The sequence below is a fragment of the Setaria italica genome, chromosome VIII (assembly GCF_000263155.2).
Source record: "Setaria italica strain Yugu1 chromosome VIII, Setaria_italica_v2.0, whole genome shotgun sequence".
In the NCBI taxonomy this organism is placed as follows: Eukaryota; Viridiplantae; Streptophyta; class Magnoliopsida; order Poales; family Poaceae; genus Setaria; species Setaria italica.
Window position 1 is genome coordinate 2,727,139 of NC_028457.1, and position 72,089 is coordinate 2,799,227.

A 72,089-nucleotide genomic window follows, 5' to 3' on the forward strand; every position below is an offset into this window, starting at 1 on the left:
GAGTTTTCATTCTGGTGAATAGCTTCCCAAACTTGACATGATGACTTCCATGGTGCCCTCTTTCTCGTAGATGGGTGATAGAGGAGATCCCTCTGTCGAGGATACATCCCCAATACCCGCAAGGAAGGAAGAAGTCGGACTCCTACTAGGATTCCCTTGTAATTCTACTAGGACTCATCCCATGTAATCCTACTAGGACTCCTCCTTGTAATCCGACTAGTACTCTGCCCCCTGGAGTATATAAAGGAGGGCAGGGGTACCTAGCTCGGTAGGTCACACCTCAACACCCAAGCGCAGGGCACAATATACAAACACCCCTAAATAGGATGTAGGGTATTACGCTACTCCGGCGGCCCAAACATGTCTAAATCTGTGTCTCGTGTCTTCGCTTTTACCTTCAAGTTCCAGGTCCGGTGATCCCCCGCTAAACATTCTGCTACCTCGGGTACCCCTTGGTAGTACGGGAGGGTGTCTAGGTAGGTGATGAGGCGTGAATCATCATTCTTGGCAAGAGCGGGTGGCTTCAAGCAGGGCCAGTAGATGAATCTGCCTTGTGGAGTCAACGTGATTACCAGGCCTTGTTGTGGACCAGATAAAGTGGTCTCCTCATCCGGGTCTGAATAGTAGTTAGGGTCCTCGATTGTGTCCGTGTTGGATTGCGATCTGGACAGGGTAGCTTGGTAATTAGCAAACATGTTTCAAAGTCTGAATGGGAATCGACTTGGGTTGTAGTCCGATTCGCTTAATGGCTTAAGCGTCAGCTTGTGAAAATTAGTTTGACTAGTGGGAGAAGTCAAGTTGTACTTGAATTTGTCCCTCCAGCCTCTAACTAAGTTAGAAATTGAAAATTCACCAAAAATCTCAATGAGATCCTCTAGAGCTTGATGATGGAGCTTCATGGCTTGCTGATTCTTCTCCGGGGCCAGTGCAATGTGGCGGTGGAAGTTTCCAGCACCGTTTGCAATGCAAACCCTAGAGCTGAAGATGAACGTCACGCCAGCTTCAAACGTCACAATTGGGTTCATGATGATTTGAACCATCGAGTTCGCCAGTGGATTCTCAACAAGAACCCTTACCTAGCAAGTCAGCTGTCGGTGTTTAGACCCGGCAACCTACCGAGGGGGTTGCTCGAGGTAGTGTCTGGTTAGTCGGGCTTGCCGAGATCAGGAACTCCAAGGTGAACATGGACACACGATTTAGATAGGTTCGGGCCACTAGATTGCATAATACCCTATGTCCTGTGTGTTGGTTGGATTGAATTGCTTTGGAGGGGGTCCCTGCCTCACCTTATATTGCCGGGGTAGAGTTATAGGTCGGTTGTTTACAAGAATACTAGTAATATTCAACTAGACAAGTCCTACTCTAATTGCTACGAGTAGTTTTCCTAATCCTCGATTAGTTCCTGTCCTGCCACATAGACTATGCTGTCTTGCACCATATCCTCCATGTCAGACACGTCTCATTATCCAGCCATGTATCTAGGACTGTCCAAACCTTCTGGTGGTCTCATAGATGTATGTACGACAACTAGGTCATATCATGATACACAAATTCTAAGGAACAATGAGAGTACTTTTAAAAATGGCATAAAAATAACTAAAGTGAGTCTAGCAACAAATTAAGGTTGGACCCGCGAGTAAGAGGGTAACCTTGATAGAGGATCCTATCATAAAATGCTTACTCTGGTCGTATGATGACAGGCTAATGGGAAAGTCTTTCTAGTGGACAGTACAGCCGCACGTGCTAAAAAGGTACAACCTTCGGGAGTACCTAAACATGTGAGACCTTAATTCACACCCCACCAACTGAACCTAATAAACCATCCTAGGGGCCACGATGAGCAATAGATAGACTGGAGCAGCACCTTCGCAATGTCCTAGGTCTAGTCGACACGGGTCATGAGTTGAGGTCCGTAGGATATGTTGACATTGTATGTCAAATTATGATGCATCTTTTCCTGGGATAGAGTCCACGAGTGAACATAGTGTGACCCCTGTTTAGACCCCAGCCGTATTTATGGACGGAGTTAGGGAATGTTGTCTAGGAATAGACACTGGTGGGTACAGGTCTCGTAGGTCAGTACCACCTCCGTACAAGGTATGGGCTGATCGAACGTGCGGGTAAAGTGTACACCTCTGCGTAGAGTTATAAAACTATTCGAATAGCCGAGGCTCTTGGTCAAGAGCTCACATAGTTAAATCTCCCATTGATTAGTCATAATCAATTTCATAAAGGAAAGAGAGACTCAGGCTTGTCGTGGGATGTGTCAAGGAATAGGGCAAAGGCCGGCTCAGGTAATGCCTGGCAGATCCTGATACTCTTGAAACATGAGAACTAGTAGAGAGGTAGATTCTCCTTGAGGACCAACAACTTACAAGTACTTGCATTACATCCCTTTTAAATGCGGCAACCACATAGACTGTGCATAAAACTAGCTTTTAGGTAACACTAGCAGCTATTCCTTGAAATTAAAAAAAAAGAGTACCGAAGTAGTTCTCAAACATATTGGCCATCATCGGCCGCTACCACCCTCTTCTTATGCAGGGGTGCTCGTTGATTAGAAGTTCAGTAATAATATTTTTTGTTTGTGTTGATGCCTTTTTCGGTCAACACATGAATGCGCTAGCTCGCACGTGCACCAAGCAATCACCTCGTCGGAGCCTCCGCTCTTGGCCGGTCAGACCTGTCACAAGGACGCTGTGAAAGCCTAGAAACACCATCTCAGGAGGGACCCCGTCGGAGATAGAGCACCTAGGGTTGCTCTGAGATTGGTCAGGCCACGCAGTTTGTCCTCAAACGCTGTCGAGATGAAGGAGGAAAGCAAGGGGGTTGGAAAAGTTAGGGTTTGGAGATAAAAGGTAAATAATTGTGTTTCACGATTTGGTGATAGCCCTCAATCGGCCAGAGCCCTTTATATTTATAGGGTGGGAGGCCTTTTCCCGCAAGGAAATCCCGCTTTATCTCCAATTCAACCAGGACTCTAAATTCCATATCAGACTCAGGGTGACCAGTCTAACCGGCCAAGGCCACCGGTCAGACCGGTGGGCGTATGCCAGACCAGCTTTGAGCCTGATTGGCGCCGCTGCCACTTTTGGGCGTCTACATATGCCCTCTGTTTCTTGGTAAAGCTTGTGTGCCAAGAAATAAATTAGACCTAAGGACGATGAATTCCACTGGCCATTTGTCCTAAGGGTGATATTTCAAAAATATCAGCCATATTGCTTTAAATGTCCTGCCAAACACTCGGATGATACCTTTTCAAGTACTTCCCGTTCAGAGCTATAGGTAACTGAAATCCATTTAAAGTTTCCACCATATAAGAATTTCCACGGAGCACACTGGTAATCTTGTATGGCCCTTCCCAGCTTGGGGACCACTTTCCAAATTCGTTGCTTTTGGCTCCTATAGGTAGAATTGTCTTCCAAATTAGATTTCTACCTAAAATGTCTTGGTCTTGACCTTCTTGTTGTATGCTTTAGCCACTCGAATTTTATCCCTTTTAATCCTAACCAAAGCCTCCATTTGCTTGTCAATCACTTCACCAATATTGTCCATCATTAAAGCATAATAGGTATCAAAATCAAGATCATTCTGCTTAGCCAATATATGCATCCAGATTTACCTCAACAGGTAAAATAGCTTCTTGACCATAGACAAGCTCATAAGGAGTAACTTTAGTTGCGTCGTGCCTAGAAATACGATGAGCCCATAAAGCTTCTGATAATACCTCATGCCATCTTTTAGGATTGTCTTCTATCTTCTTCTTGATAAGCTTTATCAAGACCTTGTTGCTAGACTCGGCTTGACCATTAGCTTGAGCATAATAAGAAGATGAATTGAGCAATTTGATGCCATAAGATACCACAAACTCATGCACCTCTTCAGATATGAATGAAGTTCCCTGGTCTGTAGCCAAAGTCTGCGGAATACCAAATCGGTGTATAATATGCTCCTTAATAAACCCAATCACCTCTCGATGTATCATATTCTTAAGGGGAATCACTTCTGTCCACTTGGTGAAATAATCAGTAGCCATAATCACAAAACAATGCCCCTTTGATGAAGAAGGATGAATCTTGCCAACAAAATCCAATCAAAATCCTCTAAATAGCCATGGTTTAACAATTGAGTGCATCGATGAAGCACGCACCAACTACACATCCCTAAACTTCTGACACTCTTCACAACCTTTGTAGTAACGAAAGCAATTGGCTATCATATTAGGCCAATAAAAACAAGCCCGCTTAAGGAGCCACTTCATCACACGAGTCGATTGATGTGTACCACAAACTCCTTCATGCACCTCTGCCATGGCCACTTTGTCCTGATCAAAACCCAAGCATTTTAAAAGTAAACCATCAATTGTTCGACGATACATCCCGCCATCAACCAAAGTGAACTTGAGTGCCCATCGTCGGACTTTTCTATCAACTGAACACTTAGAATCTTGTAAATAATCAATTAGAGGTTTTCTCCAATCATCCACTTCATCCTTAGCAAGCTTAGAACACTCCATGGCTGAAGTGGGAACATCATCACACAGACCGGTCAGACCAGCCATCTGGGCGGTCAGACTGGCTAGATCGGTCAGACCGGTTTTGGAGGTCGATTGGACCGGTTCCTCCAAGACATAACCCTCGGCCTCGTAAAGCGTCGATTTTCTTTCATGAAAATTTCTTTTCTGAAAACTATAACCAAATGCTTGTTATGCCATAGCATTAGCCCTTGGATTCTCTTCCCTTGGTACATGGTAAATAGCAAACTCATCCATGCAAGATATAATGTCTAGACATTTATCAAGATGGGCATTTAAAAACCTGTCAAAACATTGGCACACCTTGGATACCTGATGTACCACCAGTAAAGAATCTCCATATGCTTCAACATGTTTCACCCCCATCTCTTGTAAAATTTTCAAACCGAACAACAAAGTCTCATAATCGGTTTGATTATTAGTACACTTGTGATCCAATCGGTTAAGAGCTTCAAAAACAACCCCGTTTAGTGAGATAAGGATCACACCAATACCGCAACCGCTCTTACAAACCGATCCATCAAAGTGCAATTTTCAAGGGGTAATAGTGATATAACCGACATTTAAATCAAGTTGCTTATCAATTCTATGCTCAACAATAAAATCAGCTACAATTTGACCTTTCATTGATTTCAATGGTTCAAAAACCAGATCATACTCAATGAGAGCATAAGCCCATTTGCCGATTCTACTACTCAAAATAGGTTTTTGCAACATGTATTTGATAAAAAATAGTGCCTCAACTTGGTGCAAGCATGATATAATGATAAGCACAACTTCTCAATAAAAGTGTACCTTGTTTCGGCATCCAATAATATTCTACTCACATAAGTAACAATATTCTCCTTCCCTTCAGTTTCTTGAGTCCAAACAGCCCCAATGACACCTTCTTCGGCCACCACATATAATTTAAAAGGAATACAATGTTTTGACGCCTGGAGCACGGGCGGTGAAGACAAATAATTTTTGATTTCCTCAAATGCTTCTTGCCGTTTTGCCCCCAAACAAAATCAGCTTTGTTCTTTTAAAAGGAGTAAAAGCATTCACCTTCCTGGACAAGTTGCAAATAAATCTTCTCAAATAATTCACATTGCCCAAGAACATATGCAACTCTCTTTTGCAAGTAGGAGCTTGTAGTTTTCTAATAGATTTAGTCTTTATAGAATCAATCTCAACACCTTTCTCATGCACTACAAAGCCTAAGAATTTCCCAACCGATACACCAAAAGCACATTTAAGTAGATTCATCTTTAAGCCATATTGATGCATTTTCTCAAATGCAAGCCTTAAATCAACCAAATGGAATTCTGGCCCAGCTGATTTAACCATAATATCATCGATATAGATTTCCAGCACTACTCCAAGTAAATCATGAAAAATCAAATTCATAGCCCTTTGATAAGTAGCACCAGCATTCTTCAAATAAAAAGTCATAACGACGCACTCAAATAAACCAACAAATCCTGGAGACAAAAAGGCCATTTTGGATATATCCTCTTCGGCCATAAATATTTGATTGTATCCAGCATTGCCATCAAGAAAACTAATCATTCTATGTCCAGATGCAGCATTAATAAGCACATTGGCTATAGGCATAGGATACTCATATTTTGGAGAAGCTCTATTAAAATCTCTAAAATCAATGCATACTTGGAGCTTACCCATGCCTTTCTTCTCAATAGGCACAATATTTGAAACCCAACCAGCATATCGACAAGGTCTAATAAACTTAGCATCAAGCAACCGATTGATCTCTTCTTTCACTCGGTCATATATGATAGGATTAAAGCGCCTAGCAGGTTGTTTATGAGGTCTAAAACTAGGTTTAATGGGCAGCCGATGCTCAACTAACTCATGGCTTAAACCAGGCATTTCAGTATAATTCCATGCAAAACAATCGACATACTCTTTCAATAATTATAGTAAATTGACCTTAAAAGCAGGCTCAAGATTTTTGTTTACAAACATTAGCCTTGGTACAGTACCATCACCAATATCTACCTCCTCTAAAGGATCAGCCGATGTAAATCCTTATCCTAATTTACTCATATCATCAAGGTCTTCAATGGCCTCACACATATCGTTCTTATGTGCTCGATAGTGTTCTAGCCTCTACTGCAACCACTCTAGATTTACATACATTAAATCATATGGGATGAGTTAGCCGATCCTCAACCGGCTTTATTATAGTGGCGACAAAGCCATCCTTTGTGCAACTAATGAACTCATAATCAGAAAGGTCTAAACCAGATAAGCACTTGACATTATCATGCACACTTAGGGTCTACAAAAACACAAGACGATGTATCACCATGCACAACCTCTACTTCATCACCGACCCATTGGATTAAGAATTGATGCAAAGTAGAAGGGACACATTGATTCACATGTATCCAATCATGACCCAAAATTAAACTGAAGTTACCCTGGGTCTCAGCGACGAAGAAAGCGGTGGCCAACGTCTTGCTCCCAATGGTGAGCTCCATAGAGACAACACCTTTAGCTCCCATAGGCTTGCCTCCTCCCACACTGCTGACAATCATGTTAGTCTTGATCAGCTCCTCATCTGGACCAACCAATTTCTTGAAAACAAAGAATAGGGCATTAAATTGACAGTCGCTCCTCCGTCAACTAGCATTCGAGAAATTGGTCTCCCGTTGATATGACCCTTCATGTATAGCACCTTCAGATGACTTTCAGTAGCTTTAGGCTTCTGGAATATAGCTTCCTTAGGCCCAAAGTCCAGGTGAGTCAATTCTTCCTCCGACATGACATATCCATCCATTGACATGTGTATCACATTAATGTCTAGGTTCATGCACTCAGGCGAAGAACTGTAATCAACAAGCTTCTCATCATCCTCTACTTCAGGGACTGACGCCAACTCATTGCCACAAGCCATAGGGATAGAAGAAGTAAAATCGGGCAGCGACTCTAGCTTGGCTGGTCTAACCACCTGTTCAACCGGTTTGACCGATTCAGGCGCTGGCGCCTCAATCGGTTTGACTGGTTCCTCAGCCGGTCGGACCAGTGGAGCTGGGGCGTCAGCCTTGACACACCCCTTCGTCTGAGGGACCATGGGTCTATAATTTCTGAATGCCTCGTCCCTATGCTTCTCTAGCTCCTATTCCCTCTTTTCTTGTAGCCTTAACCTCTGCAACTTCCTCCTTTGGGTGCAAGTCAACTCAAAAGGACACCACCTTGGCAAGAAGTACTTGGATCTTGAGCCACTGCTACTAGCTTCATGATCATTAGCAGCAGGAGCTCTCTGAACAGCCGTCACAACCAGATTGCCTACGTCAACCAGTCCTTTAGCATTACTCTCAATGGGGACATCCATAGACCCAATCTAGATAATAGATTTCTCTGTACCTTTCCATGAGTCTATTTTCATCTTCTGAACTTCCGCCTCCTTCTTAGGAGGATACACTTGCTTTGGAGGAAGAGCTCTAGGTTCCTAGACAGGCTGGTCAGACTAGTTGGGGTAGACCGGTCTAACCGGTCGGGTCTGTGTACCCTGACCAGATGAGCGGGGTGTCCAACGGCCTTGCACGGGTCATGAAATTCTATCCAAAGCCGAATTTCTTGATTCTCCCCATCCAGGATGGAAAGATGGCTACTGCACGAATTGGTAAGGTACCCACATTACCCCATTATCATCCCACACTGGACATGGAGGATTTGATGACGGAGAAGACCAAGATGTGGAGGGGCATTGTTTTGATTGACCTTGGTCACCTTTCTGTCTTGCAACCGCTCTTGGCGGTGAATCTTGCCTCCCTTGATGAGCAAGTGACCTCGTTCTCTTTTTTAATGGCCGATCACTTGTAATGGCCTTTTGCTTGAAATACTTATCCAGAAGCATATCAAAGGTAACTTTTTCCCTAGGGCTACTCCCATAATCTTTTGCCACATTAAGCTTCCAAGTCCCAATGACTCGAACGGCTTTTGACGAGATGCCGCGGACATTGCTTACCCCCCCCCCCCGTGTCCAGAAGCTTTTTTTACAGCAATTTTAAATGACTCTCTGCCATCCGGAGTGTTTTAATACACCACTTCCCTTGTCAACTCTTTTTCCCTCAAATCAGACTTCTCTTTCCCGATCACAATATTCTTGCCTTTAGTAGCTTTAGCTTGGTGTGGTCAAACCAGTACCTTAGGCTGTTGTATGTCCATGGTATTGACAGGAAATGGTGTCTTGTCCACTTGCAGCTCATGAAATGTCAAATGGCCTTCATTTATATCCGATTGAACCTATCAACGAAACACATTGCAATCATTAGTAGCATGAGAAAAAGTATTATGGAACTTGCAATATGCTTTTGTCTTCAGCTCTTCAAGTGGAGGAATAGTATGAGATATTTTCAAATGTCCAAGTTTAAGAAACTCATCAAAAATATGATCACACTTGGAAACATCAAAAGTAAATTTCACTTCTTGTCGACTTCTATAAGCCAGCTTAAGGGACGCACAAGAATATGATTTAGCTTTAGAGGGCCAAACAAATTCAGTAACATAAACTTCATTGTCATCGTCATTCAAACAATCGGAATCATACTCAATAGCATGCATGTTAGACCGATGAGACTTGAAGCTATCTTTTTCCTTAGCAATCCTAATTTCCATTGTTGATGCTCTCATAAGTACTTGTGCAATGGTATGAAGCTCGAAACCTTCTAGCCGATCCCTAATAGTTGATTTCAAACCCTTAAGAGCTAGATCGGCCAAATCATTATCAGAAAGTGACAATTTAAAGCATTGGTTTTTAGTTTCTTTGAACCATTTTATGTAATAAAAAACGGATTCCTCTTTGCCTTGCCTAACCGATGTTAAATCCGTCAACTTCAATTGAAAACTCCTGGTGTAAAAGTGATCATGAAATTTCTGCTCTAATTGATCCCATGAATCAATAGAGCCGAGAGCCAAAGAAGAATACCAAGCGAAAGCAGTTCTAGTTAATGATAAGGAAAACAAACTGACCCTTAAAGCATTATAATAACCAGTTTCACCTAGTTGAGCCATATATTGACTAATGTGCTCCCAAGTAGTTCGGTTATCTTCGCCACTGAATTTAATAAAATTAGGCATGCGCCAACTAACAGGATAGGGGACATAGTCAAAATCAGCATGATATGGTTTTTGATATAACTTTGAATTGCCCACGTCTATGCCAAATTTACTTTGTATCATAGCCAACATTTCCTCCTTAAATTTTCTAATCTCGCTATAAGGATTTGGCTCTTGTAGCGCTAGGGCTGATGTTTTTGCAACATTCACGTGGGGTGGATTGCTATTCTGAATGCAATGTAAATCAGATAGTACGTCGTTTGAAATACCCCTAGAAACAATAGTGGTATTAGGGATCAGGGGTGACGTGTCTTCTATTGTGCTAATTGAGGATGTAGTCACTCCAAGCTCACCAGTATGGTTAGGAACGACCGAACCAGGCACAACAGCAAGCGGCACAGGCGATTCAGGGACAATTGCCAACTGGCCGGCCTGAGAGGCCAGACCGGTCAGACCGCCTACCTGGACTAGTGTGACCACTTCAGCCATGTTTGGCTTTGGTGGTTGGACCCGGGGAGGAGTCTATCCTTCATAAAAGTTCAATGGCATGCAATATTTAGGGTTTTCAGGAGTAGCCCTTAGATCTGCCGATGGACTTATATGCACAACCCCACACAAATCAACTTGAGAAGAATTATTTTTATTAGATTCAACAGATCTACCTTCTACAAGTTGGTTTAAGCAATCTACCAAAGAAGTAGCAATCTAATTTTGAACTTTAAAAGCCCTTTTGAACTCTTCGTTGATAGCAGATTGATCGATGGGGAAGTCACTTACATTGGATACTTCCTCGATCATGTTGTTCTTCATCTTAATCGCGGATATCTCGAAGTCTTGTGCTCTTGTCACTTTGCCCTTGCGATCTTTCTTGAAGCCCACTAGATATTGCATCTTTACGTACTCTTGGAGCACCGCGATGTTACGCTACTCCTGCTCGCTGAGATCCTCCACGGAAGCCTCAATGATATTGTTCTTGTCAATCTCCGTAGTAGATCCCATCTAGCTAGGGTTTTTCGGAACGGTCGTAAAAATCAGATCTTTCTTCCTTAGTGGAGTCACAAAATATGTTGGGGCCTTTTCTGGGCAACACACGAGTGCGCTAGCTCGCGCGTTGATCAGAATTCTCCTCATCAAAGCTCCTGCTCCTGGCTGGTCAGACCGGTCAAGTAGGCCAGTCAGACCGGTCTGCACAGGGGCACTGCGAAAACCTACGAACACCACCCCGGGAGGGACTCCGTTAGGGATGGTGCACCTAGGGTTGCTCTAAGATCGGCATGCCACTCAGAACGTCCTCAACCACCGTCAAGATGAAGGAGGAAAGCAAGGGGTTGGAAAAGCTAGGGTTTGGAGATAAAAAAGATAGATAAAAGTGTTTGTCGATTAAGTGATAGCCCTCAATCGGCCGGGGGCCTCTATATTTGTAGGGTGGGAGGTCTTTTCCCACAAGAAAGTCCCGTTTCAACTTCAATCCGACCAGGACTCCAAGATTCGTCTCGGACTCGAGGTAACCGGTCTGACCGTTGAGACCACTGGTTAGACCGCCCATAGAGACCGGTCTTGGTCTGACTAGCTGGTTTAGCCTGATGGGCATCGCTGCTACTTTTGAGCTCCAACAGCTACAGTGCTGAGTTTACTGGGCTCACCGATAGGGAAAAATAAAAGTTTACTGGGTGAAATTGTGATCTTCTTCTCTCGGGATCATATAATTCAAAGAGTTCTACACACCAAGTACTGTATAAGAAGCACAGCTAACTGGAAACAGTGAAAATAAGGCCGCCTGACATTTTGTCCATCTAATCTTGCTGCTAATTATTAACTGCCCGATCTATTCTCAAAAACTAGCTAAAAGCTAATATATGTGAAAGTTTTAGCATTTATTACACGAAAAATAGTATTATCCAACTCGTCATACATGGAAAATACTTCGAATGACTCTTTTTTACCACTAATAATGCTTAGAAAAAGCAACAATCAAAGGTTTGCATTGGAGACCAATTTAAGGTATCAAAAGACATGTAAAAAAGCACGAATACGGTCGTTCTCTTCCATATTTTCTACTGCATCTTCTTCTTACTGCCTCTTGCCACCAGCAGTGGCTGCTGCTGCATCCGGTCCATGAACTGCTGCAGTGCTGCTGAACCATCGGGTTGCCGGCCGGCCGCTGCAGCATCCTGCAGCACCTCCATCCCCGACGGGATGCCCCGCTGCTGCTGAGGCGCCATGCTCATGAGCTGCTGCTGCGCCATCGGGTTCCAGCCCGGATGGTGTGTTCCTGCCACCGGCCAGCATGCCTTGAGTGGCGCCGCCGCTGCCACCACCCTGCTGCATGCTGCCGATGTGAAGGTGGTCCATGGGCATGCTCGTGGGCCCGTCAGGCCGTCACCCGTTCTGCCTGTGTACCGACCGGCGAACCGGCCGAATTTGGGCCGTACCAAGAAAAAGGATGTGGGCTTTTTTGGTCAAGGCTGGTGGGGTAGCCGGAAAGTGGGTCGGGAAGAAGAGCTGTGGACCGGGCCAGAAAGATGGTGCGGGTTTGAAAGGAAGCATGCGGAGTGAGGAGAGTGTTTGAGATTCGTGCAGCGCGTGTGTGCCGTACGATCTCCGCACGCCGTCTCCGCGTGCTCCATCGCTGTGGACGCGCGCCTCCACCCCGCGCCCACTCCACCATGGCTGCTGCCCCTCCCGCGGGGCCGGCCGTCCCGCGCGTGCCCCGCCGTTGCCGCACGCCCACCGTGGCTGCTACGTCGAACTTCAAACCGGCATGACTTGCGCGCGGCGGCCGCGTTACCTCGACGCCTCAACCGTGTCTGTAGGACCAGTGGCGGATCCAGAAACGGGCTCCGCCCCGGGCTAACTAATATAAGGTTTAAAATCTTACTAGCCATACACTATTAGATATAATATATTTTTCAAAGAGCACAATTGCAAAGTAAGACTCAAATACCAGTCCTGCTCAATCAGTCAATGAAATGAAATATTCATGATTTTGCTAGTAGGTAGTAGCAATCATAGATTGATAGAGCAATTTTCAAAAAAAAAAAGAAACCTCAACAGTTGGGCAGCCGGGCAGGTCAGGCAACATCTGCAGCCTAGGATTGATTTAAAAAAAATTGAAGGGAAGGAGTGTGTGTAGTTCATTCCAGTTCATGAATTGCGTGATCAGTGTGTACGAAACTTTATACTAGTATAATTGGATAATATCAGATTAAAGAATTACATCTAAGTATCTAACATCTGTGTCGCTTTGTAGTGATGAATAGAATATCTATTATAGGAATCACCGAATCAGGGAGAGAGCGATTGAATTGAAGCATGTAACAGCTGTAAAGTACTAGGTCAAACTCATAAGCAAGCAGTCATGGCAATAAACATCGGATTACCTCTGCGGCTCCGTCAGGGGGCGGATTTGGCCGCAAGCAGGGGCCAGGCGCCAGGCCGCCGCCCACCAGGCAGGTGGCTGGGCTGCTGAGGCCGGGTGGCCGCCGGCCGGCGGGGGCGCGGCCGCACGGGGCCGGCGCCGCGTGACCCGGCGGAGGACCGAAGGAGCACCGCCGCGGCGGGGCCGGGCCACTGCTCGCCGCCTTGCCCTAGCGCGCGGCCGTGCGGGGAGCCGGGGAGGCGGGGACAGCAGCCGGCGGGGCGCCGGGGCCGCCAGCCGCAGGTGGCGGCGCGCGCGGCCGGCGGAGGCGCGGCGCGGCCGGAGTAGGGGCGGCGCGGCCGGAGTAGGGGCGGATTTGGGCCCCGGGTGGAGGCGCGCCGCGCGCAGGACTGGCGGCGCGGCCGTGCGGGTGGCGGCAAAGCGCAGCCGGCCGGCACAGGTGGCGACGCGGCCGCGCGGGTGGCGGCGCAGGCAGTTGGCGGCGCGGCGCAGCCGGCCGGCGTGGCGGGCGGATCTGCGGTGCCGGTGCGGTCAGGCGGAGTGAGTCGGGAGGGTCGGAGGGAGGCGGTCAGCAGTCCTGGCGGTCAGGCGGACGGGAGTCAGGGAGGCAGGGCGACGGGCCGGCCGGCCGGGTGAGTCCGCGAACCGCGAGGGACCGAGGCCCAAAGGTGAATGCGGTGCGGCGCAACGAGTAGAGCGAGGCCCACGACGGGCGACGGCTTGCTGGCCAGCCTACTGGGCTTTCTCCTTCTCGGGGTGGGTTAATAGGCTGATAGGCCTTTTTATGCCATTTTTATGAAGCAATGTTTCACTGTTCATGGGCCTCGTCCTGGGCTGCAGCCCGGGCAGCCCGGGGCCCAAATCCGCCCCTGTGTAGGACTCGTCGAGGCATTCGGACGAGAGCTCGATCGAGACCTTTGCCGACGCGGTACTGCAAGAATCACGTAGTGCGGTGATCGGTGAGCTGGACCGGCGCAGGATGGAGAGCCTGATGGTCCCTCTGCCAGCGCGGCGTCGGGGTCATGGGCTCATTGCCGCCGCGTCGACCCGCAACAGACCGAGGTGGAAGGAAGGAAACGAGGTATGGCACTGTAGTGGGCGCAGTGAGGAGATTGAGCCCGGTCCGAGAAACAGGTAAGTACGGGCGGGCTTTGTTGGGCAGCAAACGACCTGGGCCAAAATGATCAAAACACATTTATTTGTTGCTATCTGAGCTTTGCACCAGGCCCAAATTCAAAGGAACTTGATCTCTGCTCTTCCTCATAAATGACCATGCAGTAGTGTTCCTGCAAACTTAAACTTTTCAGAATTTTTTTTTAAAGGATCACATGATCGAAACACACGCTGGCAAGTTTCTTGACAAACACACAGGCGTCATTCCAATTGAAGTTATATTGAATGGTCTAAATTTTGTTTTTTTGGTTATTGAACGAGTGAAAGGTCTTGTGGTGGCTGATCCGCTTGTGGACGCACATAACGCTCAGGTGCCCCTAACCCCACCCCGATCCCCGAATTACAATCCTCGCCCCGGCTCCGAACGGAGAATCGGGGAAAATATTAGCCCAGTCCCCGACCCCGTCGTATCCCCGAATCTAGCGGCCCCCGTGGGGAATTCATGCGACAGCAAAAAAAAAACACTCGTTCGCATCATCTCAAAGCACGTTTCTAATTCATGTCATTACATTTTTTTACAACAGTGCGTGGGACATTTGCACGTAAGACATCACAGTTTGTACAAGAGCATTCTAAACTGGAACTCGGTTGCTTCAGGATCTTGGCTAGTGCGTTGATGCACCTTGTGCCGATGTGCAAGAATCAAAGAATAAAAAAAAACAAGAATCAGATAATCCTGTGCCGGCTGTTCACGTGGTGCCCTGCGGGGAAAAATTCGTTCCCGCCCCCCGCCCCGCTAGGATTCCGGGGGCCGTCCCGGCAAGTACATTGCTATACGTCAGCAGTCTCATAGGTCGTCTCATGTAGTACCACGTAAGATTTTTGATGATGTGGAGGAGAGAGAGCGAGGAGAGAAAGAGGTGGTTGCTTCGCGAAACAACCACCTCATGAGCTAAATTGTAGGACTACGAAACAACTTAACAACCATTGTACGAGTTATTATTGCCATACAACTCATAATATTTTATTTTTCTTATGCACAAATTAAGAAATTATATACCATTACCAGACAACTTATAGGACAACCCATTGTATATGTTACCTATTGAATCGTCTCAAGATTACGTGTCAATGCATGAGACTGCCTATTAGACGATACCAATGTACTTGCCTTAGCCGGGGGGCAAAAACAGCCACGTCCCCGTTAATTTCGGAGCGGATCCTCGCCCCCACGGGGGATATAATTGCCATCCTGACATAACTCCCGTGTATAGTAGCGTGACAATGAGAACGTCTTATTACTGCCCGGACTGAACGGTAGCTGATGGTAACATGTAATAAGATAACTGAAACAAAGAGAAACTAAACGGAGCTAGAAACACAAATATGCGCAACCACCCAGGGGTGGAGCTAGGGAAGAATAAAGAGGGTGCAGTACCTTCGTAGTATGCATAGTTATTGAAATAAACATGGTGAAAAATTAGAAGTGAAAGCGATTATAATTTTTTTTTCTGGGTACGGTTGCACGCGGATGGTGATGATGCGATTTATAGGGACCAAATGCAGCAATATTCGAATTCACAATTATGCAAGTCGCAGGCAGCCAGGTCGATCGGCCTCACGCAATACCTAGTTGACTTGAGAACATGAATGGATATACAATTTGGCATGTGCTCGCGTTATTCCTGGATCTTGATAAGGACGGCGAAAGAACAGAAACTATACTTATTTTTATATCATCAACCGGTCAATGGGGGCAAAGGGGATATGAAATCAGGTAAACACTCAGCATGTCATCACCGATCAAATGCTTAAACAGTGCAGTTAATGTGCACTAAATTACAGACAATCTTGTGTGTTTGGAGCATGTGAGATCATGATAAAGTACACCGAGAACTGTTTTTGAAACCACACTATGGTATCATGCCACTCAAATCCTTGCTACGAAAAATAAAGATCCACCATTATCTAATCGTTATTGTAAGGACGGATGTGACTAATTATTGTTGTTAACCTTGTAAAACTCTAATTAAAGTCCACTGCACCCTTGCGCTTTTAATATGTGCTGCCAGCACAGATTCACCCAATCTATGCTAGCGGTTGGCTTATGTCGCCTGCCAGCATAGAGCTCGCATATTTATGGTCCTGTGCATCTCCTTTCCCAGGCGATCTTCCATTTGGAGTTTGCCCCAGAGGAGCTCGGGAAAAGCTTAAAAAATATCAAATCTAAGGGGGAAGGTTTTGCTCTTGATTTCTTTGAAGGAGGTGGCTATATAAGGTGAGTTTGTGCCATTCCAACCTTCTTTTTCAACTTCTATTCATCATTTCTAGCTTCATTAGCTTGTCATATAGATCTAGATCTAGAACTAGGAGATAGAAGGGAAGAGAGAGAAAATAACTAGAACTGGATTATTTTTTTAAATAAAATTCTATGGTCATATTATAACCATTACAATGCTATGTTTATCATTTTAATGTAATATAGAATTGATTTTGATTATATTTTTCCTACTTATTAATTATTACATCCATAGTTTTAATTAATGAAGTTGATTATCTTAATATATAATTGAGTTTGATTTTTTCCCTCTTCTTATTAATTATTACGTCCATAGTTCAATTGATTCTAATTGATTCTCATTTAGGGTAATATAGAATTGGTTTTTATTATACTTTTCCTACTTATTAATTATTACATCCATAGTTTTAATTAATGAAGTTGATTGAATTGATATATAATTGAGTTTTATTTTTTCCTTCTTATTATTAATTATTACATCCAAGGTTTAACTGCACGGGGAAAGCTTCGAAAACACCAAATCTGAGAGAGAAGGTTTTGCTATTGATTTCATTGGAGGAGGTGGCTATATAAGGTGAGTTTGTGCCATTCCAACCTTCTTTTTCAACTTCTATCCATCATTTCTAGCTTCATTAGCTTATCATCTAGATCTAGATCTAGAACCAGGAGAGAGAGGAGGGAAGATAAAGAAAAAAAACTAGAAATGGATTATTTTTGTAAATAAAATGCTATGATCATATTATATCCATTACAATGCTATGTTTATCATTTTAATGTAATATAGAATTGAGGTTGATTATGTTTTTCCTCCTTATTAATTATTACATCCATAGTTTTAATTAATGAAGTTGATTATCTTAATATATAATTGAGTTTGATTTTTCCTTCTTCTTATTAATTATTACATCTAAGGTTTAATTGAGTTTCATTCAGGGTAATATAGAATTGTTTTTTTAAATTTCTTCCTACTTATTAGTTACTACATCCATAATTTAATTTAGTTTATAGAATAGCTCATTAAATTAGTTAATATAACATAGAATTCTTGTCATAGGTTATTAAAGATGGATCATAGAGTATGGATGTATGGCATACAGAGACATTCGCATACTTTTATGTAAGAGGTATCGAAGTTTGTGGAAGCTGTGAAGAAGCACGCATGCATTTGCAAGACAAAGCAAATACATTGTCTGTGTTTTGACTGTAGCAACAATATTATTTGGGAGGATACTAATATCATCAAGAGGCAGTTGATAAAGCGAGGTTTTATGGATGGATACACAATTTGGTCCCACCATGGTGAGATTGGAGGTACTTCCAACAACACAGACATCGATATTGGCTCTGATGAAGTGGGTGAGCATGGATGATTGGATCTGGAAAACCTGATCGAGCTTGGCGGAGTACATGGCAGCCGAGTTCCGCAGACCAAATGGGATGTGGGATGGACCCTGCGTCGACCTTATTGAACTTAGCGCTACCTCAGATAGATCTATGCACTCAGCAATAGTACTGTTGACGCGATCAAGCCCCGCGATCAGGTAGGAGGGCATGAGTGGGCAGGCGACAGCGAGTAGACCTGGAACCCTCTCGAAGAGAGAGAGAGATCGCCAACTTGCTGGGCAAGCGGCATGACGATCCTTGGGTGGAGAACTTGTCCCGCCGGAGCAGATCTGACGGAAGCCGAGCTAGTGGTGGACGCCAAGTCGATGGAAGACGCCAAGTCGATGAAAGAAGCGGTTGGATCGGAATTTGCCGGCATGGTCCCGGAACATATCTAGATCGGGTTGGTGAGGTAGTCCTTCATGCTCTCGGGGAAGACTACACCAGGGTGGGATGCCATCGAGGTTGCTAGGAGGATCTCACAACCACCCCTACCTAGCGTGCCGACTGTCGAATTTATAAGCCCGACAGTCCACCAGGGGTTACCAAGTGGTTGATTTGTAGGTGTGGGTAATCGTGAGAACACGAAGGGACACAAGGGTTTTAGACAGGTTCGGGCCTCCGAAGAGTAATACCCTATATCCTGTATGCTGGTGGATTGTATTGCTTAATGTTCAGATGCCCTTGGGAGGCTCCCTTGGCCCCCTAATATAGGTTGACGATCTAGGGTTACAGGTCGGTTTGAATCTAATCTACTTGGTAGTTACATGAAAGGTAATCTGAGTTGGACTACAATACGCGTTCCATGATATCCGGGTAGATTTGAATTGTCTTGTTGCCTTGACGTGTACTCCAAGTAACTTCATGTCCTCAGCCCGCACGCCTTGTTCAGGCGGGCCCACTTATCAGGTCTAGCCAGTATCCTGGTCGGTAGGGACCCGTGGGGTACCCATATCCCTTATGTGGTGATGATGCAAATGACAATGATCATGTTATGATGGAAGATGATTACGAGGAGATCAAAACGGTGATCAAATAGATGTGCGTGTGGAACCACAGGTAGACGAGGAACGTAATGTTGATATGGAGGACATGTTGCGCCACATTAAACCCGAAGTGTTGCTAAGGAGTGAAAAAGGGTTAGAGAATCTCGAGACAATCAAGAAGTCAGCAAATGACCATATGTATGTGGGATGTGGGAAGGAGTGGACAGTTCTATGTTTTGTCCTTCATCTTCTGATCCTGAAGGCGAAATTCGGATGATCAGACAATAGTTTCAATGATCTCCTTACTCTGCTGGGCAATTTTCTCCCGAAGCCTAATTTTGTGCCAAAAAACACATACAAAGCAAAGAAAATTATCAATCCATTAAAAATACATGTGCAAAGAATACACGCATGCAAGAACCACTGCATATTGTACCGTGGTGAGTATGTGGTATTGGAAAAGTGTCCAAATTGCGATGCCAGCTGTTACAAAAGTAATGCCGATTTCTGTGAGGAGCGTGCCAGTTCCTCCATCGAGAATAAGAGGAAGAAGGTTGCAAACAAAAGTGCTGGTGCTCAAGTGGAGGACAAGTCCTATATATGTACTGACATGATGACTTAGTGCAGAGACCCTGCCTTGGTGATGTGGTACTTGCCGGTGGTGGACCGTCTAAAGTGTTTGTCCTCAAACCCAAAGATGGCTGAAATGATAACTTGGCATGCTGATCACCCAGTAAAGGATGACAGAAAGCTTCAACATCCTTCCGATGCTCGCCAGTGGAGGACCTTCGATGCCAATCATCCATAAGTTTCATATGAAAAAGAAATGTACAGTTCGCGTTGAGTACAGACGGCATGAATCCGTTTGGTGAAAGAAGCAGCATGCACAGCACATGGCCAATGCTGATGACCATATACAACCTTCCCCGTGGCTATGTCACAAGAGAAAGTTTCTTTTGCTTACTATTCTCATACAAGGTCCGGAGCAGTCTGACATCGACATAGATGTTTTCCTTGAGCCATTGATGGAAGATATGCAGAAGCTTCGGGAAGATGGGGTTTGGGTGTGGGATGAGTATAGATATGAGCGCTTCATACTAAGGGCCAATTATCTTTCTTACCATCAATGATTATCCCGTCCTATTTGCCCTAACAGGTTAGGTAAAAGGTAAGACATCATGCATAGTTTGCTTGATGAAACATCATATGTGTACCTTAAGGGATCTATGAAGACAGTGCTCATGTGGCATAGACGCTTCTTATTGAAGATGTACAAATACCGCAGGATGAAGGACTTTTTCGATGGCACCAATGAGATTGATTTTGCTCCAAAACCAACTACTGTCAATGTGCGACTCGATAAGAAGTCATTAGGTGGTGCTGATAATTCGAAAAGGGGAAGGAAGCAGGTTAAAACTATAGATGTCGCAGACGTGCGATTTAAGAAGATGTCTATCTTCTTTAAGTATTTGCCATATTGGCGAGAGCTGGTGGTGTGCCATGCCATTGATGGGATGCATCTCCAGAAGAATGCGTTCGATAGCACCATCGGATTCTTGGGCTTATCAGGCAAGGCAAAGGACAGACTAAAATCACGTAAGGATCTAGTTGACCTTCAAATTAGGCCAGAGCTCCACCCGCAAGAACTACCTAATGGTAAGCATTACCTTCCCCCGGCTAGCTACAACTTAACACTAGATGAGAGATTGGCTATGTGCAAGTGCTTGCGCAGGTTGAAAGTGCTGACCGGATTCTCATCAAACATCCGGTCACTAGTCTCATTGAAGGATATGACGCTTGCTGGCTATAACTCTCATGATTGCCATGTGATGATCGCAGTTTTGCTCGCTATTGCGATCTAGGCTATCAAACTAGTATTCGTAAAGATGGTTATCACATGGATGTGATACTTCTTCAATGTGATTTCGCAGAAAGTGATTGATTCTGTTGAGTTGGTTAGGCTTCAACTGTTTGTGTCGAAAACTTAGGCCCAGCTTGAGATGTGCTTCCCTCCATCCTTTTTCGATATCATGGAACATCTCATGGTCCACATGGTCCGGCAAATAACTAAACTAGTGTCTATGTACTTTCATCAGATGTGGATGTACGGACGGTTCATGTCGACTCTCAAAGGATACATGAGAAACATGGCCTTTCTAGAGGGCAGCTTGATCGAGAGCTACCATATAGGAGAGAGTGTTGATTGCTGCATAGATTACATAAAAGATAAGAGAGCTATTGGTTTATCAGAATCTCGACACGAGGGCAGATTGTCCGGGAGAGGTACCATTGGAATGAAAAGATTCGTAGATAAGGACAACCAGCAATTGGATAAAGCGCATTCAAGCATTCTACAACAGCTTGCAATAGTGGAGCTCTTCATCGAGCAACACCTAAATGTGGTTCGTGGACAAAGTAATGGTCGCTCGGAGGATTAGATCATCAAAGAGCGAAAGCGTCGTTTCCCATCATGGTTGAAGGACCATGAGCAGCTATTTCAAGGAAATTCCATAGAAGAAGTAACATTGACCAAGCTGGTGTGTGGGCCATCAAGCAGTGTCACCTTGTGGCAAGCATATGAAATTAATGGATACACATTTTATACCACTGCAAATGACAACAAAAGTGTGGCGTACCAAAACAGTGGTGTTTACATAGAGGTGATTAATACATCTGGACAGAACATAACTTACTACAGTTTTATAGAGGAAATATTGGAACTTGACTACGAAGAAAATATCCGGATCCCCGTCTTTTGGTGCCAATCGTCAAACACCCAAATAGTGTTACAGATGACAATTATGGGTTGACACTTGTAGACCTAGCCAATGTAGGTTACAAAGATGACCCATGGGTACTCGCTGAGCGTGTCGCACAGGTATTCTACATAACCGACCCTATGAATGCAAAGAAGCACATTGCCATCTCCGAAAAATAAAGGATCCTTGGAGTTGAAGGTGTAGTGGACATTGAGGATTACAATTAGTATGAGGATTTGGACATTTTCAAAGACCATGAAGGAAGAATCAAGCGTGTTGAAGCAAACATTGATAAATCCATGAGCACACGGTTACGTACTAACTGTGAAGGAAGAATTGTTAAACGATAAATTAACATTTCTTATTAGTTATGTTGTAAGACTTATTAATATTCTTGTAAGACTTATTAATTATCTTGTAAGACTTTATTAACGTGGATTAGACTTTATTATCTTGTAATTGACTGCCAGCATAAGAAAAAGGTAGGGGTACATCCATACCACAATACAATATAACCAGTCCTGATAATAGTGCAAGTTATTACATCAATACTTAAAAGGTTCTAGAGAGAACAAGTTCAAATGTATAAGAAAAGGGCAACAATACAACCATGCATGTTACATATTTCATACTCCTGCTCACTTCTTTAGATATGGAATGTAGTTAAGGTCTCCAATCGTCCAGCCAAGAACTTCATCAAAATAAGTTAGAGCACGGATGAGTGCGCTCTCCTTCACTTTACATGGACGACCACATACATTACTATAAATGGAGAACATTGGAGACGTTAACTGATGTGGCCTATAGAAAGTGAGATGAGCCTAGAACTTCAAATCTATGGTGAACATCGGATCTCCACCCATATAAGTTAAATCAAACTTTTCCAAGGCTTGATCCAGAATCGCACGAAAGCTCACTTCTGCAATGGTAGTACTATTTATATCCTATAAAAGATGATTATAACATGATGAAAGATAAAAGATGTAACATAACTAATGTTAAAAGGATGATAAAAGAACGTTCCAAACACAAAGCCGAGAAAGTATCTCAGCAGTCAGAATCACATTGCTACCTCCCTCCTTGAGCCAACTAACTCGAAAATATGAAAAGTTTGGCACACAGTACCGATGATCCTTAAGCTGCTCTAGGCAAGCATCCACGATGGTCCTCTCAGCAGTTACCCTAGATGGTGCTGTGCTACCCCATGCGGCAATTGAAACCATTAGGATGGCCTGTCCTGGTGACAACGAGGTGAAATCTAGATGTCAAACAGGTAGTTGAAAAGAGAGATGTTTTCTTTCCATATTTGGTTCACTTACATCCTCGGTTTGCACCACAGGAGAAGCACCACCTAAATCTTCGACAACATTTTGGAGCCATCTAATATAATTGATAAGCTGCATTGAAGAAAATTTAGAATTTATTCATGTGTAGTAAGAAAATCAATTAAAAGATGGAAAGAATATTACAATGTTGGGAATTATTCCTCTGCTTCGATTGCCGAATGCCAAGTCAATGGGCCAATGGAATTGAAGTCCTGGAAGACTAGTAGGAGAAGACTAGTAGGAGTGCCATCGTGTTAGAAATGTCCCCTGCCATCTCCACGGCCGCCACCACCATGGCAGCCACCTCCATGGCCGCAACCATCACGGGGAAAATAACTTCCACTTGCTATAGTGAGCCCAAATCATCCACATAAAATTTACAAAATGCTTAGAAGAAAAGATTATCCAAAATAATGGAAGAAATTTACAATTGTTGGTTTAGATCTCATGAACATTGTTATAACTAATTGTAACATATTTATTATCATTTTGCAATTGTATGGAATAAAAATTGTAAAAGGTAACAACTTTTAATTTCTCACACAATCCTTATGTAAACAAAATTTCCAGTCTATATGAAAAAATAATATATAGTGGAAGCAAATTATTTAGAAACAATAATGCAAAAATTATTTGAACAACATATACATGTAAACGATTTACACCACAAGTAGCACTGTCAACTTATAGCAATTGCAATGTAAGTAAAATTCATATAAATAACCAGATATATGCTGATAGAATTTCAATCAAATAATCACATCTACTTGAACAAAATGGAAAAAAAATGGCAAAAAACATCAACCGGCCAGGGAGGAGGACGGCAACGCTCGGTGGACGCGGCGGAGTCTTGGGTGGGAGGAGGGCCCGCGGCGTGCGGCGGCGGATGGGGAGGGCGGCAGCTCGGTATGGAGCACAATGCCGGGCGACAGGCGGGCAGGCGGATGACACGTGACGGCGACGCTCGGGGAAGAGGACGGTGGCGCGAGGGCGGCGCGGTGGAATCCGGCAGCCTGATGGCGTGTGTTGCAAAACTGTCAGGAGTTAGAAAAATTTGGTCCCCCAGCCAGGGTTTATATGTGGACGCGTTAGTGCTGGCGAGCCGCGTCTCGCTAGCACAGCTCGTCTACGCTGTCGGGCGCTAACACGGCCCGCTAGCACAGCTCGTCTGCGCTGGCGGGCGCTAACACCGCTCGCCAGCGCTGAGCCTCTATGCTGGCGGCCCGCGTTAGCGCCCTCCAGCGTAGAGGAGCTGTGCTGGTGGGCCGCATTAGCGCCCACTAGTGCAGTGGTTCCAACAAATTTTCAACCGATTTAAATACTTAATAAATGACTTCAAAATTGTTTCAAACTTTTACACTTGAACATAGATCTTATTTAGTGAATGTAAAAAATATAGCTTCATACTTAACACAAATGAGAATGACTAGTTAGTTCACTTGTCACTATAAGTTGAAACACCTCATGAGTTATAGGGTGATCATGACTTGGATATCATTTGGAAAAGACAAACTGTTACACTATCTCAAAATTGTGTTAATATTTTTTGTCCATGTTGGTTCCCTACTAAAGTGGTTGCATGCCAAATATCATGATTGTTCGAGATTTTATATTTTATATGGTGACGCAACTTACTATATGGTGGTGCCCATCTTATGATGAGCTCGCTGCGATGCATTTTATTTGCAGCAAACGTGGGCAAGATTGGAACATGAAGTTATGCAAGTTGCATGGCCGCTGTCGTGCGGTACAAGTTTGGTGTCCAAATATTTATTGATATGTATAAATTCATAAATAATTTTTAATTTGCAAGTATTACAATTTTTGCATATTAAGAGCGATGATGGACAACAATGAGCACTTGAGGAGAGCGTCAGAACCGGTGTTGATTTCCTAAGAAGCCTGCTCATATGGCACATTGCAACAGACATCTGCTTTCGTTACTCCGGCGACAAGGACGCCGCCACCACTTATTCTGCTGATGGATTATTGAAGAAGCATTGCTATAAGCAGATGAGCAAAGAGCTATCAAACTACATCATGTACCTTGTCTTCAAGTGCGGTGTGATGCTTACTACCTACTCCCATGTTGTACATGACGAAACCCTATATGAAATTGCAAAAAAGCTATCACCGTATCGAGGAAATTGTGTTAATCCAGGTGATCTCAAGGATGCTGTCATCACGAAGCTTCTTCTTTCTGAAGAAATCAAGATGGGGCGTGAAGAATCAAAGGAACAAGTTGAAATAAGCAAGGTCGAGCATGAAGGAGAATCCAACGAGGAGGAAGAACGAGATGAAATTGTCCAGTTAGAGCATGAAGAATCGGCCAACGATGACAATAACGACGCAGCTGCCGAGGATCACATGAAGAAACTCTGTCAGAGTGCTGAAGCTCTATATTCTTCTCCAGTGCTGCCCCGTGCACGTGAGGTGGCCCAGGAGCTAGCTGATTAGCATCAAGGATGAAGCTGAGCGCTGGGACCTCATTGCCGCGTTGTGGGCGGATCGGAGATGCTTTACTACACCGCGCCACGTTGCGGGGCTGCGTTAGCATCTAGCCAAGGGTGGTGAGTTCATCACTCATGTTTTCGTTCTCATGTATTTGCTTGGTCCTTTCATGCCATCCCCTGGTGCTTGACCCTCTTCACCTACTACATGCGCCGTGCCGTTGTCGTCCAAGCCTTTTCGAGCAATTATTTCATCATCCTGTACTCTTATGATTGTATCTTACTTCGATCCGAACCAAGAAACTAGCTTTTGTGTGTGTGCTTGCGCGTAGCTTTTACCAACATATATGTACTAAGTTTTCAAATTCCATCTGCTCCGCCAAGCCTCCCGCTCGACTCGACCGACGTTGGCTCCATCCCGTCATGTCCTCTCGCTGTTCCTTGCCCCATGTGGACCGCCCGTGACTTCGTCCGGACTCCTCGGGTCCATCGGTCCATGCCTACTCACGTTCATCCTTCACTGCCCTTGGTCCATCGGCATGAACCTTTCGCTTGACCTTCACCGCACATCGTCAACCGCCACATCGCATCCTACACCTGCACATCACAAGCCAAGAGCGACATCAAACCAACACAATGTTGTCAATCACTCATCATCCAAGGGTGACCACCATTGGTTCTCAGTATGTGTTGACATGCTATGACAAAAAAGGCAATAGTATAAATAACTAATGCATGGTTTTTGTTTTTTTCCGATAAAGTGCATGTTTTTTGTTACTGTCACATCTCAAATTCTCAACTCTCACAAGATCGGTGGTCCATTACTAATTACTACATAATACTACCTGCCTCGATTTGGCGTTGATCTTTAGAGGGAATCATGTACTCCATACTATGGGTGTAAACGGTATAGATATAGGAGTATATGAGATCTCTAAACTTCAAAAGAAAATCAGCAGTGTTGTTGTTTTTGACTTTTCCCACAGCAAACCACCAACACCCTAATCAGTTCCCACCATCAATCAAATAGGTCTGTCTGTAGCGTCGAATCATCTCTGACTACCAGCCCGTCAATTCATTACGTAGATAACAGATGGAGTATTTTAGTGCAAGTTATTACCTAAGGTCTTAGAGAGAACAAGTTTAAATGTATAAGAAAAGGGTAACAGTACAACCATGCATGTTACATGTTTCATACTCCTACTGGCTTCCTTAGATATGGAATATAGTTAAGGTCTCCAACGTCCAGCCAAGAACTTCATGAAAATAAGTTAGAGCACGGATGAGTGCACTCTCCTTCGCTTGACATGGACGATCACATACACTACTATAAATTGAGAACATTGGAGACGTTAACTGATGTGGCCTATAGAAAGTGAGATGAGCCTGGAACTTCAAATCTGTGGTGAACATCGGATCTCCACCCATGTAAGTTAAATCAAACTTTTCCAAGGCTTGATCCAGAATCGCACGAAAGCTCACTTCGCTAATGGTAGTACCATTTATATCCTATGAAAGATGATTATAACGTGATGAAAGTTAAAAGATGTAACATAACTAAAGTTAAAAGAATGATAAAAGAATGTTCCAAACCATGTCACGAAGCTGAGAAAGTCTCTCAGCAGTTAGAATCACATTGCTACCTCCCTCCTCGAGCCATCTAATTCGAAAATATGAAAAGTCTGGCACAAAGTACCCATGATCCTTAAGCTGCTCTAGGCAAACTTTCACGACGGTCCTCTCAACAGTTACCCTAGATGGTGCTGTGCTACCCCATGCGGCAATTGAAACCATCAGGATAGCCAGTCCTGGTGGATCAAGGTGAAATCTAGATGTCAAACAGGTACTTGAAAAGAGAGATATTTTCTTTCCATATTTGGTTCACCTACGTCCTCGATTACAAGTGTTTTTTTTTCCGACAAGGAAAATTTTATTATATTCAAGGTTTTCGCATCAAGTTGATACAAATTTCCTGAGGTGCCTTCCCCGCCTCTGCATTATCAGAATAGCCATGGAAATAGAAGGTTCCAGAAGCACGCCTGCGTTTGTGCAGCCGAGACGCTGACAAGCGACCGACGGAGGTGCTCAAGAACGTGCTCAGGAAACTTACCGCCGACGCCAGCTCTTTCCAAAGGAGTGATAGAATCTGAGGTCCGCCAGCTTTGCGTAGATATTAGAGAACTGTTGCAGAACAAGAGGTACGAAATTCTGTCGTTCTGGTTCATTTTGCCCATTTATCTTGTCCCGGCCTTTACCAAAAAACAGCATGTAGATTCGGCTCTCTATTCAAGCAAGCATCTTACAGATATATGAACTTTGCTGTCTACAGAAGCAAGATCCCGTTGGCGCATATGTATCAAACTTGTCGATCACCAATCATTACAATCATTATAAATATACTACTGCAGCAAGGCAACACTGCGTGTTGTGCTTGCGTGTACCAAATATTAAAATGAGACCCATTATAACTACTGGTGCCGAACCTGGCAGGGGCGATCTGATGAAAGAACAAAGGTAACTATGTGCCATTTCTTGCTTTCATTTTGTTTATTATATTCAGATTATCCAAAGTCAATATAGTTGTCATGTTCCATTTTAGTATATGTTTACAATCATACTCTCAATTCTTCTTTCTTATAGTAGAGTGTACGAAGAACTACCCAGTTTTGTCTTGCCAACTGCTCCCTCTCTCCATAAATATAAGAATTTATAGCAAAAAATTCATAAACATTACTAGCATTTACTAGATCAATCGTGAAATGCAAAAGGGTCTCTAGCCTAGTGGTTAGAGGCTTAGAGCATGTGAGTAGCACCCAGCAGTCCAAGTTCGACTCTCTATAGGAGCGAATTAAACTAATCTGAAATAAAAAATTATAAAAAAGGTAGGGGCTTCTTCTACTAACTTTGTTCAAAACCAAAAAGATTAATCGTGAAACTAATTATCATAATATATAATTATTTCTATTTATTATAATTTATTTCTATAGATATTATTGTTCAAAGTAGTACATTAAAGACTGTGTCAATGTCCTAAAATGCTTATATTCGTGGACGGAGGAAGTACACTTTTTGGCATCTTCCCCCATGTGATGTGTGCATATGTGTGTGCGAATGTAATATTTTTGAACAATTTGGTCTGCCACCACTATACACCTTTTCACAACCACAATTGCAAGGTTCTCATCGTGGCGAAATAAACTATTCAAAATCGCTTGTAGGCATTTTACCCCTGAATTCCAGTTTTCAAAGTGATCTCCCGACTGGCTTATAGAGAGCGATTACGTCGCTACCTCCTTTCCTTTTATCTTTCATTGGTGTGGGCTTTAGCCCATTAATGATGTGTGTCCCCCAATGGTCTTTTTCTCCTTCTCTTTTCTCCCTGCTCTCTTCTCTCTAGCTTGTGAGATCCCATTTCTCTCTCTTTCTTCTTCACATGAAATCCAACACGGCCGCCGAAGGAGGTGGAGTGCTAGTTCATCTGCATCCTCATGAGTGGCATTTTGGAAGCTCTCCATGAGGCAGAGCTCGATGCATGCGTTGTCACCAAAGGACCACTGAAGGGAGATATCTCGCACTCCGTCCGTTCGATTGATGCATCGCTAGGAAGGTCGATATTGGTGCATTTCCATTCCTTTCTTTTCCTCCTCTCCTTGGTCCCTATTTGGCCCATATACCGGGGAGATTACCACTAGGATTCGGCCTCCACGCTGATGAGTCTAGCCTCTGTGCATGGATCTTGGTGCCAGAATAAGGTTGTCACTATCGAAGGAGACTAGTAGCCCCGTCCATAGAGGCGAGGGCGATCGAGATTGATGGCGGTGTGGCCGAGGGTTGGAGTCGTGGAGAACTGGTTCATTTTTTGAAGCCAGATGATGGACATCGTCTTGAGAAAAGGACAACTTTGGATTCGAGTAGGGCCAAAATAATACATGGCAACTACAGGTTGGTCGCTAGCAGCGACCATAGGCCCAGGGCGAGGAGCACAAGCATTGTACGCCCCCCCCCCCCCAACACACACACATAATTGTGCAGTATAATCACTAACAAATATAACCCAGATCGCGTGGGAGGATCTGGTTTTCTTCTTAATACAAAGATACACAGCTCTCCTGCGTGCTCTTTTCTTTTTTGAGGCGAACACCAGGGGAGGCCCCTACTGGTATTTTCTTTTATAAAAGGAGAATTATATACAGTTCTGCAAGGCCTTAGGCCCAAAGAGGAAAAGGAATTACAAAACCAGGCTTCCGACTCTATTTTCAGGGAGGGCTTGGCCCTATGCAGAATAAGACTAAACTCCTCTCTGAAAATTGATTTCTACCTCCCTAGGGATAGAGGCACACTATCAAAAATGACTTCATTGCTATGATTCCAAATGGCCCGGAAGACCACCAGGAGGATTTTCTTGAACATTTTCAAGTTGAAGTCTCTTCTGGCCTCAATAATCATATCCATGCTCATCAGGCTCAAGTCCCATCTGATGTGTAGAAAACGCCAGCACCTCTGCCTGAAGGTGCATGTGAAGAACAGGTGTACCAAGGTTTCTTCAGAGTTGCTGTTCTTGAAAAAAGATCTCCAATGCGTAGCACACTTACGCACAAGATCCCGTTCTTTCTCCTTTTGCAACAGTATCCGGGACCTCGTCCAGTGCGTGACCTTGAATAACACCTACATATATAACATAGAGTGCTGACTCACACCAAGGTCTGAACCTTGGATTTTTGGTCCACTCCATGTAGCCAAAATCAAACGTGTGCTCGATATTATAGATGGGCATAAACAAAATTTAATGTTAATGATTTTCCAAAGGTACTTGGCACAATTGTAATTAAAATATAATTAATGAAAATAATTTGAATTATCTCATCCAGATTAGAGAAACAACATTTCTCGCTTCTTCGCCAACTTCTTTTAATCAAGTTATCTAGTTAATACCAAATACCAATGGAAACAAACAATCAATGATTTGTAATCAACCTCCACACGAAACAAAGACGGTGAAGCACGTTATAATCAATTAATGATTTATACATTGACTGAAGCATGTGAAGATCCCATTCTTTGTTATATAGTTAGTCACATTTATTTTTATTTTTTTGCCATGTGGGTTGCACGATGAACTTACTTATATCTTGTCTTACTATTACTAATTGGAGGCTCCTTTTGAGCCCTACAGGTGAAGCCACCTATAATCCTTGGTGGACACTCTATAAAACGAGAGAAATATTAGAAATTCTAAAAAAAAAGGCAAAACATCTAGCATCAATCCGCAGACTCAAATCATCGTAACCATTGGATCTATCATATTTTTAAAAAAAACTTACCCACCTATACCATTATGAAAATAGCTCAAACTAACCCTCCAAAATCTATATCTACATTACCCACCTCTGCCATTATATAAAATAAACTAAAGTAACCCTCTAATCTTCATATAAATTACCCCACTTATGTCATTATAAAAAATAATTTAAAATAGCCCCCTAAATTTGCAACTAGATTGCCCACCACTAATACTTAAAAAATAACTTAAAGTAACCCCTTAAATTTGCATCTATATTATCCACATTTTCTATTATTGAAAATAACATAAGGTGACCCTAAATTTGTATCCAAATCACCTTTATTAAAAATATACCACCAATATACACCAATATATCATTATAAATTGTCTATTTCTTACACTATTGCTATATGATATAATACTTAAGGTATGTATGCATGGTGTGTGTCACCATTTATAAAGATACAAAGGAAGTGATGAGAATATAGATTTCTATTTTAAAATTATAGCTCAAACTTAGGAACATTAAACAAATTCAAGTGCATACCTGTGATGCAAAATGAAAAGTCAAAGATTTTAAATGTGGATGAAAGCATTATAGAGTAAACTAACTAAAACCTATCACAACTAGATGAAAATAATAAGTGTATATCTATATAAGTACTGTGTTTGAATATTTAACAAATGAGAGCTAACTCAAGCTAATAGTTTTGTAGCAACGTGACCTTATTATTTCTGTCCCATTGGACACTGCGTACACGAGACACGCTGGAAAAAAAATCGTAGAAATTCTCACAAAAATCAGAAACATCAACATCAATCTGTAAACTCTAATAACTATAGTCATTGGTCTATTTTATTTTCTAAAATATTACCACCACTATCATTATGAAAATATTTTAAGGTAAAACTCTAAACCTATATCTCAATTACACAGCTCTACCATTATAAAAAATAATCTTCATTCAATTTCCCATGCATATCATTATAAAATATAACTTAAAATGTCATTCTAAATTTTTATCTAAGTTACCCATGTATGTTGTTATTAAAATAACTAAAAGTAAACATCTAAATCTTAATTTATTTATCCTTATCTTCATCTACGGAAATATCCAAAAACAAAAATAAACTAAGTTAAGGTATATATGCATGATGGGTGTCACCATGTAGACCATTTATACATGTATGTGAAGAAGTGATGAAAAATATTAATTTTTATGCTAAATATGATGTTTGGAGGTGCGATATAAAATGAAAAAGTGTGAATGTGGATGAAAAAGTGTATAGAGTAAATAATAATTAAAAATCAATCACAACTGGACAAAGATAATAAGTATACATCTATACAAGTATTATGTTGAAGTATTAAAAAAAGAGAGAATAATAGGTAAATAATTTTGATCAATTATTAGCTAATAGTATAATTTCTAAATAATTTTTAAATACAATATCTTTTAAAAATATGCGGGAGCACGGGGTGTATAGACTAGTTAGGTATTAACGGTGAACTGCATCCATTCAGCTTGGCGCCTGCTGTCGAAGAGCTGTGGAACACGTGGGAGATCCACAGCATGATCCTCGTCAGCCTGTTCCTGCAAGTCTTCCTCTTCCTCTTTGCGGGCAAACGGATGCGTAGCAACAGCACCCTGAGGCGCCTGGTCCTGTGGCTTGCCTACTTATCGGCGGACTCAGTGGCCACCTTCGTGCTGGGCCACCTCGCGGTCCGCGCGATCGAGCCGAGCGACCAGGGGCTCATGCCCTTCTGGGCGCCGTTCGTGCTCGTCCACCTGGGCGGGCAGGAGACCATGACGGCCTTCTCCATGCAGGACAACGAGCTGTGGAAGCGGCACCTACTGAACCTGGTCACCCAGGCAGCAGTCGCCGGCTACGTCGTGGGCAAGGCCTCTTGGCCGGACCGCCGGCTCAAGGCGGCGTTGGTTCTCGTGTTCGTCTCTGGGTTCTTCAAGTACGCGGGGCGTACTTTGTACCTCTTCTTTGCGAGGCCAAAGTTTCTGAAGAGCCCCATATCATGGAAGCTGTACGGGCAAGGCAAAACTTCTTATGAGGACAAGAGGAAACGAGCCACAGAAGACATGGGGAAAGTTCTTAATAGGTTGTCCAACGGCAGTACAGAGCGTCCACGGTTCATGGAGTCCTTCAGTCTCACAACCGACATCATGGCAGGGGATGCTCCCCTCAACACAGTGCGGAGCATCACCTTAGCAGAGACTGGGGAGCTACCAGGCATGCTGGACGAGTTCCTGTGTCGTGATGACCACCACAATGCCTACGAGTACGTGGGAACACTTCTGGTACAGTGCTACTCACGACTCTACACCAAAGGTTATGTTCGAGAGGGTATTGCTGATAGTTTGAGTAAGTGCAAGGAGGGTTCATCAGTTGGTTCAGGACCGGTGTCTAAGCCTAAGCAGATTTCATCAAATATGGTTTGTACTGCCATCTTTCAATCCATCGTGTACGGGGGACCCACCCTCTTCCCGTATGTCGCAATCCCGATTGCCCTAGTGCTCTTCGCGGCGGCCGAAAAGGGGGATCCACTACTCCATAGTAGAAGAGGCAGAGTTGATATCATGGTGTCCTACCTACTGCTTGTGGGAGCAGTAGTACTAGATGTGTCCTCTATTGTCAGCTTCATTTTCTCCCGCTTCAGTTCCTCCAAGGAACTGTGGTGTCAAAAGCTCAACCAATACAACATGATCAATAGTGCAGAGGTATCCGAGTGCCTTAGAAGTATACAGGAAAAGTTTGGCTGCGATGTATATGATGTAGCCCTCAGTATGCCCATCAAGGAGTTCATCCTCGACACTTTGTTAGTCTCGGGAACAAGAAAAGAATGGAACATTGCCAGCACCCGTGGCCAGCTAGCGCTTCATCACCGCAAGGCGACGACAAGCACACTAAGAGCACTTGAGGAGAGCGTCAGAACCGGTGTTGATTTCCCAAGAAGCGTGCTCATCATATGGCACATTGCAACAGACATCTGCTTTCGCTACTCCGGCGACAAGGACGCCGCCACCACTTATTCTGCTGATGGATTATTGAAGAAGCATTGCTACAAGCAGATGAGCAGAGAGCTATCAAACTACATCATGTACCTTGTCTTCAAGTGCGGTGTGATGCTTACTACCTACTCCCATGTTGAACATGACGACACCCTATATGAAATTGCAAAAAAACTATCTCTGTATCGACGACAGGCGGGTGTTAATCCAGGTGATCACAAGGATCCTGTCATCACGAAGCTTCTTCTTTCTGAAGAGACGATCAAGATGGAGCGTGAAGAATCAAAGGAACAAGTTGAAACAAGCAAGGTCGAGCATGAAGGAGAATCCAGCAAGGAGGAAGAACGAGATGAAATTGTCCAGTTAGACCATGAAGAATCGGCCAACGATGACAATAACGATGCAGCTGCCGAGGATCACATGAAGAAACTCTGTCAGAGTGCTGAAGCTCTATATTCGTCTCCAGTGCTGCCCCGTGCACGTGAGGTGGCCCAGGAGCTGATTAGCATCAAGGATGAAGCTGAGCGCTGGGACCTCATTGCCGCGGTGTGGGCGGAGATGCTTTACTACACCGCGCCACGTTGCGGGGCTGCTTTCCACGCCGAGCATCTAGCCAAGGGTGGTGAGTTCGCCACTCATGTTTTCGTTCTCATGTATTTGCTTGGTCCTTTCATGCCACCCCCTGGTGCTTGACGTCCTTCACCTACTACATGCGCCGTGCCGTTGTCGTCCAAGCCTTTTCGAGCAATTATTTCATCATCCTGTACTCTTATGATTGTATCTTACTTCGATCCGAACCAAGAAACTAGCTTTTGTGTGTGTGCTTGCGCGTACCTTTTACCAACATATATGTAATAAGTTTCCAAATTCCATCTGCTCCAGTAGGACGATGGAATATATAAACACCGAATGGAACTTTTTTCATGAATTTCATTGAATGCAAGTTTCATGTATCTCGTTGAACTGTAGTGCTTGAACTTTGAGCTTTACTGAGCATGTGGTTGAATCAGATGATCCTTAAGCTGCTAAGCATATGAGCTGATCCGTGATAACAGATCATGAACCTGAACGAGACCTGGGCGTTACTGCCCGCGCGTACGAGCGCAGCATTGCGGTCGCTGTCGTTGCAGTGCGGATGAGCGATGCATCACGGCTGCCGTGAGCACGGCATCACTGCCCAAGCGCGACGCGCTGCTGTGCTGGACAATCTCAAATGCCGTGAACCACATGCGGGGAGACCCGCACGTACCGTTTTCGGGGGAAACCGGCCGGCCGGCGCCCACCCGACTAGACAGGGGTGCGCGCCGACTAGGGATAGCAATCATGCAGGTTTGGACTCAAAACCCGCGGGTTTCAGACCTGACGAGAGAGGGGTATGGAATCCCCTACGGATTTTGGGTTTGGGGACCTGACATATGGCGGGTGCGGAGTCGGGTTTATAATTTCCCCGCGGGTGACCTACGAGACCCCGAAGTGTATATTTCAACCGAACAACTAGATATAGCCCAGCCCAACAAGAACCCTAAGTATATAACTCTCCACTCCACCTAGACCAATCCGTCTCCTTGCCGCAAAGAAACAGCTCTTTGCCGAGTGTATTTGCCCTGACACTCGGCAAATACCCTCTTTGCCGAGTGTAACACTCGGCAAAGTGGCCGACCGCTACCTATTTTTATCGTTCGGTCATGTATAAAGTACCCCACTCAAACAAACATCAAAGGCATATAACATATATCACAATAAGCATCACAGATAGTTCATATAGATATCGACCACACATAAATTCAAATAGGTTCAATCACAACCACAAATAGGTTCAATCACAACCACAAATAGTCACAAGTACGTTCAATCACAACCACAAATAATCACAAGTAGTCAGAAGGAATCCACAAATGCAAATGTAAGCTAAATGATAAGTCACCGAGGAGGTGGGAACCACTGCAACAAATCTGGGTCCTGAGGCGCATCATTCGATGCCGTCGATTGCCCCTGCACAAAGGAGAAGAGATTGCATGTGTGAGACAAAGATTTACGACAGAAACAAGTTCTCTAAGTCATATTCAATTTGTCTAAGCATAAGCATGTGTGAGACAAAGATTTACGACAGAAACAAGTTCTCTAAGTCAAAGTATTCAATTTGTCTAAGCATAAGCATGTGTGAGACAAAGATTTACGACAGAAACAAGTTCTATAAGTCAAAGTATTCAACTTGTCTAAGCATCAGTGGAGGAGGTTGTAAAGTGACTCACAGGAGTAGCTGTACGAGGTGAAGGAGGAGGGAATAACATCGGTGGCGCAGCCTGACCCATCCTCTCAGAAAGACTTTGCATGTACTGAATCATTTGCTCCATCTTCTGCCGCAGTTCTTCCACCTGTGTCGACTATTGGTGATTTATACCGGCCGTCTACCAAGGGGTACCTGAGGTAGCAGAATGTGTAACGGGGGATCGCCGGACCTGGAACTTGAAGGTAAAAGTGAGGACACGAGACACGGATTTAGACAGGTTCAGGCCGCTAGAGTAGCGTAATACCCTACGTCCTGTTTAGGGGTGTTTGTATACTGCGTCTTGCGCTTGGGTGTTGAGGTGTGACCTGCCGAGCTAGGTACCCCTGCCCTCCTTTATATACTCCAGGGGGCAGAGTACTAGTCAGATTACAAGGAGGAGTCCTAGTAGGATTATACGGGATGAGTCCTAGTAGGATTACAAGGGAATCCTAGTAGGAGTTTGACTTCTTCCTTCCTTGCGGGTATTGGGGATGTATTCCCGACAAGCCCCCAAGCGCTTCATAGTCAAATGCAGTAGTCTTCGAGTAGTCTTGAGATATTCGTCGAGTAGTCTTGGTGCTCTTCGAGTACTTTGTCAGGTTGAATCTTTCAATGCTTCTCAAAGCTGCCATGAGGCTATGGTGTGCTCAAAGTCTTGATCATTTTGATATTGTAGTCTTCATGTATGGAGGGTGGCGAAAGTCGCACTCCATATGGAGTAGCTCTCGAGCCTTAGGTTGAATCGCAGAATCAGGCTGAGGGTCAAAATCTTGAATCTTCTTCTTTCAGCTTGAAAAAAGTCTTGGGTGTAGCTTATCGGCCCCCGAGCCTTGAATTGATTGAAAAATCAACTCAAGGGTCCTGAATTTTCACTCAAGTTATCATCGGAGTAGTTTTTGCGGCATCCAGCCCCCGAGCTTATGTGTTAGGTGAGCCGTAGGAGCCACGTCCAGTAGTTATTGGCACTTAGCCCACGAGTTTGGGAACTAGTCTGTACGCTTGGCATCCTGGAGCATCGTCACCAAAGTTCGATCTGAAATAAAAGATGTGTACATTATGTAGCATTTTTGTAGAATATTGAAACTACTAAAATTTATTCAGCGATCAATGCGAACACTGTGCCATGCTCTTGTTCCAGTCATACTCTTCCCGAGTACTTAGCCTGTTACACTTAGACTCTTAGTCTCCGGGTAGCCGTTGCCACTGCGTGTGTGAGACCTTTGTCTCGTATACGCGTATGGGCTTAGGCGTGATAGATGCGCCTGAGGCTTTCACGAGTTAAGGCATGTTCTACTCAAGAAGAGTAGTGACCTTAAGAGAAGATAAAAGTGAGAGTAGTCGCTGCTGCAACAAGAAAGAGACTGTGCTATTGCGCAAGAGTTTGCTGCCCTTCGGTGAGTAGAGCGCGTGTTGTGCACAAGAGTTTCCGGCGAGTAGAGCACGTGTTGCGCGCAAACGGAAAATAAGCCGGAAAATAATTTAGAAAAGTGACTTAGCTTGATTCGTGGATGATTATTGATGAAGCCGTGACGGTCGGTGATGAAGCTGTAACGGTTGTTGACGAAATCAACTAGTCGGAGGCGATTCTGACTAGTTGTCGATGATATGAAGTTTGCCCCGACTAATTTTTTAGTTGAGACGAGGAGTTGGAGTAGTCCGCCCTCGACTAGCCTTGTAGTCGAGACGAGTAGTAGAAGTAGTCGTCAGCGAGCGTCGCGATGTGGTCGGAGTAGTCATCGGCGAGCCGCCTGTAGTAGTCGGCGAGCGCCGCGACATACTCGGAGAAGTCGTCGCCGAGCATCGTGACGAAGTAGTCGTAAGTGTGTTGCCGAGCGAAGTAGTCGAGGAGAGTGGTCGAAGTCGTTGCCGAGCCGCCCGTAGTCATCGGCGAGCTCGCAACGTAGTTGAAGTCGTCGGCAAGCCGACCGTGGTCGTCGGCGTGCCCGCGACATAATCGAAGAAATCATCAGCGAGCCGCCCGTAGTCGTCGGCGAGCTCGCGATGTAATTGGACTTTCGAGTTGTAGTCAAACTCAGAGTCGCTGTCAGACTTCAAGAAGGAGTTGAAGCTGGAGTTGCCGTCCGACTCCGCGTTGCGGTCGAACCCAGAATCATCGTCGAACTCGGAGTTGTAGCCACACACGGAGTTGCAGTCGGACTCCGAGGTATAGTCGGACCCGGAGTCGCCGTCGGACTCCGAGTTGTAGTCGGACCCGTAGCCGCCATCGGAGTTCGAGTTCGAATTGCGGTCGAACCTGAAGTCGCCATTGGAGTACGAGTTTGCAGTCGAACCTTGATCCGAGGTTTAATTTGTCGATTTTCTCGATGAGATTTTCTGCTTCTTGTGGAAGAGAGTCCCCGTCGAGGCGCTTCTTCTCCTGGTTGTCGATGATGCAACATTGGAAGGACCCAGTGCCGTCGGTGATGTAAAGTCAGGAGTCGAAGACGAAGGTTGCGCTCGCTTTGAAAGCAAACGCCAGCTTGAAGATGAGGTCCTTCAAGCTCGCCCGATTATCTTGACGATCTGCCCCACGGTGGGCGCCAATGTTGGTGATTTATACCAGCCGTCTACCAAGGGGTACCTGAGGTAGCAGAATGTGTAGCGGGGGATTATCGGACCTGGAACTTGAAGGTAAAAGCGAGGACATGAGACACGGATTTAGATAGGTTCGGGCCGCTAGACTAGTGTAATACCCTACGTCCTGTTTAGGGGTGTTTGTATACTGCGCCCTGCGCTTGGGTGTTGAGGTGTGACCTGCCGAGCTAGGTACCCTTGCCCTCCTTTATATACTCCAGGGGGCAGAGTACTAGTCGGATTACAAGGAGGAGTCCTAGTAGGATTACACAGGATGAGTCCTAGTAGGATTACACGGGATGAGTCCTAGTAGGATTACATAGGATGAGTCCTAGTAGGATTACAGGGAATCCTAGTAGGAGTTTGACTTGTTCCTTCCTTGCGGGTATTGGGGATGTATTCCTGACATCGACTGAGCTGCCTACATCCTCTGCTGCTCGGCCTCCAGCCTATGTTGAAACATTTGCTCAATCCTCTACCGATCGGCCTCCATCTTTGCCGCCATCTCCTCCCATTGCCTCCTCTCTTCTTCCAACTGGGCCTACAATATTTCATCCCAATGTTACAATGCAAAGCAAACGAATGTAAAAAATCAATGAACGATGAATAAAATAGAAATAACCTGGAGTGCATCCATCTGGAACCGTGCAGTGTCCGGCCGTGGGTGTATGGCGGGGCTTGAGCTCATGCTCCTCGCTCGAATCTGGGAGAGAGTCGGAGTACTGGCCATGTCGAGTGTGCTGTCGCCAATCCAGTACCACCCGTGCTTCTTGCCTCCTCCCACTCTCATGATGACATCTCCATCAGGGTCCTGGGTGTTCGGATTGTACTCTGCCCATGGACCTCTCTCGCCATCAATGTGTACTCACTAAGGTGGCTGTGGATGGTCGCATTGCTGTACGCCGAGGGTGGGTCCTTCGGGTTGGAGTCGACATCGAACGTCACCTTTCCCTTGTGGGCCTAAGCCCATGACTTGAACTGGGAGCAAGGCTGGCCACCATGTGATGATGACTGCAAAAAAAATAGCAATATGATTAGAAATTATGCAGAACTAAGCGTTAGAATAAAGAAATGAATTCACGTACCCATCTAGTGGCGAATTCATCGAGGCTAAGGTTGCCTTGATGGTGTGGTGCACCTGGCATCATCAAACGCCGCTCCTGGCAAGCGTTGTGCATCTCCTCCCACTCGGGGTCGCACCATCTGTCCACCATCTGTGCACCACCACAGAGGCACCTACACGTCATCAAGTATATGACATATAAGAAGATCCAATGAAGCGTACTTAATCTCACAAAAAATAAGTATTAATGTTCTATATTTACCTACAGGTATTCTTCCCAGGTCAGCTTCATGTTTCTTGCATATTTTTTGTTGATCTTCTCTCCAAGGTAGGTAGCGTTGTATGTCACAATGGCCTGGACACGTGCCTCGTAATGCATGTGCTTCACGAGCTTATAACAGGCTTTTTGAGCCACACGAGCCGCCCTATCCTCGTATCCCTCCTGGCATCTAAAGAAATCGTGCATATAGACGTGATGTATCCGGTCATTATTTCAAAAGTGTGCAATGAATGCAATGTATTGAGCAATGTAGTGCGAGGAAGACTTACCCACAGCTCGGCCTTCACCCGCTCCGTCTTGTTGGCAAATACCCTGCCATCCCTATCAGGTAAATCAGGGAAGGCGACGTAGTGATCCCACATGTACACCGGCTCCTCCGTTCCGCCAAACTCAACTAGGCTGGGGAAGTGTAGCATGCACAAAGACCCAGGATGTCGTTGACATGGCATTTGTGATCTCCTTCACCCACTATCGTCCAACCCCTGCCCAAGTGAATAAGATAAATTATTAGTTTCTATTGTAATTTTCAACATATCAAATGAATAAGATAAATGTTGTCATCACTGTCATTGCCTAAATGTAATCGCTAAAGTAATTCTAAGTCCTTCACATTATGAACCTCATCTCCAGCATCCTCGTCAACAAGCATTTCATTGTCTACTTCCATTCCGATCACTTCGGTTAAGTCTATCTCAAAACTCCCTTCTAGCCCATCTTCTTGAAAGAAGTCTCCGTCATATGTGTTTGGGTCTATGTTGTAATCTTCATTGTTTGGGACAGGTAGTTTATCATGTGGCGATACCTTGTACACAACATCCCAACCCTTAAGACGGTCATCGGTTTGGCATGAGTATGAGAGATAATAAACTTGCATGGCCTGTTGAGCCACAGTAATCTTCTGTTTGAACCAAGAAATGAAATTGGGCATTCCATTTCCCGCACCCTGTCTAAGAAGGGTCTCAGCTTCCTGTGGGGGTAGGTTCCCTTGATTCATGGCAGAATTGATTATGAAATTCCCTGTACCAACGAGAAACAAGGGGCTTGGATGCAGAATAGTGACTACTCGATAACAAGTTTGTTGAGAACTTACCGCATGTACGGCTCCACTTCGGAAAAGTTTGTCAACACATATAGCATGATAATGCACCACTCTTCATGTTTCAAGGTCTTGTGGGTCGCATCACTTGCACTTCCGAGTTGCCCTTGGAAAATGCTGAAGTTTGATTCATCTTCGCCAGCATTGTAATGAGGGGGTGGATTATGCACACTATGAAGGTTGTCAGCATAGTATTTTATTGTGAAGTTTGACACCTCCTCCAAAATGTATGCATCTGCAATGGATGCTTCAATTTTGAATTTAATTTTACATTTAGTTCGAAGAACCTTTTGACATCTCTCAATTGAATAGCACCAACGGCCCTGCACAGGCCCTCCCCCTTTCGTGCCTCATACGGGAGGTGCAAAATCAAATGTTGCATCGGATTGAAGAAGCCGGGTGGAAAGATCTTCTCCAACTTACAGAGCAACACATGCACCATTCCATGCCTGCAATCACGGTCTGAGATAACTCCTTAGCACAAAGCTGATGAAAGAAATTGCTCATCTCCGCCAGCACTAGCCAAACATGCTCGGGGACATAGCCTCGAATCATCACCGGAAGTAGCCGCTCAAGCCATATGTGGTAGTCATGACTCTTGAGCGTGTTGATTTGCATAGTAGATAAGTTCACTCCCCTCTTCAGATTTGCTACATACCCATCACGGAACATTAACGTTTGGAACCATTCTAGTACTTCCCTCCTTTGGACCCTCGTTAGGACGAAATTGGCTTTAGGCTTTCTCCATGACTTGCCGCCTCTGGGAAGCATCATGTCTAGCTTTGGTCTATTGCATAACATCTTTTGATCCACTCTAGCCTTAACGTTATCCTTTGTCTTATTAGGAATGTCCATGATTGTACCAAAAAGTGCCTTCGCGACATTATTTTCAGTGTGCATTACATCAATGTTATGTGGAAGAAGAAGGTCATCAGCATAAGGGAGTTTCCACAAGCAGAACTTCTAAGTCCAGGCATATTGCTCACCATATCCCACAAAACCACCTTCCTATTCATTGACCTTGAGAGCGTCTAATTGAGCACAAACCGCGGCACCTATCATTATCTGCGGTGCAATGTCTTTAACTACGACATCTTTCATAAAGTTCTTGATGTCTCATCTGAATGGATGGTCGAGGGGGAGGAATTGTCGATGTTTGTTGAACGAAGAATACTTGCCACCCTTCGTCAACCAAATGAACTTCAGAGATGCCTTGCATACTGGGCATGGGAACTTCCCGTGAACACACCAGCCGTAGAATATCCCATACGCCAGCAAGTCATGCAGGGAGTACTCGTACCAAACATGCATTTTGAAGTTTGTCTTTGTAGTTCGATTGTATGTCCATACCCCTTCCTCCCAAGCACGGACCAAATCATCAATCAGAGGCTCCATGTACACACTCATATTATTCCTCGGGTGTTCAGGAATTATCAACGACAAGAATATGTTCTATCATTGAAAGAGGACGCCGGGGGGAAGATTGAGGGGGATAACGAATATGGGCCAACAAGTGTATGGGGAAGCCACCATTCCATAAGGATTGAACCCATCTGTTGCCAGCACAACATGTACATTACATGCCTTTAGAGCTTTCTCACGATGAATCACATCAAACCTTGTCCATGCTTCACCATCGGATGGATGTACCATCTTCTCAGGATTGTATCGACGTCAATTTTTGTGCCATCTCATCTGTTTTGCGGATTCCTCGATCATGTAAAGCCGTTGGATCCTCTGTATGAACAGAAGGTACTGTAGGATCTTCACGGGGATTGCGAGCTACCTCTTATGACCATGGGATTGCGAGCTACCTCTTATGACCATCACCAGAGTCTAGCTCCAGGAACCTAGAGGACCCACACTTTGCACAGTATTTAGCTTCCGCATGTTCTTTCCTAAATAAGATGCATCCCTTGGAACAAGCATGTATCTGCTCATATGGCATCTTAAGTGCACGAAAGAGTTTCTGTGCCTCATACATGCTCTTTGGCAGAATATGACCACCCAGAAGCAGGCTGCCAACAACTGTCAACATAACATCGAAGGCTTCTCAACTCCAACTAAATTAGGACTTTACGGCCATTAGGCGTGCAATGGCATCCAGTTGAGAAACCTTGGTATGCCCATGAAGGGGTTGTTGTGTCGTAGACAACATGTGGTAAGACGCCTTTGCGGTTGCCTCTGGCTCCTCCTCCCTACGTCCTTCATCGAAGTGTGCTTCATGATAGTCATTTAACATGTCTCCTACCTCAGCATCAGCATCATAATCCTTGATGCGTTGTCTCACGACCTCGTCTCTCACACGATCGGCTTCACCATGGTAGATCCACCGGGTATAGTTTGCCATAAATCCATTCTTGCAAAGATGTTCACCCATGACCACCTTTGTTTGTCGACGCATGTTTGCACAAATACTACAGGGACACCAAGTGGCATGCGCTCCTTTGCAAATGCTAGTTCCAAGAAAGCATCGGTCTTCTCAATCCATTCATCGGTCAATGAACCCTAACTTGAGCAGCCTGTGTACATCCATTCACAGTCATCCATCCTCTAACGTATCAGCGAGTAATATAAAAATCAATTGCATCTAAAGATTCCTATACTGTCTAATAGGTGAAGATAGGTCCTAATCCCACCCGAGGATGTGTAGATGGGGTTAGTTTCCATGCTCTACTCCTATCCGAGACAGAATTTCGGCAGCACCTTCCCGCTGTTCTCCAAAGACACGTCCTGGCAAGGAGATTGTGTATCCGGAGAACAACAGGAAGATGTTGCCCAAACTTTATCTCAAATCGGAGTAGAGCATGGAAACTAACCATCTACACATCCTCGGGCTATCCAAAAAATGCGGACATTTGAAACAGATATGGTTATAGACATGCAAAGATCTGCATATTTCCAACTGTATCTCTTTTGAATGGGAGACACCTAGGTTATGTGATATACGAACATCCTATGTTTCACATCATACGGAAAGAGGGGTGTAGGATGCCTCACGTTGCTATCCTACAAAGTGACAAGTTGAGGATGGTGGGGAATGATCTTCGCAATAGCCTCTCCTGCAACAAAGAAACATAATAGAGTCAATTATAAATTTCAGCAACACCTCCCCTGCACGGTGAGGTAACCACAACCTGCAACAAACCATTCATCCAATTCATTTCATTTTTTAAACTTTTCATACAATTCATTTTCATCCAATTCATTTTCATTTTATATACTTTTCATCCAATTCATTTTCATTTTCTAAACTTTTCATATAATTTATGCAGCACATTAAAATACCTCATCAAGAACGGTGGCGGCAAGCCGGGGCAGGGAGCTGGCTGGGGGCAGGCAGGGCCAGCCGGGCGAGGCCAGTGGCCGGCCGAGGCGGGGGCCGGCCGGGGCACGGGGCGGCCACGAGGCGACCGCGGCTGCCATGGCAACCGAGGAGGACGGGGGGCGGCCGGGGCCGGGGCGGGGGTCCGGCTGGCCAGCGGCGGCGACGGCGGGATGGCGGCAGGATGACGGCGAGACGGTGGCGGCGGGAGGTGTGCGTGAGTCTGCGTGTGTGCGTGGCATGGGCGCGGGCGTTACTATGTAACGGGAAGGGTTTGCCGAGTGTCTTAGATCTGACACTCAGCAAACAGACGATTTGCCGAGTGTCAGATCTAAGATACTCAACAAACCTTATCTTGAATTTGCCGAGTGTCAAATCTAAGACACTCGCCAAACCTTATCTTTGCTGAGTGTCAGCTTTAAGACACTCGGTAAATTGTTTTTTCACAACTTTCCATCTTTTCCATCTTATCCTCCTTTTCCATAACATGTTTTCTAAATTTGTACCATTATAATTTGAAAATACCTTGTCAACTTCACTCAACAATGCATATTCAAATTTTCTACGAATATTATTTCATTATTTCATGCAGTTATAACTCAAATTCCATTTATATCAATTCAAATTCTATAATTACACTTAATCTATACCTAATATTAAAGAGAGGATGTTTCTTTCAATCCTTCAACCGTCGTGGTCATTTTACGAAAAAGCCCTTCAAGTTTTCAGTAATCAACCCACATTCCAATTTTGAAGAGAGAGGGGCCTTGGGTGAAAAAAGGAGGGAAGGGAGGGGGCTAAAGAGGAAAACGCTTCTCCTTTCTTAAAATAGAGGCGACGGAGGGGATTGAGCGCCCTAGCGGCCGAAGCGGGGGGCGCGCCGCTGCCCGTGCTGCTCGACGGCGAGGTCTGGCGGAGCGCGCAGCCGAGATGCAGGTGGGAGGAGATACGGCATGGCGATGGAGAAGAACGGTGGGGGCGTAGCACGGCGCGACTAGAGCAGGGTCGCGGAGGAGCTGCGCAGCAGGGATAGAGAAGAATGGCGAGGGCGCGAGCGTAGCGGCAGGGACGTGTAGAGCCACGGGTTGCGCGGCGGAGGATAGAGATGTATGGGTCCAGGAAAGGGAGAAACGGATAGGATAAGGTAGAATTTTCTACCGGAGAAAAAAACAACCATGACGCGGAGCACCCAGTCCTGCTCCCTGAGGTGGTGCCTGTCAAGGAGCGCGGAACTCGACGGCGGGAACGCAAGCGCAGGCTCAATCGACTCCGGTAGCGCGTAGTTGAGGCATGGGGTAGGACCCTACAGCGCATAGCTGAGGCATGGGGAAGGACCCTGCAGTGGGGCCGTGGCAGCGAGGGGCGGAGGTTTGGGGAGCATTGTTTAGTGCTAACAGAAAGTCGTGCCGCGTTCGGTGACGACGACGTGCTATTATTATACTCTGTACCGAATTATCGATTGATGCTAACCGGCACAACGATCCGTGCTCAGCAATTAAACACACGATCTTTTGACCGGACCATCATTGAGGTGTTCATGATTAGCCGTGTCGTAGATGAGCTGATGCGTGAAAGTGAACCGTGCAACGCGAGTAGGGGAAGCAAGAAGCTTGCAAGCTATCGAGACTCGCACAACAACGAATAGCCTCCCCTGTTTTTTGTTTTTCAAAACAGAAAAAGCGGTGGCCCATCCCGGAGAGAAATAATTCCCAATATATGATCACCTATAATTTTCCTATTCCTTAGATTAGTACCACCTCGCCATCCAAAACAGCGCCGCACCAGCTTAAATGTTCGTCCTCGCAAGCCATCCTCGTCGAGCTCGGTTGCGCGGGCTTGTAACCCAAGTGGGGGCATTAAGGTGGTATGGATGTTTGGTGTGGACTCTAAGCTTAAGTCTGTGGTGTGCCCTTGCTGGCCTTGCTCGTTCCAAGTTGTAGTGGCTTGTGCAGCCCAAGTGAAAGCTCGGGCTTCGCTGGACCTGAAGTGGGGGCTTCATTGGACCTGATGTAGCATGAATGATGTGAGGCTGGCTTCACAGAGCAGCGATCACTGCCCACTTCGAACGGTGGAAAGCTAACAGGCCACTACATCACGGGTCCGACCTGGATCCCGAAGAGCCGGCGGCGAGGATTAGAGAGGTAGAGGGTAGGCGCGGGGCTAACTGGATGACAGAAGCGGTGCGAAGTGAGGCCCGCGGCAGTGGCGTGCCATGGGTAGGGGTCGGGGCCTGGTCGGATTGGGAGAAATGTGGTGCGCTACACGACACGATAAAAAATATCGCGCGCCAATCGTTTTGCCGTAGCAACACACGGGCACTTTTACTAGTAAATTAAAATTATCAAACGAATTCGAAAAATTACCAAAAATTCACATGAATGAATCTATGTTGTCTAGTGCCTATACAAAAAGTTTGAAAGTCAAACCCCAATTCGATCATAACGTTGCCTCCAAATCTTACAGAATCCTTCTCAACGCTCTGATTGTTCTTCAGATATGCTTCGATTTGTAAGCATCATTTTTGACCAAAGTTGCGAAACCTTCTCAATTTTTTACCACAGCCTACACATATGATATCATCACATCATAACAAATCTCATGATTTTCAGACTTTGTTTGCTTTTTTAAGAATTTAAAAACCATTCGGCCACACGTTCGTGGTCATGTTCCCTGAACAAGATGTTCGAAATTTCTTTTCATTTCCCAGGTAAGGCCTCACACTGAACTCAACAACATGAATATCATTTTTCCACTCATTTTAATCCATTATTTGAATCACTTGCAGTTCAAAGTTCACTTATACCAAAAAATTCCTTTGAATAAAATTAATTAATTAAATATAGCAAATAGACCGGGACATATACCAAATTTTAACATGGAGTACCAAGTACTATATGTGGAGAGTAGAAAAAGTTTTGAGGGTAGAAGTGGAAAAAAAATAATTGATTTGCCGAGGGCCAACAGAAAACACTTGGCAAAATCTTTGCTTTGCCAAGTGTTGAAGGGAAACACTCGGCAAAGCACTGACAGACACTCGGCAAAGCTCTAACCGCGGCCACTGTGGTTAACGGCCATCGCACTTGGTGCTGATGTGGCGGGCTTTTGCCGAGTGTCTTTTGTTTGCCAAGTGTCGTGGTGTTGTTTGCCGAGTGTTTTATTTTCGACACTCGGCTTGCCGAGTGTAATTATTTCTACACTCGCTAAATAGGTTGTTTGCCGAGTGTCCGATGGAATGCACTTAGCAAACAATCTTGCACTCAGCATATCTGCTGTTTGAAGAACATGAACAAGCCACTACCACCGTTGCTCAATATCAAGCTTGCATGAATCGAATAACCATAGAGCTAAAGCATACAGGCAATGAATAAACAAAGGCAAGGCAATGATGGTTCACTGTTACATGAAAGTGACACTTGGTAAAAGTTAACTCAAGCTGACAGGCAACCATACTCATACGCATGTTCAGGAAATAGAGAGCAAGTATAATAACGTGAATAAGCCGGCCGGGAGAAGTCCACATCGGCAGAAAAACAGGCCACGTCGGAGAGAGACTACGGAGCCGGCGCTTCCCATCTCGCCTGACTTGAGCGCAAGGTACGAGAAAAAATTAACTCTCCCAGCCTACATACGAGCGAGATGCCGCCACTTCCGTCTCCCATCCAGCAGATTGTTTGCACTTGTGAACATTAAATCACTGCAATCTGTACGTAATCTATGCTGTAGCCGGCCAAACAGCTAGCTTGTTGTATTAGTTGGTTGTATAACTGGCTGCTGGCTAAATTATTTGCAGCCATAGGCTTGCAGCCGGCTGCTGGCTAAATTATTGCTCTGCAATCTGTACGTAATCTATGCTGTAGCCGGCCAAACAGCTAGCTTGTTGTATTAGTTGGCTGTATAACTGGCTGCTGGCTAAATTATTTGCAGCCATGGGCTTGCAGCCGGCTGCTAGCTAAATTATTGCTCTTGCTCTGAGAATAAACAGTTAATAACCACAAGCAATCAAAGATTGGTTTACTGTTCCATGGAAGCAATCTGAATTAAACTGGTGCTGAGCTGTGCTTTGAATGGAACTCGAGTCGCACTTTGCAAAATGCAAACTTGACAAGCAACTGCTGCTTACCTGCGCCAGGCAGCCACCTGATGACAGGCAAACGAAATAGAGAGCTAATTAACTGTGCTGCTCTGTGCTGCCAAGAACGGCTGCCGCCACATTTGTGAAGAGCACCGAGACCTAGCTGCTTCCGCTGTCAGGACACCTGCGGATGGAAGAAACGAAAGGAGTGCAGCGCGAGCCAGGCACCAGATTGAAGATCAGCGCAAGCAAATCGAGCAAACACGCGCGGAAATCAACAGAAGCACCAGGCAGACAAAGCTCTGCAGCGACGGATGCGAACACTGGAGAACTCGAGGCAACAGCACGACAGGCGCAAGAACAAAGAACTTGAACGGCGGACCAAGCTCTACAAAAGCCAATTAAAAAACCATCCAAAACAAGCTCGATTGGCAAACAAATTGAATTGCAGCGTCATCTCATCACGAGTAAACAGATCCAAGAAGAACCCCAAAACACGAACTCATCATCAATTTTGCCAATTTCGGGAAACCTAGAACAAGGTGAAATTTTTGGGGAACAACAAATTCGAGGTGCTCGGTGAGGGTTTTGTTAGAGAATCACCCTAGGCTTACTCACACATATTCTAGCACCGATTTGCCTCAAGAAATCCGCCTCAAATCGCAGCCAAGACCGACGAACGGAAATTCACAAAAAAAAATCCTCCGAAAATGCAGTAAAAGAAAAACGATAGGGTATGGACCGGAGGCGAACACTTGCACGAGATTGAATCTTCGATTGCTCCATTATGCACGGTTACGAGCCACTCCAAGCTACTCAAAGCATTGGATGATCAAATCAAAAATCCTTCATCTTTCCCTCTCTTTTCACCCAAAGGCTCTCATAAAAAATGAGAAGCCCACCACCAAACAACCCAAGAAATGTGGCTGCCCAACAACCACTACTCATATATACATGCATTTGGCAAATATCCAAATACCTCATAAGAGTAAAACTGTCCAACTTTTTATCGGTACATCAAACGGACCCGGTGCCTTCATGATTTCGCTTCGCCTCGACGCAAGCTTCGCGATGGTGCCACGCGTCCTCCGACTCGACGCCGTCTGGCCGCACCGAACTCGCCCAACGGTTTTGAGACCAAACTGGTCAAACCCTCTCGCACGCTCCGCCATGCGTGACTCAACCCTAGTTTTGAGGTCAAACCGGTCAAACCCTCTTGCACACCATGCACGACGTGACACACCGATGTCGACGCATGTCCGACCTCCGCCAAGCCTTCAACACCTCCAAGTTTTTCGCTCCCGATCCTGGGCCGCCTAATCGATTGCCTCCATCCCGCTTGACTCGACCGACGTCATCTTCATCCCAATGTACTCTTGCTCTTCCGTGCACCATGTGGATCGTCGATGACTCCACCCTTATTCCCCAAGTCTCTCGGTCCAAACCTACTCGTGTCCACCCTTCACAGTCCTAGTACATCGGCATGAACCTTTTGCGTGACCTTCACCTCATGCCGCTGACTGCCATGGTGCATCCATCACATATATATCACAAGTCAAGAGACACAAACACACAAGATATGTTTTACACAAACACCACAACACAACACACACCTCCGGTTAGCCGTTAGCATAATCAAGCATATATGAAATATGGACTCACTCAAATCATCCAGTCAATTACTCGTTATAAATAGACCAAGGTACATGTCAACTTAGTCTCTTATTCATTAATTACTGTTGTACATGCTCTTCCTGAACATCGCTATTTCCCCCTGTCCCGAATTAACGTGGCAGTACGTAGTTCCATGAGATAGATGGCCCCAGCGCAGTACTGCCTCATGGCGATGGAAGGGAATACCACATTGAGATGAGCCCGACGACCCAAATATACCGGACGTGGTAAATCATTCCCCTGTCACCCGAATAGGATGATGCCATCTGGATGACTCTGTATAGCATTCACGTTTAAGCACAACATGGCATTAGGAGGATCATTTGTATCGAGGTAGACTTGCTAATATGCAATCGTGTTGGTTATTAGTTTAACCTGTACATTTTCACAAACGGCAATTGTGTATTTGTACGTGAAGGACCGAAAGGATGACCAGAGAAGGGTGAACGGGAGTCTATAAAAATTCTCAACGAGAACAAGACCTATGTCCGAAACGCAAACCCCACACCACACCGCGCGTTCTATCATCAAGATGACGCAAGTCAACTCGTGACAAGCTCACCCTAGGAACGATAAAAGAACGCTCAAATCACAGCGGAAACACAACATTCCATCAAATTTGCACGTATGAGACAAAGCAAGGATACTACTAACCACTTACTAAACTAAGCATGCAAGAAGAAACAGTTAATTTAAAGAGCTAAGCATGATTAGCAAGAGTCAAAACTAATTAAGTAGCTAAACAGGAATTAACTACCAAGGTGCATGAATTAATAAAAGATCAAAGGAATGAGCTCACTGTAGCTGATCTGCTCCTTGCGTGGGCTTCCTAAACCTGGTGACCTGCCTGACGCACGAACCTGGGACTCCCCTGTGTTGGCCCACGTGCTTGTGCTGGGCCGCAAGCGAGCGTGCGCTCTGGGCTGCTTGGCACGCGCGAGCTGGGCCAAGCCTGCTGCTCAGCTTTGCACGACCACCTGGCACTGGGCCGGCTTTGCTCAAGCCTGCACGCTGCTGCTGGTTCGGCCTGCGTTGCACACGAGCGTGCTGCTCCTGCTGCTACGAATCGCTTTGCTCGACGCCTGCACAAGGAAGGAAGAACAGAAAGAACCGAAGAACACAACAAGAACGCCGGCCGCACTTCAATCCAAAATTCCTTTCTCAATACTCCACGATTCGAAACAAAACTTGAGACAGGGATGCAATACCCCAAGGGCAAATAGATCCATGAAACAACTCTCAAAAAGCTCAAGTATTCATTACAAATCTTGAAGAAAACCAAAACCCTAACTCAAGAACACGATTCGGGAAAATTCAAAAGGTCGGATTCGTGAGGGATTTGAAGGGGATCATATCAAAGATGCTCTCTAAGGCCCTAGCAACATTTCCCTTCAACCAAACTCACGAGATCTGGGCTCAAACATGATGAACGAAAATTCCCTAAAAATAGTTCCGAAAATAGGGAAAAATAAAAACGCTCGGGAATCAAAGATTTAGCACGATTTGGGACAACAAACAAGGCTAAATCATGGAACATCTTCTATACAAGATGAGGACTAGCCTCCCCCCTCATCTACCCACTAAAGATCAAGAAATCAAGAGAAAAGAGTAATCACTCTCTAATCTCCCTCTCTCCTCTTGCTTTAAGCACATGACTAGCCTCTAAGCCAAATGATAATGAGTTGCTAAGCAAAGAGGTGTTGAAATAACCAGCCCACATCCCTATTTATAGTCCAGGACGAAAGACAATACTATCCCTACAGCTACAACTAGGATAACTACCCACGCAGGCGTATTTTGGTCCAAGTTTTTATCCGCGTATCGGACGGACACGTCACCTTCACGACTTTGCTTCGCCTCGACGCAATCTTCGCGATGACGCCACGTGCCCTCCTTCTCGAAGCTCCGACCGCACCGGGCTCGCCCCCGGTTTTGAGGCCCAAACCGGGAAACCTGCCTGTGCGGTGGTTTTGAGGTCCAAACCACCCAAACCGTCCATCTTCGGTTGGCCATCACGCGACCTCCTCGATGTCGACGCGTGTCTAGCTCTGCCAAGCCTCCCGCTCGACTCGACCGACGCTGTCTCCATCCTGTCATGTCCTCTCGCTGTTCCGTGCCCCATGTGGACCGCCCGTGACTTCGCTCGGACTCCTCGAGTCCATCGGTCCAAGCCTACTCACGTTCATCCTTCACCACCCTTGGTCCATCGGCATGAACCTTTCGCTTGACCTTCACCGCACATCGTCGACCGCCACGCGCATCCTACACCTACACATCACAAGCCAAGAGTAACATCAAACCAACACAACGTTATCAATCACTCATCATCCAAGGGTGACCATCATTGGTTCTCAGTATGTGTTGACATGCTATGACAAAAAAGGCAATAGTATAAATAACTAATGCATGGTTTTTGTTTTTTTCCCCGATAAAGTGCATGTTTTTGTTACTGTCACATCTCAAATTCTCAACTCTCACAAGATCGGTGGTCCATTACTAATTACTACATAATACTACCTGCCTCGATTTGGCTTTGATCTTTAGAGGGAATCATGTACTCCATACTATGGGTGTAAACGGTACAGATATAGGAGTATATGAGATCTCTAAACTTCAATAAAGAAAATAAGCAGTGTTGTTGTTTTTGACTTTTCCCACAGCAAACCACCAACACCCTAATCAGTTCCCACCATCAATCAAATAGGTCTGTCTGTAGCGTCGGATCATATCTGACTACCAGCCCGTCAATTCATTGCGTAGCAGCTAACAGATGGAGTATTACCTGTAAGTTCTGGCGTGCCACAAGAAAACAAGATTCCGTGCCGTCCTGGTAGCCAATATTCGAAGCGTTGGGTGGCGCTCACGCCAAGTGTGTGAATGTGTTTCATTGTCTGCAGATCCCGTATCGATCTGATTCAGCATGGAAAAGGAACGGAACAGCATTAGGCAAATTATTGTCCCCTCCAGGGGTATGCTTAACATGTCTCTTTACGGACAGTTGGATGCCACAAGTACCTTTGCACAGTAGCTGCTGCTCCTCCGCGAGGCCGTAGTAGTAAGCAGGAAATGCCGGTGACTGTCAGTGTAAAAGTAACAAGCGGTCTCCGATCCTCCCTCCAATACTGAAATTGGATCCGAATCACCAATGCTCCAAACCTACAGAAGCCATGTTTTTGGAAGATCTTTTAACCACACGTTTGTGTGTAGATATATACTGTCACTGCTCTATTCTTTGTCGCTGAGAACTAGGTGTTGGAATTAGCCATCGTCGCATGTAATCTAGAATCCTAACAGGATACGCTAGAATATCTTCTAGTGCAGGTTGTTGTGCTAGAGATAGAGATAGAGATAGGAGTAGACTTTACTTGCAAGTCAAGATGTAATTCAAACCAACTCCTTGTAATCTATAAGGCCTTTGCGCCTATATATATAAAGATCAACATGCAACACGTGGATCGGCCGAGTTTGGTGATCCCGTTTCCACCAATTCTATATGATTTGGTAATCAGAGCTACTTCTTCCTAGACATATCTACAACCTCTATAGCTCATCCATGGCGTCGTTATCCTCATCCATGGCGGTCCAACTTGGATCACCCGTCGCAGAGAAGCTAACCCGCGACAACCATCTCATGTGGAAGGCGCAGTTCCTTCTTGCTATTCGAGGTGCCCAACTCATGAGTATCTTGGATGGATCTACACGACTACACCAGCACCGGCCAAGACTTTGGAGGTGGAGAGAAAAAGAAGCAGATCGTGCCCAATCCGGAGTACGACTCGTGGTTGCAAAAGGATCAGCTACTTGCTGAATTCAATCTCCAAGGATCCTGGCACATGTGGCGACCTTGACGTCTTCTACAGAGGTACGGGGCGCACTGGAGGTAATGCTTTCAGCGCACCACCTGGCACGGGTCACACACCTGCAATGGAGCTGGTCACCATGAAGAAAGGCGGCATGACCACTGCAGCATACTTCACCAAGATATGTGCCATCCGAGATGAGCTTGCTGCTGTTGGTAAGCCTGCAGGAGTTGATGAGATGGCTTCTCATATTCTGAATGGCCTAGGCTATGATTCCAATTCCTTTATGAACGCTATGTTGGGGCGTATGGCACCCGTTCCTTTGAGTGATTTGTACTCTCAGCTGATGACCTATGATCAACGCATGGAGATGTATACTATGCCAGATTTAATTTGTGCTGGCACAGGCAATTTAGCGTGCTGGCGGGCATGATTGGCACCCGCCAGCACAAAGCTTCCTTGGACCTTCGGGGAAGCACTTACCAGCATAGAAGCTACTGTGCTGGTAGGCGACCCAAGCACCCGCTAGCACAGATGCACCCTATCTATGCTGGCGGTTGGCTTATGTCGCCCGCCAACACAGAATTCGCCCAGATAAGGCTGTGGGCCGGGCATCTTCTTCCCCAGCCAACCTTCCATTTGGAGCTTGTCCGAGAGAAGCTTGGGAAAAGCTCAAAAACACCAAATTTAGGGGGGGAAGGTTTTGCTCTTGATTTCTTTGAAGGAGTTGACTATATAAGGTGAGTTTGTGCCATTCTAACCTTCTTTTCCAACTTCTATCCATCATTTCTAGCTTCATTAGGTTGTCATCTAGATCTAGATCTAAACTTAGAAGAGAGAGGTGGGAAGAGAGAGAAAATAACTAGAGATGAATTATTTTTTAAATAAAATTCTATAGTCATATTATAACAATTACAATGCTATGTTTGTCATTTTAATGCAATATAGAATTGAGTTTGATTATATTTTTCCTACTTATTAATTATTAAATCCATAGTTTTAATTAATGAAGTTGATTGAATTAGTATATAATTGAGTTTGATTTTTTTCCTTCTTATTAATTATTACATCAATGGTTTAATTGAGTCTCATTTAGGATAGAATTCGTTTTTATTATATTTCTTTCTACTTATTAGTTACTATATCCATAGTTTAATTAATGAAGTTGATTGAATTAATATATAATTGAGTTTGATTTTTTCCTTCTTCTTATTAATTATTACATCCGTGGTTTAATTGAGTTTTATTTATGGTAATATAGAATTATTTTTTATTATATTTCTTCCTACTTATTAGTTATTACATCCATAATTTAATTTAGTTTGTAGAATTGCGACCTATAGCTCATTAAATTAGTTAATATAACATAGAATTATTATTATAGATTGTTAAAGATGGATCATAGAGCATGGATGTATGGCATACGGATGCATTCACATACTTTCATGTTAGAGGTATCAAAGTTTGTGAAGGTTGCGAAGAAGCACGCTCGTATTTGTAAAGACAAAGTAAATACATTGTCCGTGTTTTGACAATAGCAACAATATTGTATGGGAGAATACTGATGTCATCAAGAGGTATTTGATAAAGTAAGATTTTGTGGATGGATACATAATTTGATCCCACCATAATAAGGTAGGAGGTACTTTCAACAACACAGACATCGATACTGGCTATGATGAAGTGGGTGGTGATAATGAAACAAAAATGATCATGTTATGATGGATGATGATTATGACCGTGGAGATCAAAATGGTGATCAAACAGATGTGCATGTGGAACCACAGGTGGACGAGGAACGTGATGTTGACATGGAGGACATGTTGCGCCACATTGAACCGGAAGTGTTGCTAGGGAGTGCTAAAGGGTTAGAGAATTTCTAGATACTCAAGGTGGCAAAAAAAAACTATATGTACGTGGGAGGTGGGAGGAAGGAATAGACAATGTTGCGTTTCGTCCTTCATCTTCTTATCCTGGAGGCTAAATTCGGCTGGTCGGACAATAGTTTCAATGATCTTATTACTCTGCTGGACAATTTGCTCTCGAAGTCTAACTCTGTGACATTTATCTGTCAACATATACAAGAACCCTCACAAATTCCATCAATCAAATGATACCGTGCAAGCCATTCACATCTATGACATTTATCTGTCAACATATACATATACAAGAATGTCAAGAAACCAGAAGTTTCCATCTCGATATTAGAATAAGAGACTTAACAACCTCGGTAGCAGTTCCATAATGTGATATTAATATTTTTGAGATAATCGTGAAGACTTTTATTGGGAGCATGCTCGAAACAAAGAAGCCTTCGTCGGACATCAGCCGCAACAAGCTGCCCATTGTATTGTATCACCTGCCGTGATCACTACTAAAAAAATGACCTCTACTACTGGTTTCCAACCCCCCTCTAGTACCGGTTGTGTAACCGGTACTAGCAATTCGGTACTAGAGGGAGGTCCCTTTAGTACTGGTTGATAACCGGTACTACAGGGTGTTAAAAAATTAAAAAAAAAATGAAATCCCCCGACCTCGCCGGCCTCCGCCCGCCTCGCTGCCCCCTCCCACCGCTGCCCGCCTGCCCGCCTCCCTCGCCGTTGGCCCCCGTCGGCCCCGCCCCCGCTGCTCCTGCCCCACGGCCCCGCTGCTCCTGTGGCCCTGGCCCCTCCGTCCCTCTGCCTCCATCTGAGCTCTGGCCGCCCCTCTGCGTGCACCCGCGCCCCTCTGCCTCCACCTACCCCTCTGCCTCCACCCACGCTCTGGCCGCCCCTCTGCCTCCACCCGCCGCCCCTCTAGCCTCCTTTCCACCTCCACCCCTCCACTCCGCCTCCTCCCGCCGCTAGCCCCCACCCCAACCTCCGCCTCCGCCCGCCCGCCGCTGGCCCCGCCGCCGTCCGCTCCCGCCCTCCGCCTCCGCCCATCTGGGAGAAAGAAGAAGAGGAGTGAGAGGATAAGGAGGGAGTCTGTGAGAGAGAGAAGAGGAGTGGGAGGATAAGGAGGGAGTCTCTGTGTGTGTGAGAGGGGGGGCATAAGAAGATGAGAGAGAAAAGGAGGCGCTGGCGGTTGGAGCCGGTACTAAAGGGTACAGTACCGGCTACCACCCGGTACTAAAGCTTTTAGTACCGGGTGGAGGCTCCACTCCACTCGGTACTAAAGGGTCTTCGAGGGCTCCCAAACTTGGACCCGGTACTAATGTTAATATTAGTACCGGGTCCAAAAGTGACCGGTACTATGCCTCGGGATGAGGGGTCATTTTCCTAGTAGTGGATGTATCAAAGCAGTAGCCTAATAATCTTACTATATTTTTTTGTTTAACCACTACGGGAAAGCATAAAGTCGCCGAGTGTAATTACTTTGCCGAGTGCTTTTTTTCGGGCACTCGGCGAAGCACCGTTTTGCCGAGTGTAACATAAAAAACACACGGCAAAAATAAAACACTCGGCGAACGACCGGTTTGCCGAGTGCCACCCAAAAAACACTCGGCAAACACCCAGGAGGCACTCGGCAAACTTTGACACTCGGCAAACTGACGCCCACGTGCCTTCCCCGTGCCGCCGCCGGCGCCCCTCCATGACGGCCGTTAGTGTTTGCCGAGTGTCAATATAGGGCACTCGGCAAAGGCACTAGTTTGCCGAGTGCCATGATGGGACACTCGGCAAACTATAGGGTTTGCCGAGTGTCTTTTCACACACTCGGCAAACATAATTTTTTTTTCCCCTCCTCCACCCTCCAAACTTTTTACACTCCACATGTATGGCATTTGGCACTGCATGGTAGAAGATGGACTATTTTTTGACCTGTTTGCTATATTTAATCAATTAATTTCATTTAGAGTAATTTTTTGATTTAAGTCAAATTTGAACTGCAGGTAGCCCTGTTAATTGGGTTGGATTTATTGGTTTTAATGGTTTGGTTTATATAATAAGTTCATTTGAATTGGTTTATAATGAGTTGCCCTGCTAGATGGTTTGGTTTGGTTTGGGTTTTACAAATAAATAGTTTGGAAGGTGTTTGGGGTGTGTGGTATTATTTTTGGATCTAAAAGACTCTCAACCCGTGGGTTGAGACCCATTAAGAACCCAAAAGCCTGGAGCCTCATCTATCAAGAGTCGGACCCTAAAAATAAAACCTCGCGTTCACACCTTAAAATTTTGGATAAATTGATCGAAACTTGTTACAGATGAATTAGTTTAACAGTCCGCTACTGTATGCAAAGTAGTACGGCTGGACTTACATGTGGGGCCCGCGTCAAGAGTCGGACCCTAAAACTAAAACCTCGTGTTCACACCTTAAAATTTTGGATGAATTGATCGAAACTTGTTGCAGATGAATTAGCTTGACAGTCCGCTACTTTGTGCAAAGTAGTATGGCTAGACTTACATGTGGGCCCCACGTTGAGAGTCACATACAAACTCAAAAAAAAAGTTAACTAATGGGTTTTTATTGGGTACCTAATGGGTTCTTATTGGGTTGTAACCATATTTGGCAAGTAATTTGTATAACTTATGCAATGGTAAGTTTGGGGTGGTGTGGTGTGTGATAGTGGAGGTTTGGTTTAGGGTGGGTTATATTTATTTTCTTATGAGAATAGATTGGTGTGGTTACAACATGGGTTACAACCCAATTAACAGGGCTAACTGCAGGTGGTTGGAATAATGGAATAATATGAGTGAAAAAATCATATTCATGTTAGTGAGTCTAAATTGAGGTCTCACCCAGAAAATGAAAAGAAATTTCGAACATTTTGCTAAGGAAACACGACTACGAACGTGTGGCCAAATGATTGTTTAATTCTCAAAAATACAAACGAAGTTTGAAAATCATGAGATTTTGCAAGATTCTTTGATTTCATATGCAGAGGCCGTGGTAAAAAATTGATAAGGTTTCGCACAAGTTTTGACATATGATGTTTACAATTCGAAGCATCTCCGGAGAGGTTTCAGAGAAGTTCAAAGGATCCGGTAAGATTTAGAGATGAATCGATAAATGTAATTCTCATTGAGTCCAAATTATTTTTTATAGGCTATAGAGAACATAGATAGGTTCATGTTAAATTTTGGGAAATTTTCAGATCCGTTTGGTAATTTTTATTCATTAATTGGACGTATATGAATTTAATAGATATAAATTAAATATGAGCTATAAATCCATGAAATAATGGTACAATATTACTTAAAAAATGGAATACGCAATGTTTAGTGAATTGGACTAGGTTTACACAAAGTTTACGTACTTTTAATTACTAAAAGTGTTGTTGTACATGCAATATAGGTAGGTGTTTGCCGAGTGCTACGCAGGGCACTCGGCAAAGGGATGGTTTGCCGAGTGTCACAAATAGGGCACTCGGCAAAGTTACCCCGGGTCCACGTCGCAGTGTCAGTGCGAAATTCGGGGAAAAAAAACTCTTTGCCGAGTGCCCCGGATCTAGCACTCGGCAAAGGGTATGCTGAGTGCTAGATCAAGGGCACTCGGCAAAGTCACCCCGGGTCCACGTCGCAGTGTCAGTGCGAAATTCGGGGAAAAAAAACCCTTTGCCGAGTGCCCCGGATCTAGCACTCGGCAAAAGGGTATGCATAGTCCTAGATCAAGGGCACTCGGCAAAGCCCCTGATCTATACTTCGAATCACGGGCGCCGGCCACACACTTAGCACGACAACATTAGCCGCAGCAGCCGCCCCGGCCCACCGCGCACGCGCATCGCAGCAGCTGCTGCAGCCCGTCTCCCGCACATGCCCCGCCGCAGCCGCCGCCGCCCGTCCCCCCGCGCCCGCCCAGGCGCCACGCGCCGCCGCCGCCCCGCGCTGCCGCCGCCGCCCGGGCGCCCCGCGGGGCCGCCGCCGACCCGCGCCGCCACCGCCGCCCGGGCGCCCCACGCCGCCGCCGGCCCGCTGCCGCCCGGGTCGGGATAAGGCCCCGGCCTCCCGTGCGGCCCCGGCCGGCCTCCCCTGCGCCCCCGGCCGACCTCCCGCGCCGGCCCCCCGCGGCCGTCCTCGTCCGGGCGTCCGGCCGCCGCACCGTCCCCCGTCCGGGCGTCCGGCCGCCGCACCGTCCCCCGGCCGCCCCTCCGGTAAGTTGAAAATATTAGAGAATGCAGGATAACATTGCAAAGAATAGAGGAAGAGTAGAAATTAGAAAATGTTGATTCTTCCTTGAATGGAAAAATATTAGAGAATAGATGAAGAATAGAGGAAGAATATAGGAAGAGTAGAAATTAGAAAATGTTGATTCTTCCTTGAATGGAAAAATATTAGAGAATAGATGAAGAATAGAGGAAGAATATTAGAGAATAGAGGAAGAATATTAGAGAATGCATGAATGGAAGAGAGGTGTGGTTGGTAATAGAGATGTGTGGTTGTGGTTGTGCTTGTTGGCCATCGTGCCAACTCTTTAGTGGGATTGTGGTTGTCGGCCATCGTGCCGTTTCTTATGTTGCAGGTTTTGGAAACCTCCCCGTGCAGGGGAGATGCTGCCGAAATTTTGACTTAAACAATGCTTTGTTTCTTTTGTTGCAGGAGAGGCTTACAAGGACCGTCCTCGACTCGTCACTTTGCAGGATAGCAAGGTGAGGCATGCTACACCTCTATTTCCGTATAATGTTCGTCGAGCCCGGCAGTACGCCCACGACCCACCGCTGCACACTTCCAGATGGAGGCTCTACAGGTTCTTTCTCTTCCATTCATCGTTCGTTTGTTGTTGTACTTTAGCTTTGCATTATAACATTGCAATAAAATATTGTAGGCCCAGGTGGAAGAATCAAGGAAGAAACAAGAGGAGATGGCGGCGCAGATGGAGGAAATGCGGCGGAGGATGGAGGAGGAAAACCAGATTAGGATGGAGCAGATGTTCCAGTACATGCAGAACTTTGCTACGAGCATGGGACAGACTTTGCCTCCGCCACCGCCGATGATGTTCCCTCCGCCTCAGCCACCCACGACTACTCCTGTGAGTCACTTGACACATTGTGTTTAAGATTCAATAGTTTAAATTTGACAACTTTAGATGTTACCTCAGAATGTCCTATCCTATGTGCAGAATCAATCGGCGGCTTCGAATAATGAAGATCAAGATTTGTCGCAGTGGTCTCCTTGGCCTCCACGGAAGTAGACTTGATTGTGAACAATGTGGAAACTAAATTGTGAGAAGAACTTGGATTTATGGATTATTTCGTGCTTATGTTGAACTATGTCTGTGGTGTTTATGAATTATGCCTGTGGTTGTGAATTATTCATGTGGTTGTTTATTACAAATGCCTGTGATATGTGTATTGTGAATTGAGAGGGGTCCGTTATACGTGGCAAAATATCGAAAAAGGGGCGGTTCTGGTCACTTTGCCGAGTGTTACACTCGGCAAAGAGGGGCCTTTGCCGAGTGTCGTGACCATAGCACTCGGCAAAGGGGCATTTCCCAGGTATAGGAAAGGTCCTTTGCCGAGTGCTATAGTCAAGGCACTCGGCAAAGGGGGCGGCTTTGCCGAGTGCCCGGGAGCCGGCACTCGGCAAAGGGACCGTGTTTGCCGAGTGCCACCTGTTTGGCACTCGGCAAACTCGCCGTTACCCAACGCCGTCAGTCCGCGGTTCGCCGAGTCCATCTGTTCGCCGAGTGTTTTTCAGCCGTCGGCAACATGTTTGCCGAGTGTCCGAGTTTTGACACTCGGCAAACTAGGCTTTGCCGACACAATATTTGCCGTGTGCCCTTTGCCGAGTGTTACACTCGGCAAAGGCTTTGCCGAGTGTTTTCATGCCTTTGCCGAGTGCCCCAGGCAAAAGTTCTGTCTCCCGTAGTGAACCCTTATCAGACATATAAGTTCATCCTCAAATTGCTTCTCAGAAAATTCATCAGTTTTTGAAAGAATCTTCACTGCTACATTGCCATTTCGAAGAACCCCCTTTCAAAGATACACAATATATCATTATGTTGCGACATTAATTTAGTTCCATGCAGTCAAATATTTGAAGAAAAACTTCGCACAGCCATCAAAAAAATAAATATCCATACCATATAAACCACTCCAAACCCACCTCTACCAATCTCTACAGAGAAGTTATTTGTAATATCTTTCAAACACGCATATAATAGCATAATTGGCTCTGCACTTGCATCAATTATTATGCGCTCCAGGGCTGCGCACTCATTATCTCGATCATCCAGTTCTGCAAAACCTAACACAGAAAAAGTATTTTTCGTTTTCATACATGCATACATATACACATACATATACAAAAAAGATCCTATGATTAGATCAAACTCATTTCTAACCAAATAAGATCCATGTGAAAAACAAAACCACTAAAGTAGTGCAAGAATTGATGCATGCATTTATTCTATGAGACAAATTTCGAACTGTTACATGTATAACTGTTGTACGCAGAAACAAATTATGCCATTTTTTATTGGTTTAGCATATGCCATTAAATTAATGGGCTTTGTTTCTAGAATGTGCAACAGTAAATTCTGTAGTATATACTTTAAACTAACTGTTACATATGTGATCTTCTAGGTGAATTATCCATACATATCACTCAAATATTGTTTGCACACTCCAAGAGGTAAATCCTCCGAAGTTCTTGAGAATGTAATAAGTGCACATAATGGTGTTATATGTTAGGTTAAATAGCCCCATAGGAGGCGGTAGAAGTGTAGTTGGAACTTGCCATGTCACATAAAAGTGGCATACTATATTAACACTTCTAGATTATTTATCATAAAAGAAAACTTGCATGTGTGGGACTGACAAAAGGAAGTGTAGGGTATTCCTTAAAATTCCCATAGTTGCATGTGGTTTTTGCAATTTTCTCGAGACATTTAAAGGTGCATCAAAAGTATAATACATTTAAAAAGAGCAATGGAAAGCAAACAAGATTCCTTATTAGAACATAAGAAAAAAAAATCTGCATATAGTTTTGTTTAAAATTTTCGAAGTTTCAGCTCTCCAAAATTTCTCCTGATGAAGTTTACAACCATGGGCTGTACAGCAACTGGGGGGAAGCTAGCTAGCATCAAACAAAGACAAAAACTTCTATGCTTGGCGGTTGAGCTATATTTCAAAAGGAGCTTGTGAAAAAATATGTCCCATCAAACTCACATGTACATTGAACTTCATTGGAGCAGTTATTTTCAGGACCAACAATATGTACATCATAGTGGAAGATATGATTAGACAGAGAATTAATCAACCGAAAAGCAAAAGGAAAGAATATATTATCTCAAATGGGCAAAATTAAAAGAGAATGTATATGCACTTTTTTTTAGTCAGGGCCAACCTGGAGAAGGCCTACCAGGAGTTTAGAACGAAGGAGCTGGGCAAGACTAATGAAGAGATTGGAAGAGGTAGATTTTGCTTATAGAACACATCCAGGAGAGGTCCACAGCATGCACAGTAACTAGTTAGTAGCATGCACGCATGAACTCTAGTCAGTTTGTCATATCCATCTGTTAGCCTTCTCAATATGTGCTTTGGGTTCTATACAAAGAGCATGGCATCTCCTTCGTAAATCAAACAAGAATTAAGAAGGAAATGCCTTCTTCTGGCGCGGCCGTGGGCAGAGCCCCAGCCCGTGATCTCGCTCCCTCAACCCTCTCGCTTTCTCGATCCTAACCCACACTATAACAATACGCTATAGAAATATATGATTGAACCTTTCTGGGCTTTATTGTGCCACAGAGGACACTAGAGATCTATCAGGTGATTCTCAAATCTATGTGATGGTCAAGTAAGTGAATGGGCTGAATCAGTTGATTAAGCATATCGATCAGCAGGTTTCTAAAATCAGCAGCAAGTGGGCATGGCAAAACCAATCACGAACCTGGAAGATTTGCAGGATAGCCGCTGCTGCGCGCCTTCCCAAGGAGGCGAAGGCGGCTCGCCGACTTTGTTGAAGCTTCTGTAACTATCCGCTAGCCACCAGATTGTTGTCCCTAAAATTCGACGATTTGTGCGCTGGTGGGGATACTTTCGGTGCAAGTTTTTCTGAAATAGAATCTTGTAAGTTTCAGCATACGGCCAACAAGGAAATAACAAGCATGGAATGCCTACTCAGTGACGAATACTCAACCGACCGGGTCAAGACTTTCTTTCTACAACTGTACCGGGTCAATTTCTTGCTACCATGCATGCATGTAGAACCGATGCTGCATCTCGCGACTGGTCCATGCCACGCATCAGATCAGCGTCATCACCGCAGAAATCAAGGGACCAATTTCTGGTTTGAGGGGTAAATTCAACGGGTCTAAGAGTTTGATGGTGTCAAAGATTTGGTTTCAACATTCAACTCAGGCAACAGTAGTTGAAGGGTTGGAAGAATTCAAGACTAACCGCTGGGTTCCGCAATTCCACAAACAGATGGAGCGCGTCCCTGGTCACCACCGGAGGCATTGGTGGGAGACGGTGTGCATGGTTGAGCACGTCGAACTTCAAAGCTGGCATGACTTGCGCGCGGAGCCACTAGTCTATGCAGGGGATGATGTGGAACGCTCGCGTGGCCCATCCTTGCGCGCGGCAGCAGTCGCGTTACCTCGACGCCTCGACCGTGTCTGTAGGACTCGTCGAGGCATACGGAGGAGAGCTCGATCGAGACCTTTGCCGACGCGGTACTGCGGGAATCACGTAGTGCGGTGATCGGTGAGCTGGATCGGCGCAGGATGGAGAGCCTGATGGTCACTCTGCCAGCGCGGCGTCGGGGTCATTGGCTCATTGCCGCCGCGTCGACCCGCTACAGACCGAGGTGGAAGGAAGGAAAGGAGGCATGGCACTGTGGTGGGCTCAGTGAGGAGATTGAGCCCGGTCCGAGAAACAGGTAAGTACCGGCGGGCTTTGTTGGGCAGCAAACGACCTGGGCCAAAATGATCAAAACACATTTATTTGTTGCTATCTGGGCTTTGCACCAGGCCCAAATTCAAAGGAACTTGATCTCTGCTCTTCCTCATAAATGACCATGCAGTAGTGTTCCTGCAAACTTAAACTTTTCAGAATTTTTTTTTAAAGGATCACATGATCGAAACACACGCTGGCAAGTTTCTTGACAAACACACAGGCGTCATTCCAATTGAAGTTATATTGAATGGTCTAAATTTTGTTTTTTTAGCTATTGAACGAGTGAAAGGTCTGGTGGCTGATCCGCTTGTGGACGCACATAACGCTCAGGTGCCCCTAACCCCACCCCGATCCCCGAATTACAATCCTCGCCCCGGCTCCGAACGGAGAATCGGGGAAAATATTAGCCCGGTTCCCGACCCCGTCGTATCCCCGAATCTAGCGGCCCCCGTGGGGAATTCATGCGACAGCAAAAAAAAAAAAACACTCGTTCGCATCATCTCAAAGCACGTTTCTAATTCATGTCATTACAATTTTTTACAAGAGTGCGTGGGACATTTACACGTAAGACATCACAGTTTGTACAAGAGCATTCTAAACTTGAACTCGGTTGCTTCAGGATCTTGGCTAGTGCGTTGATGCACCTTGCGCCGATGTGCAAGAATCAAAGAATAAAAAAAAACAAGAATCAGATAATCCTGTGCCGGCTGTTCACGTGGTGCCCCGCGGGGCAAAATTCGTCCCCGCCCCCGCCCCGCTAGGATTCCGGGGGCCCGCCCCGTTAGCCCCAGGGGGCAAAAACAGCCACGTCCCCGTTAATTTCGGAGCGGATCCTCGCCCCCACGGGGGATATAATTGCCATCCTGACATAACTCCCGTGTATACTGCCCGAACTGAACGGTAGCTGATGGTAACATGTAACAAGATAACTGAAACAAAGAGAAACTAAAACGGAGCTAGAAACACAAATATGCGCAACCACCCAGGGGTGGAGCTAGGGAAGAATAAAGAGGGTGCAGTACCTTCGTAGTATGCATAGTTATAGAAATAAACATGGTGAAAAATTAGAAGTGAAAGCGATTATAATTTTTTTCTGGGTGCGGTTGCACGCGGATGGTGATGATGCGATTAATTTATAGGGACCAAATGCAGCAATATTCGAATTCACAATTATGCAAGTCGCAGGCAGCCAGGTCGATCGGCCTCACGCAATACCTAGTTGACTTGAGAACATGAATGGATATACAATTTAGCATGTGCTCCCGTTATTCCTGGATCTTGATAAGGACGGCGACAGAACAGAAACTATACTTATTTTTATATCATCAACCGGTCAATGGGGGCAAAGGGGATATGAAAACAGGTAAACACTCAGCATGTCATCACCGATCAAATGCTTAAACAGTGCAGTTAATGTGCACTAAAGTACAGACAATCTTGTGTGTTTGGAGCATGTGAGATCATGATAAAGTACACCGAGAACTGTTTTTGAAACCACACTATGGTATCATGCCACTCAAATCCTTGCTACGAAAAATAAAGATCCACCATTATCTAATCGTTATTGTAAGGACGGATGTGACTAATTATTGTTGTTAACCTTGTAAAACTCTAATTAAAGTCCACTGCACCCTTGCGCTTTTAATATGTGCTAGCCAGCAGAGATGCACCCCATCTGTGCTGGCGGTTGGCTTATGTCGCCCACTAGCACAGAGCTCGCATATTTATGCTCCTGTGTATTTTCTTCCCCAGGCAACCTTCCATTTGAAGCTTACCTGAGAGGAGCTCAGGAAAAGCTCAAAAAAACACCAAATCTAAGGAGGAAGGCTTTGCTCTTGATTTCTTTGGAGGAGGTGGCTATATAAGATGATTTGTGCCATTCCAACCTTCTTTTTTAACTTCTATCCATCATTTCTAGCTTCATTAGCTTGTCATCTGGATCTAGATCTAGAACTAGGAGAGAGAGGAGGGAAGAGAGAGAAAATAACTAGAAATAGATAATTTTTAAATAAAATTCTTTGGTCATATTATAACCATTACAATGTTATGTTTGTCATATTAATGTAATATAGAATTGATTTTGATTATATTTTTTCTACTTATTAATTATTACATCCATAGTTTTAATTAATGAAGTTGATTATCTTAATATATAATTGAGTTTGATTTTTTCCCTTCTTCTTATTAATCATTACATCCATGATTCAATTGATTCTCGTTTAGGGTAATATAAAATTGGTTTTTATTATATTTTTCCTACTTATTAATTATTACATCCATGGTTTTAATTAATGAAGTTGATTGAATTAATATATAATTGAGTTTTTTCCATCTTCTTTATTAATTATTACATCCACGGTTTAACTTCTCGGGAAAAGCTTCAAAAACACCAAATCTAAGAGGGAAGGTTTTGCTCTTGATTTCTTTGAAGGAGGTGGCTATATAAGGTGAGTTTGTGACATTCCAACCTTCTTTTTCAACTTCTATCTATCAGTTCTAACTTCATTAGCTTGTCATCTAGATCTAGATATAGAACCAGGAGAGAGAGGAGGGAAGAGAGAGAAAAAACTAGAAATGGATTATTTTTGTAAATAAAATTCTATGGTCATATTTTATCAATTACAATGCTTGTTTGTCATTTTAATGTAACATAGAATTAAAGTTGATTATATTTTTCCTCCTCATTAATTATTACATCCATAGTTTTAATTAATAAAGTTGATCATCTTAATATATAATTGAGTTTGATTGTTTCCTTCTTCTTATTAAGGATTACATCCAAGGTTTAATTGAGTTTCATTCAGGGTAATATAGAATTGTTTTTTATTAAATTTCTTCCTACTTATTAGTTACTACATCCATAATTTAATTTAGTTTACAGAATAGCTCACTAAATTAGTTAATATAACATAGAATTCTTATCATAGGTTATTAAAGATGGATCATAGAGCATGGATGTATGGCATACAAAGACATTCGCACACTTTCATGTCAGAGGTATCGACGCTTGTGGAGGTTGCGAAGAAGCATACTTGCATTTGCAAGACAAAGCAAATACGTTGTCCATGTTCTGACTATAAGAACAATATTGTATGGGAGATTACTAATGTCATCAAGAGGCATTTGATAAGGCGAGATTTTGTAGATGGATACACAATTTAGTCCCACCATGGTGAGGCAGGAGGTACTTCCAACAACATATACATCAATATTGGCTCTGATGAAGTAGGTGAGCATGGATGATTGGATCCGAAAAACCTGATCGAGCTTGGCGGAGTACATGGCAGCTGAGTTCCGTAGACAAAAGGGGATGTGAGATGGACCCTGCGCTAACATTGTTAAATGTAGCACCGTCTCATACAGATCTATGCACTCAGCAATAGTGCTGCTGACGCGATCTAGCCCCATGATCAGGTTGGAGGGCATAGGTGCGCAGGTGACAGCGAGTAGACCTAGAATCCTCTCGGAGAGGAGAGACCGCCAACTTGCTGGGCAAGTGGTGTGACGATCCTTGGGTGGAGAACTTGTCCCGCCGGAGTAGATCCGACGGAAGCAGAGCTGGTGGTGGACGCCGAGTCAACGGAAGACGCCGAGTCGATGAAAGAAGCAATCGTATCGGAATCCGCTGGCATGGTCCCAAAATGAATCTGGATCAGGTTGGTGTGGTAGTCCTTCATGCTCTCGGGGAAGACTACACTGGGTGGGATGCCATCGAGGTTGCTAGGAGGATCTCACAACTACCCCTACCTAGCGCACCGACTGTCGGATTTATAAGCCCGGTAGTCCACCAAGGGGTTACCCAAGTGGTTGATTTGTAGGTCAGGGCAACTACGAAACCAAGAACTTGAAGGTGATCGCAAAAACACAAAGGGACACGAGGGTTTTAGATAAGTCGAGCCTTCAGAGAGTAATACCTTACGTCCTGTATACTGGTGGATTGTATCGCTCAATGTTCATATGCCCTCGAGAGGCTCCCTTGGCCGCCTTATATAGGTTGATGACCTAGGGTTACAAGTCGGTTTGAATCTAATCTACTCGGTAGTTACATGGAAGGTAATCTGAGTTGGACTACAATACGTGTTTTCCATGATATCCGGGTAGATTTGAACTGTCTTGTTGCCTTAACGTGTACTTCAAGTAACTTCATATCTTCGGCCCACACGCCCTGGTCGGGCGGGCCCACTTATCAAGTCCGGCTAGTATACTGGTCGGTAGGGACCCGTGGGGTACCCATATCCCTCAGGTGGTGATGATGCAAACGATAGTGATTATGTTATGATGGAAGATGATTACGACCGTGGAGATCAAAACGGTGATCAAACAAATGTGCGTGTGGAACAACAGGTGGACAAGGAACGTGATGTTAATATGGAGGATATGTTGCACCACATTGGACCGGAAGTGTTGCTAAGGAGTGCAAAAGGGTTGGAGAATTTCAAGACACTCAAGAAGGAATCAAATGACCGTATGTATGTGGGATGTAGGAAGAAGTGGACAGTTCTGCATTTCGTCCTTCATGTTCTGATCCTGAAGGCTAAATTCAGCTGGTCAAACAATAGTTTCAATGATCTCCTTACTCTGCTAGGCAATTTGCTCTCGAAGCCTAATTTTGTGCCAAAAAACACATACGAAGCAAAGAAGATTAGCAATCCATTGAAAATGCATGTGCAAAGAATACACACGTGCAGGAACCACTACATATTGTACCGCGGTGAGTACGCGGCATTGGAAAAGTGTCCAAATTGCGATGCTATCCGTTACAAAAATAATGCTGATTTCTGTGAGGAGCATGCTGGTTCCTCCATCAGGAATAAGAGGAAGAAGGTTGCAAAAAAAGTGCTGGTGCTCAAGTGGAGGACGAGTCCTATATATGTACTGACACGATGACTCAGCGCAGAGTTCCTGCCTTGGTGATATGCTACTTGCCGGTGGTGGACAGTCTGAAATGTTTGTTCTCAAACCCAAAGATCGCTGAAATGATTACTTGGCATACTGATTGCCCAGTAAAGGATGACGGAAAGCATCGACATCCTTCCGATGCTCGCTAGTGGAGGACCTTCGATGCCAATTATCCAGAGTTTTCATATGAAAAAGGAATGTACGATTCACATTGAGTACAGACAACATGAATCCGTTTGGTGAAAGAAACAGCACGCACAACATATGGCCAGTGCGAATGACCATATACAACCTTCCTCGTGGCTATGTCACAAGAGAAAGTTCCTTTTGCTTACCATTCTCATACAAGGTTTGAAGCAGTCTGGCATCGACATAGATGTTTTCCTTGAGCCATTGATATAAGATAAGCAGAAGTTTTGGGAAGATGGGGTTTGGATGTGGGATGAGTATAGAGATGAGCACTTCACACTAAGGGCCATTATCTTTGTTACCATCAATGATTATCCCACCCTATTTGCCCTAACAGGTCAGGTAAAAGGTAAGACATGATCCGTAGTTTGCCTGGTTGGAACATCATATGTATACCTTAAGGGATCTATGTAGATAGTGTTCATGCGGCATAGGCGCTTTTTATTGAAGATGCACAAATACCACAGGATGAAGGACTTTTTTGATGGCACCAATGAGAATGACTTTGCTCTAAAGCCAGCTACTGGTTATATAGTATTTGAATTGTGCGACTCAGTAAGAAGTCATTAGATAGTGTTGATAATTTGAAAAGGGGAAGGAAGCAAGATGAAACTAGAGACATCGCAGACGTGCAGTTTAAGAAGATATCTATCTTCTTTATGTATTTGCCATACTAGCGAGAGCTGGCGGTGCTCCATGCCATTGATGGGATGCATGTTCAGAAGATTGTGTTCGATAGCACCATCGGATTTTTGGGCTTATCAGGCAAGGCAAAGGATGGACTAAAATCACGTAAGGATCTGGTTGACCTTCAAATCAGGCTAGAGCTCCACCCACAAGAACTACCTAATGGTAAGCATTACCTTCCCTCGGCTAGCTAAAACACCAGATGAGAGATTGGCTATGTCCAAGTGCTTGCGCAGGTTGAAAGTGCTGACCGGATTCTCATCAAACATCCGGTCACTAGTTTCATTGAAGGACATGACGCTTGCTGGCTATAACTCTCATGATTGCCATGTGATCATCACAGTTTTTCTCGCTATTGCGATCTGGGCTATCAAACTAGTATTTGTAAAGATGGTTATCACACAGATGTATTACTTCTTCAATGTGATTTCACAAAAAGTGATTGATTATGTCGAGTTGGTTAAGCTTCAACTGTTTGTGTCGAAAACTTAGGCACAGTTTGAGATGTGCTTCCCTCCGTCATTTTTCGATATCATGGAACATCTCATGGATTACATGGTCCAGCAAATAACTGAACTAGGACCTATGTACTTCCATCAGATGTGGACATATGAACGGTTCATGTCGACTCTCAAAGGATACATGAGAAACAAGGCCTTTCTAGAGGGCAGCCTGATCAAGAGCTACCATACAGAAGAGAGTGTTGATTGCTTGGTGCATAGATTACATAAAAGATTAGAGAGCTATTGGTTTACTAGAATCTTGACACGAGGGCAGATTGTCTAGGAGAGGTACCATTGGAATGAAATGATTCATAGACAAGGATAACCAGCAATTGGAGAAAGCGCATTCAAGCGTTCTACAACAACTTGCAATAGTGGAGCAACACATAAATGAGGTCCGTGGATAAAATAATAGTCGCTCGGAGGATTGGATCATCAAAGAGCAAAAGCGTTGTTTCCCATCATGGTTGAAGGACCATGAGCAACTATTTCAAGGAAATTCCATAGAAAAAGATTCCGTTTCAGTTTCCACTCCACCAGGGGCGGAGCTTAGGCCAAGGTGGGCTATGGCCGGGCCTAACTTAATCTCCACTGGTTCAACAGTAAATTTTGTTACTGTTTATGGATGTTTAGACATCAATTCTCCCCTAATTGTTCAGTCAAGCGCCGCCCCTGCACTCCACACAATTAGTTAGGGAGAGACCCACGAGAAAAATAGACAGAAATTTTGGCTCTTTAATATTAGGCATAGGTAAGCAAAAGACGAGTACAAGAGATATATAAGCACACAATCGAGAATATAATATATAATCAACTTGGCCGATCGATCGAATGGGCTGGTGTTATCCATGGGGCTGTTTGACAGAAAGGATGGTCTTGAAGAGTCCGGCGAGCACGCCGACGATGGAGAACACAGTGACGATGGTCTTAATGTTGTTGTACAAGAAGCTGTGGACGGCGATCCACAGCCACCTCTCCTGCCTGTACTCCTGCAGGCGCTGGAAGACCTCGTAGTAGCGGTAGCCGACGTTCAGTTGCGGGGCCAGCGCCTTGAAGAAGCCGAGCGTTTCCATGTCGTCGAAGGCGCTGACGATGAGTCCCTTGGCGCGCATCTCCTGCACGTCCTCCGGCCTGTTCACCAGGAGCGACACGAGGGTGACGTAGGAGCTGACGGGGAAGCTGTCGGCGGCGCCGTCCATGGTGGCGATGCCCTGCAGCTGGTACGACTCGTACGCCGCCATGT

At 44.9% G+C, this 72,089-nt stretch overlaps 2 protein-coding genes and 1 long non-coding RNA gene across 3 annotated transcripts in view; 1 reads left to right on the forward strand and 2 right to left on the reverse strand.

Moving 5' to 3' along the window:
• The first annotated feature begins 27,697 nt into the window (after window positions 1–27,697).
• Window positions 27,698–34,540, forward strand: LOC101766188. Its single transcript, XM_004978667.2, has 2 exons — window positions 27,698–27,809; window positions 32,102–34,540. The coding sequence occupies exons 1-2, from the start codon at window positions 27,748–27,750 to the stop codon at window positions 34,293–34,295; spliced, it is 2,256 nt and encodes a 751-aa protein (XP_004978724.1). The 5' UTR covers window positions 27,698–27,747; the 3' UTR covers window positions 34,296–34,540.
• Window positions 34,541–61,653: 27,113 nt separating this feature from the next.
• Window positions 61,654–63,951, reverse strand: LOC111258283. The gene is made up of 2 exons (XR_002678943.1): window positions 63,562–63,951; window positions 61,654–61,917 (listed from the first exon to the last, which is right to left on the reverse strand). It is a non-coding gene; the product is annotated as an uncharacterized LOC111258283 (long non-coding RNA).
• A 7,645-nt stretch (window positions 63,952–71,596) lies between these two features.
• The window catches only part of LOC101766598 (UPF0481 protein At3g47200), a 1,486-nt gene continuing 993 nt past the window's right edge, over window positions 71,597–72,089 (reverse strand). The window contains exon 1 of the mRNA XM_004978668.4: window positions 71,597–72,089. This exon is cut by the window's right edge and continues 993 nt beyond it. Coding sequence (XP_004978725.2) covers window positions 71,689–72,089 — 401 coding nt within the window. The 3' untranslated portion in view covers window positions 71,597–71,688.

Excerpts from the sequence above, each read along its gene's own strand:
- LOC101766188 (XM_004978667.2), top strand. The coding sequence starts at position 27,748 with ATGAGACCCATTATAACTACTGGTGCCGAACCTGGCAGGGGCGATCTG. Across the intron at positions 27,810-32,101 it reads GATCTGATGAAAGAACAAAG|CTTGGCGCCTGCTGTCGAAG; the intron begins GTAACTATGTGC and ends GCATCCATTCAG.